The 51,424-nt window shown below is 38.7% G+C and overlaps 1 protein-coding gene across 2 annotated transcripts; it reads right to left on the reverse strand.

Annotated features, from left to right (window-relative positions):
• Positions 1 to 10,461: 10,461 nt before the first annotated feature.
• Positions 10,462 to 48,981, reverse strand: ism2a (isthmin 2a). Of its 2 annotated transcripts, XR_013817733.1 has the most exons (7): positions 48,283 to 48,981; positions 29,888 to 30,130; positions 23,919 to 24,204; positions 18,075 to 18,212; positions 14,712 to 14,780; positions 12,086 to 13,544; positions 10,462 to 10,586 (listed from the first exon to the last, which is right to left on the reverse strand). XR_013817733.1 is itself a non-coding variant. In XM_079832820.1 (6 exons), the coding sequence occupies exons 1-6, from the start codon at positions 48,409 to 48,411 to the stop codon at positions 13,027 to 13,029; spliced, it is 1,383 nt and encodes a 460-aa protein (XP_079688946.1). In that variant the 5' UTR covers positions 48,412 to 48,981; the 3' UTR covers positions 10,464 to 13,026. The 2 variants fall into 2 exon arrangements, 1 of the variants encoding a protein (XP_079688946.1); XM_079832820.1 differs by having other exon boundaries at positions 10,464 to 13,544.
• Positions 48,982 to 51,424: the final 2,443 nt, after the last annotated feature.

Below are 51,424 nucleotides of genomic sequence, written 5' to 3' on the forward strand. Positions count from 1 at the left end.
GCCAGTGGCAGCGGACCAGCGGACCTGCCCGTGTTGTCTGTACACATACAGTAGCTCCTCTTTCATGAACTAGCTAAAGTAACACAAACTCTGACTTAAAGCTAACGGCTATGGGGGGAATAAAGAAAGGATATGTCTCCTAGGCAAGTGGGAGGCCAAATTAAGGAAGGCCCAATTGTGAAAGGTCACTCAGGAGTTTAAAATGTTTCATTATCATTATGTAATATAATTATAAAGTGCATTATAACACACCGTGCCAATCTAAGCATTATCTAAACATTAGGAAAAAAATATTGATGAGTTTCCAGCTCGCATTGGATGTTCATCATATACTATGACATACAACAATCTTGATGCAATTAACTGCGACGCTTTCCCTTTACTCACTTTCCCTCGATGATTTACACATCTGCTGGTGATTCCTCATCTTTTCCAAGGACTTCAATGTGGTCTACATATGTTTGGCCGGGTTTCCTTGTCCATTTAGCCCCAGTTCCCCCTCTGAATTAGTAATGTGCTTTATGCCACCATGCAGATGTCCACCAGCAGGCAGTTCTCTCAAATCATATTTGGATCTACCCTTTTCAAAGCTAATTGGTGATGAATTAGCAATGACGCACCATTGCTCAGGCTCTCTTCACATCAGATGTTAAATGTGGCTTGTGTTCCTGTCTTTCTAATGCTCTGTCACAAATTTGGTGGTCTGATGCTTCACTACAAAAGCAGACTTTTCATGCAGCGACATTCAGTGGAAGTACCAGAGCAAAGCTTTCAGGCACATGTCATTCCTTTTATCTGTAGTTGCCGGCTCAGAGCGGCCCTGGAACCATCCCAACATGCTGGGGAATAAATTATATCAGTTCTTGGAAGAGGCTGTAATGCAAACAAACAGCAATATGCTAATGGTTGGAATTTCACACCCAGAAAACCAGTGTAGTGTATAAATCTATGTGCTGATTAATAGTGGCTGGTAATTTTTTGCCCAACCGATGTGTATTTTACATAATTTTCTGTGAGTTATGTGTTTAGAATATTAACGATTCAGTTAGATAGATAGATAGATAGATATTGCTTATAGAGGGTGTGATAACGAGCATGATTGCTGACATGTATGGGTGATGGTGGAGTGTGTACAGGTGGTGAGCAGGTAGGATCTTGGGAATTGCCTCAGACCAAATGCAATAATTTGGGGGGGGGGGGGGGGGGGGGGTTCGTGAGACTTCCAAAGAAGATATGTAGGCTACATATATATATATATAAATAAATATGTATAATGTTCTATTATTGAGTGCTGCCAGGATGTGAAGAGAGTTTCAACCAGTATAACAAAAAGTGTTTATAAAAAAAATTGTCTACCCTACTTTTAAGTCTTAGGCCCAATCCCAATTCTATTTTATACCCCTTCGCCTTCCCCTACCCCTACACCTACCTGTTCCCCTTGCCCCTTGAAACAGAGTGCCAAGGCGTAGGGGTGAAAATATTCCCCTAAGAAATGGGACACCACTACTATACCATTACACGTCATCATACCCCGTTTCTTTTATTATAAAATCCTGACATTTAACCAGTATGAACAGCAATGAAGTGCGTAGGCTATATCTAACAGAAATCAGGCGCGAGCACGTTTAACAAATTACTCACTCCCAACAGAGTTTTGCGTCGTATTTGGACTTAATAAAATGGCGCTCGTTTTCAGTTCAAAACATATGAGCCAGAGTTTCCTAAGATGATACAGAATGATACAGAACATACAAGACTACTGAAGCCGCTTTTCCATGGGACCAAACTGTTCTCTTTGTTTATTAACCGTTCCATTCCGTGCTGATCCGAGCCGGCCGGTACGGATATGGTTTCATTATCCACTGTGGTGCTGCGATAATGTTATACGTCAAGTCAGTCGTTGCCTTGGTAACGCGAGAGTTTACGGACGATATGTATTGTAAATATCGACTGCGTTATGAAGGATGACCAGAAATATATATTTTTAACTATTATTAATATGTGTTCAAATCACCCAAATAGTGCGTTTAGCAAGCTACAGAGAAACGGCAGCCAGGCGACACGCAAGTGATCGATCCCGAGTGGCAACACACACATTCTATGCAGCACGGTAGTCGGTGGAGGGAAACTCCTCATACCCCTTCGTTCGAAGTGTGGTCCTGGAAAATCTTCATTTGAAGGGCTATCTGGCCCTTCCCCTTACCCCTACCACTCCAGCCAAAAAATAATCGAGACACTCCTACCCCTTCACGTGAACGCGCAAAACAAAGGGGTAGGGGAAAGAGAAGGGCTAAGGGGTAGAAATGGGATTGGGCCTTAGAGTGTGTTCACACTTGGCATGTTTAGTTTGATTAAAATGAACCCTGGTGCGATTGCTGTTAGTGCGGTTCATTTGAATATGTGTGAACACTGCCATCCGAACCCTGGTGCGCAACAAACAAGCGTACCGAGACCGCTGAAAAGATGGGTCTTAGGGTGTTTTCACATCTCTAGTTTGGTTCATTTGGTCCGAACCAAGGGCAAACAATTATACATTGTAGCATTTTTCAGCTTTTTTGGTTCCTTTTCACACCACACTGATTGCTTTGGTCCGAACCAAGCCTGTAGTGCTCCACTGAAGCCTCCGCGCCTCGATCGCCCCCCGGTGGCCAGTCCCAGTATAGCTCATAAACTCCACCTCTCCATGTATTAGAATGGACGCGAGACACACTAAACAATTAAATTACACTTCAAATAATTGTTTCCTAAAGATGGTTTCTGTCATTTTAGGCAGTTTTTATCACAATGATTTTATTTCAAGTGTTAGTTTTTTAAATAAGTTTAGTTTTAGTGAGTTATTTGATACTATAAAAACGGGTGTGTGACGTCATGATTGACAGCTGAGATTGACGGCTTCTCTGAGTGAAGTTGTCACTGAGGCACTAACGGACTTTTTTCTGGATTTTCGGGAAGAGATTGGAGCTTTAGCTTTCATTTCTACATTTCCATAACTGTCTATTTCACACCATCATAATGAATTGTTCTGCATCTGTGAGAGTGTGGGCGGGCTTTTGATAATTGCGCCTCTACTTCCTGCTCTCTACTGCGCAACTCCGGTCCCGAGATTGCTACTGCGCAGACTCGGTCTCAAGATGTCAGCTCCGTGTGCGGCCTCCGAAAGCTTCAACTCTGGTCGGCGGAAGTCAATGAAGTCGCGTCGTCCATATTTTTTATGGTCTATGGTCCGAACCAGTTGGAACGAACCAAAATGCAGTCACATGACCACTTCCACATCACTCATTGGCCATGGCGTATTTCCTAAACTGCGACAGCGCGGGCTGGTTTTGTCCCTGGCCATAATCTATTAAATTGTTTGTATACACCACAACATGCAAACAATACATTTCTATAATGAAGGCTTGAAAACAAGGCTTGAAAACAACGTTCTAATGCACTGCAAACGGCGAGCGCGCATCACTCGTCACTTCAAGCGAAGATAGTGCTGTTCTTGTGAGTTTTCGAAAGTTGGGAGCTAATATGGTCATCAGACCAAATTTCTATGAGGCTTCGCACCTCCTCACTACAACTTTGCCCGTGAGCTGCCATGCAAAAGTGCAAACTGTCAACAAACACTCCCTCATCACATAATGCACAGCTCAGCTGACTACTGCAGCTGGTTTAGTCCAAAAATGATTGGGTCTGTTTTTGCAGTTGGGTCTGTTCGAGGTCAGATCACGTTCTCACCACAAACGAACCGGGAGGTCAAGGAGGTCTCGGTACGATTCTTCGGTACGCTTTTGGTGCGCACCCAAGTGCGATTGCTGCTTTCACACCTGACCAAACGAACCGCACCAAAGGGGAAAATGAACTCTAGTACGATTCAACTGAACTAAATGAGGCAGGTGTGAAAGCACCCTTAGTTCGCTTCCAAATGAACTCTGGTGCGGTTCGAATGAAATATGAACACAACACGGACCAAAGATATGTAAACGAACCAAAAACAGGAAGTTGAGACCAATCAGGTTGTGAAAGTATCCCTATGCTTTTAGGTTGGGTATTTTTTGGTTCGGTGATAAAAATGCCACTCAGAATGCTAACCTGACCAGGACTAAATGTTTTTTTTTTTCTTTTTTGTCCGGACCAAACAAACGAAGCGAAACAAACTACAAATGTGAACGCACCATTAGAAGATAGAAATATGAAGTTGACATAATGAAGTGATACAGAAACAAGCATTAGCAACACAGACTTCTCTATTTGGTAGAATGCGTTGTTAGTAAAAGGAGACTGGTGCAGTAGGGTTTGTGCTGGGAGCTGTACTCATTCAGCGCAGGAGGCTTTGATCTTGGCTCATCACGGACCATTCCACCAGTACCCATATGGACTCACTTTTCGCAGGTCTGTTTTGGATCTCTCTCTCTCCCTTATTTATAGCCCCAAGAGTGGTTGTAAAACAAGCCCCTTTCAAATGTTGCTCTCATTCACCAATGCTTGCGTTGATACTTTTGCCCTGCCATTCAGCAGCATTTACTGCAGTTTTTAGGGACAGGAACGTCACCATAAACCCAAAACTTCACATTAATTTAGCTAATTTCATCACAAATAAAATATCCAAAAATGGTCTGTATGCCCTAGATTTGGTATGATGAGGTTCAGCGACTAAATAAATCAACTGAAAGATAATAGTAAAAAAATAAATCAAATTCTGTTTAAGTAAAAAAGAAACATAAAGCTTAAGCACACTTCAACGGATCTGTTTCATGAGCCCCTAAACCATTTCCCCATTGTGTGTTCAACGGTAATTACGCCTCCTAATGCATTAATGGTTTGCAGTACATTGAGAAGACATATGCTTGGAAATAGACCTCCTAATTATTCATAATGTACGAGCAAGAGCAAAGGCCATAGTGGTACATGAAATAACCCAATTTGGTTGTCTGTCTTTAGAGCCGGGTCTTTATGTTTGAGCAATGTCCTGTGACTATTCACTCCTCTATTTATTTTTGTTTCCTCTCGTTATGAGGGACAAAGAGCAGGCGTCCATCTGGCCTCCTGGGGTTCTCCGGGAGGGGGGTGTTTTCTGTGCAAACAGCCCCAAATACAGGTACAGTTATCTTTGCCTGACTCCCTGCTCCCAGCTCCAAGCCGCCAAGCTTTGAGCTCACTGTGGGAGCTATGAATGGCTGACCTCTAATAAATATTCTGTTTTAACTCTGTAGTGAGTGTAATTTCTGCTTGTTATTTCCACTGATAGAAAAGAAACATTACCACCAGAGCTGTGGGAGATCCAGAGGGTGCCATGTTCACTTCAAAGGACTTTTTGGTGTTTAATTGAAAATATTACACGTACAATAAAACATTGACTGTTTCCACTAACTCTATCTGATGGTTTATTGTTTTTTTTTTGTTTTAAAGCATTTCTGACCTAAAGCCACTGATCCCACCGCCCCCCAACCCCAACCCCAGTAACTCAAGAATAAAATGTGATCCGAACCGGATCTCAGATTACAAAAAAGAACTGTAGAACGTTCTGCATTCTTCCGCAAATGTGGACAGTTTTTTGTCATCTTACTATAAAAGGTGCCGCAAACACTGCAACTGAATCTGTGTACGATTTACTCACATGAGCCAGTTTTGTAAGTGAATCAAAAACTTTCAGTTCAACTAGTGTCGTCAGTTCTTTTCAGTGAATCAAATTCATGTAGCGTGACAAATGTAGTCCGAATGACACTTGAGTGGGTTCTTTTTTCTGAAGCCACCTGTAAAAAGACTGAAAATTATTGAAATAGATTGTATTCACTCCTTTTGCAAGAATGGTTCTGAATTCACTTACTATTGATATTATCTTATCATTTAACAATGGAATTGCATTTTCTTTTTTCAAAATATTTCCTTAACCCTTTGGCGCTTAGACAATTTTATTTCCAAATTAAACTGTTTTTAGAGCACAGACTTAAATTCGATCTATTTTCAAAGAAGACACTTGGCAGATTAATGCTGAAGTGAAAAAAGTGTTTAAGAAGTGAACTTTTTTAATAACATGTTTTACTCTAAACCTGCAAGAAAATCATAAATCTAAACAAGTTGTGTTCCAATTTTGAGCTTGATATCTCAAAAAATTAGCTTTCAGTAAGATTTTGTTTGGGGGCAGTATACTAAAAGTTTCCACAGATGAAATTCATCTCCCATTCATTTCTAATGTGTTTTTTGACCGTGAGGAGTACAAGTATGACTATTTTTTTCAGGACCATTTAACCTTTTCATATCATGTCCATGATTTATTTATTTTTTTGTTTACATAGCAAGTGCCAAAACCTTTACCAAGTTTCAGACCATTCCGATGAAGTAAAAAAAAAAAAAAAAAAACACTTGACAGAAAAAATGACAGAAGAGCACAAGAGGGTTGAAATTGTTAAAGGGTTAGTTCACCCAAAAATTAAAATTCTGTCATTTATTACTTACCCTCATGTCGTTCGACACCCGTAAGACCTCCGTTCATCTTCGGAACAGAAATGAAGATATTTTAGTTGAAATCTGATGGCTCTGAAAGGCCTCCATTGACACAATGGCACGGTTCACTCTCAAGACCCTTAAAAGGTACTAAACAAGTCGTTACAAAGTCCATCTCACTACAGTGGTTCTAAAATAACTTTATGAATCGGCGACAATAGTTTTTGTGCGCAAAAAAAACCTAAATAACGACTTGCATAGTGATGACGATTTCAAAACAAGGCATCATGAAGCTTCGAAGCGTTGTGAATCAGAGAGCCGAATGATGATTCGGATCGCGTGTCAAACCGCCAAACTGCTGAAATTTGGCGATTCAAACCGCTGAATCGACTCGCTGATTCATAACGCTTCGAAGCTTCATGATGCCTTGTTTTGAAACCGTCATCACTATGTAAGTCGTTATTTAGGGTTTTTTTGCGCACAAAAACTATTGTCGCCGATTCATAAAGTTATTGTAGAACCACTGTAGTGAGATGGACTTTGTAACGACGTCTTTAGTACCTTTTAAGGGTCTTGAGAGTGAACCGTGCCATTGTGTCAATGGAAACCTTTCAGAGCCATCAGATTTCAACTAAAATATCTTCATTTCTGTTCCGAAGATGAACGGAGGTCTGACGGGTGTCAAACGACATGAGGGTGAGTAATTAATGACAGAATTTTCATTTTTGGGTGAACTAACCCTTTAAAGAACGAGAATCATATAAGTATCATAACGGAACATAATCAAATCTTCTCATACCTGCATGTGGGTGGCTGTCAGGGTGTTGCTTTACAGTTGCTAGGTGGTTCTGGATGGTTAAGGTTTTGCTAAATATGATTAGATATGGTTTGTTTTATCATCCACCTGCGAAAATCCTCCAGTTACTTAGAAAAGTAATAGCAATTGTTGCACATTTTTTCATAGGCTTTTGACAGACAACCTGAACATCGTTATCGACACCAATTTAAAACGGAAGGGGAAAAGGGCAGGCAACAATGTCTGAGTAAAATGCGTCTGAGGCAGATCTGACAAAACCGCTGAGGAAATCCACTAAGTGGGCTCCCAAAGAACAGAAGGGGAGGGGAAAAGGTTACTGACCTACATTGCAGCACCTGACTTGGACTCGGTTCAGGTTGTGTCCTGGCTGAGACATTCAAGCGATACTTAATATGAAGGCAATTAGATTATTAGAGCAGCAGATGGTAGTTACATAGCAAGATTGCTATTCAATGATAAGCACTGCAAAAAACCCTTCAGGGCTTCACTCTTTTCTCAGCTTTGTTACCCAATACATAACATTAAGCACACTTCTAATAAAGATATATGTTACCAAGCCAGTTGTCCAATTCATTTTGCATTAGCTAGACTTAAAGTTAATACTTCTTTTCATCCAAAAACAAAATGTTCTTCTTCTTAATTGGTAATTGAAAAATGGAGGCAGCACATGTGTTCAAGGCAACCTAATCTCCAGCGGAAAATGAGAACACAAATCTACTGTTAACTCAATCATCCTCGACTGCTGGTGTCCGCTTGCTGTGACAGCTGTCCACACTTCATGTTTTTGAGCTATTTAAAAACTTTATGAGATGTGCAGCCATTTTACACATCGTTTTTGAGGGTATTAATAAAAATAAGACAACTTGTGGCTGTAAGAAGGGTGTGGGTAGACCAAAATTGAGATGATAGGTCTGGAGTTCCCATTAACATGAAAACGTTAAAACAGTAAAAAAAAAAAAAAAAATGAAAAAACCCCCAGTAATATTGTGAAGCATCTATTTGAATATATTCTAAAATGTTATTTATTTATGTGATGGAAAAAGCTGAATTTTCAGCATCATTACTCTAGTCTTCAGCGTCACATCATTCAGAAATCATTCTAATACGCTGCTTTAGTGCTCAAGAAACATTTATTATTATTATCAATGTTGAAAATACACTATATTGCCAAAAGTATTGGGACACCCCTCCAAATTATTATATTTGGGTGTTCCAATCACTTCCATGGTGCAGACACTTCTACAAACATTTGTGAAAGAATGGGTCGCTCTCAGGAGCTCAGTGAATTCAAACGTGGTACCGTGATAGGTTTCCACCTGTGCAATAAGTCCATTTGTGAAATTTCCTCACTACTAAATATTCCACAGTCAATTGTTAGTGGTATTATAACAAAGTGGAAGCAATTGGGAACAACAGCAACTCAGCCACGAAGTGGTAGGCCACATAAAATCACAGAGCGGGGTCAGCACATGCTGAGGTGCACAGTGCACAGAAGTCGCCAACTTTCTGCAGAGTCAATAGCTACAGACGTCTAAACTTTGTGTGGCCTTCAGATTAGCTCAAGAACAGTGCGTTGAGAGCTTCATGGAATGGGTTTCCATGGGCGAGCAGCTGCATCCAAGCCTTACATCACCAAGTGCAATGCAAAGTGTTGAATGCAATGGTGTAAAGCACGCCGGCACTGGACTCTAGAGCAGTGGAGACGTGTTCCCAAATATGATGAACCTTTATGAGGGACCCCCTTCCTAAAATACATCTATTTTTATGTAAGAATAAAACATTTAAGCCGTTAGATAAATGGTAAGTATGGCATTATAAATACAACATATTGTTTCCCAACTTTATAATTTATAAACCTGAAGAAGAACATTTTCAATGAAAAAAATATTTGCATAAGCAACTTTCACAATGAATGCATGTAAGCAGCTTATGGACTGCGTTAAGAATACTGCCTTACAACCCCAGTGAGCAAGATAAAGGGGACTATTGTGAGAAAAAACTCACAAGAAAGATACAAAGCAAATATACAATTCTAGAAAGTATGTATACGGCAAGAAAGGAGAGAAACATTTAGAGTAGACTTTATCCATTTTTGCTTTGTCTTTTATTTCTCTGAAATTTACTGGGGACCCCTTAGAACCTTCTGGAGGACCCCTGGGGGTCCCCGTACCCCAGTTTGAAAACCCCTGCTCTAGAGTGACGAATCACACTTCTCTGTCTGGCAATCCGATGGACAAGCCTGGGTTTGGCGGTTGCCAGGAGAACGGGACTTGCCTGACTGCATTGTGCCAAATGTAAAGTTTGGTGGAGGGGGGATTATGGTGTGGGATTGCTTTTCAGGGGTTGTCCCTTAGTGAAAGGAACACTTAATGCTTCAGCATACCAAGACATTTTGGACAATTGCATGCTTCCTACTTTATGGGAACAGTTTGGGGATGACCCCTTCCTGTTCCAACATGACTGCGCACCAGTGCACAAAACAAGGTCCATAAAGACATGGATGAGCGAGTTTGGTATGGAGGAACTTGACTGGCCTGCACAGAGTCCTGACCTCAACCCGATAGAACACCTTTGGGATGAATTAGAGCGGAGACTGCGAGCCAGGCCTTCTTGTCCAACATCAGTGCCTGACCTCAAAAATGCGCTTCTAGAAGAATGGTCAAAATTCCCATAAACACACTCCTAAACCTTGTGGAAAGCCTTCCCAGAAGAGTTGAAGCTGTTATAGCTGCAAAGGGTGGGCCAACTCCATATTAAACCCTAAGGATTAAGAATGGGATGTCATTAAAGTTCCTGTGCATGTAAAGGCAGACGTTTTTCAGGATTCTTTGATTAATAGAAATTTCAAACGAACAGCATTTATCTGAAATAGAAAGTTTTTGTAACATTATACACTATACTGTTCAAAAGTTTGGGGTTAGTAATATGCTTTTGGGAAAGAAATTAAATAAATTTATACTTTTATTCAGCAAGGATGCATTAAATTGATCAAAAGTGAGAGTGAAGACATTTATAATGTTACTAAAGATTTTTTTTTTAACTTTCTATTCATCAAATAATCCTATATACATATATAATTGAAATATTTTACTTTAAAGACAAAAAAACAAAAACATTTTACTCAAATAAAAAAAATAAATAAGAGTTGCTCCATTTCAATAAATTAAATCTCCAGGAATTATTTCCAGGACACTGAAATAAAAACACAAGCCATTATCAAAGTTACATTTATTATATCTGGTCACAGAGTGTTTAATACAAAGAAAGATGACTTTAGAAGTATTACTGAAGTAGAACGGTGTGTGGTATGGCACTTTCCTTTTCACAGACCAGAAATCCCCTAAAAGACAAATAACTCAGATTCATATAGTGCATAGAATTATTTGATTATCCACTTCATAGCAATGTGTTACAGAATCAAAAGCAATAAATACTGTACAATTATAAATTTGAAGTTAAAAATGACATGCCACGAATCACGATTTTACATTAAATACAATATCCTTAAACAATGCAGCATTTATGTTATTCCCTCCTTTTACAATAACATTTTTTTAAAATCAGTAAATTGTACAAGTATGATTCAATATACGATTATATACACATATAGTACATATATTCCATTATCAATATTTAAATAAAGTGCCTTTCTTTTAAAAGCTCTGAAAGGTGAACTCTTACTATCAAATGTACCTAAAAAAAGAGTGTGTTGTACGTAAACTTCAATAGACAGTATTGCAAATTAGAAAAAGGTACAACGTTTCCCCTTCTAATCAACCAAGTACCATCATTCATCAGTTTATTTACTGAAAATATTGAGACAAAAAGCCAAAGTTATTCCTCGGGCAGGTAGACGTTACTTGTGACAGAACCAACCCCGGCTCAGTGGAAATACTGTACGTGCCTGTGGCAAAAGTGAAATTCTTTCAAAGTGAAATGTCCAGTGAGTGGCACTGAACAGATGAACAAGACTCTGGCAATGTTTTTATTACGATGTTTGCTTTACGCTCTCACAGCTGGACTGAATGATGTTTTCATGGCTGCCATTTATTGCTATCTCAATGAAAATATCTTTACGGTTTTGCTCCGGTCTGACAGGGATCATAAGCGATGCTAACGTGTGCTTGGCTTAGTCCTACACTTGGAGAGCTTTTCCTGTAAAGTTTAGTGTTAGTTGCAATCTGTATTTTTCAAGCAAATGCAAATACCATGATTATCTTTTTCAGAAGATAATCTTTTTCAGTTTAGAGTTATAACTAAACTTCACAGGAATGTAGATTTCGAGATGAACCTAGTATGAACCACGAGCAAGCTTCTGGATGAGTGCACAGATAATTGTGAGTTTTAAAATGTTTAGCCTGATCCAATCTACAACGAAAATGGTTTTGTTTTAAAGTCCCTTGCTTAGAATGAATGACCTATAGAAGTCTATCCTGGGATTTGAACTATGCACCTTTTAGTAACAGGTTCAACATCACTCAAATCATGCAAATGCTGTATTCTTATTCATTTTTCTAGTAAAAAATAAAGCCGATTTGATAGCACTATACTGGGATTCAAATCACACAGTAAGACATCAAAGGTGGATGCGTTTATTGCTACATGCTACATGTCATCTGTCAGCGGGAATTTAGGAATCAAATCACCAGCATTCCATGCCAACATCTCACAAAGAGATCATGATACCACTTGTGCTCAAAAGGGCGGCTTAGGTCCTTCAAACTACATCCCATGTAAGCCTCCAGGCTTTGACTGGGACTCAAGGATGAAGAGAGACACTGAAAGAGCCATTGTATTTAAAGAGATGTTCGTTTACGACAAGTGTCACCTCCACCTCACCTTTAGAGGAAGACTTCAATCCATCAACTGAGCTCCGACAGCCCCCCGCACTGGTGTCAGGCGGCTGTCTCAAATTGCATTCAGTACAAAGCTGGGTTGTGTTGAAAGGCAAAAAAGAAAACAGAATGGGATCCAATTATACTTCAGATTTTAAAAAACAAGCCTCCCATTGCTGAGGGACGTCTTCTCAAAGGCACGTCTTTCTCAGATTCCCTCATTTCAGTTCTGTGCGAAAAACATAGGTCAAAGGTCAAACGGTCCTGCATAAATATCTGTCCGATGACACAAGGTCTGTGCATATTTGGAGTAACAATATACAAGCTCTAAAGAGAAGAGCTATTCGCGGAAATCTGTTGAATTGGTCTGCGAACGGTGTGGCTTGTGTTTGATTTGTTTGGACTGATCTCGCACGGATTGAAGCGAGGCCAGGAGTGAGCTTCAGGCCTAAAGACAACAAAATCGGCATTCTGTCGCGTTTTTGAATATCTCACAATTCTAGCAGCTTTACTGGAATTCCTTAAATGGTGGATCAGAGTCTTTGAGGACACTGAAGAAAAGCAAACATGCATCCAATGCAAATGCAGTGAACTTATTCCAGAGAATGCCATTGAAGAACTGTCGCTGAACTTTGTTTGGAGCACGCATGTAACGCCAGAAGAAGAAAGAACACAGAAAATTGCATCACGGTCTTCCAATCTGGGCTTTGGTCCAACATGTTCAACCAGTGTTGTTGCAGTGGAGCTGTACGCAACAGTTTGTGACAGTATCTAAGCTTAAGTCTCCAGGCGAATCTCTCTACAGTTCCATTTAGTATCAGTTAAATCGTTTGGCCAATGAGAGTCGAGATCTGTAAAACTGTCGCCCAATCAAAAAAGGAGGCCTTCAAGACCAATACTGTACCATAGAATCAAGCGAACGCTGGCTGATTTGACATCCCTGGATCAGTACTCTCTGGCCTCTTCTAGTTCATTCATGTAGACGTCTTCCTGCGGGTTCTCGACACACTGTAGTCCGTTATTGGGAGGCCGAACCGAATGAAAGCGGCTCCAGTCTCCTTTACACAGGATCCACGGGAGCACGTCCACTTTGTAATGAAGTTCCGGGGAGAACTCTGTGCTGATGAGGTTGGGGGCTCCGGCCCCTTTGCCTCGAGTGATGAGCTTCAAGTGATCGTCGTAGCAGCAGTGCTGAGCAGCCAATGTGGTGCTGTCGAAAGAGAGCATCGAGCGAACGCAGAACCTCGCAGAGGGCTTGTAGATGTCCAGTCTCTCTTTGGGGCCGCTGGCATCTCGCCAGCGATAGGTCTTTTGCAACTTCCTGTCGAAAATGTTGATAGCGTTGTAGACCACCTCCGATGGGTAGACGCAAGGGCAGTTAGGTAATTCGGTCAGGACCTGGTGTAGGTATTTCTGGAGGAAGTCGTTCTTGCAATTCAGCCACTTCTCACAGCTGTCAACATCTGCGGGGAAATTAGACTAATTTAATAAGGGGGGCAGAAATCATTTTCTTTTCAGTTTTTTTTTTACCCTCCATAAGGCATGATACATTTCCAGATATTTTTTTCAAGATAAATCTTCACTAAAATTCACTAAAAAACAAGACTTTCACCGTTTTCAAGAAATCTGTTGTTTTAAATATTTTGAGATATTTTTACTATATAATATATTTGTAACATATTTTATTAAATTAGATATATTTTTATATATTAGTAAAAAATAAATGTAATACTAATATATAAAAGGCAAAAATATCTCAACTTCCTTAAAACTACAAACGTTTACTCAAGATATTAAGTCTTATATACTCAGTTCTCATATGCTATGCCAAAAATGATGGCCATATTGGCCTAACACCTAAAGGGGGTTGTCTCTGTTTGCTGCCAAAACCTAAAGATACATAAAAATATGTGCTGTAAGCAGCGGTCATGCTGAAACAAAGTTGTTATTAACATTTATGTTCCATTGTGAAGAGATAAAAAAAACACTTTATTCTGTTATGTTTTTAAACTACTTTTATTATTATTACGGTTAAATGAAAAGAGCTATTACATTCAGTGTTAAATGCCAAAAAATGAGAGACCAACAAAAAACTCCAAAGCAAATAGTGGGGGTTTTTGGAAGAGGACTCTTTACTTTGTGGTCTCAGTAACACTCTCTGTGGAGCATTTGTGAAAAATGTGAACGTCAGATCTTTTACAGTCTAACAGGACTCCCACAGAGTTCCTCCCGCTGCAGTCTCAGAGGAGCAGTTTCTACTATGATTCTGATTAAACGGGTTTTGAACTAGACATTAAGTAAAATGAAAGCTAAGACAGATCAATAATCGTTGATTAAACTAATAAAAGAGCACGTTCGGAGCTTGAAAGACAATTAGCTGAACCTTACATTAAGAGATTCAGTAGAATGTGGCCTATGTCTTATAAATACCAGTTGTATAAACGGCAATGGCTAAACACTAACAAAAAAGTATTAAAAAAAATGACACTGTAATGAATATGTTAATATTATTTACCACAGTAAATAAATATGGTAATCATTCTGTACCATGGTGCATTTAAAAAGTACTACGCTACCACCAGAATACTGAATTGTTGAATGCCCACTGTACACATACAAAAAGTACCAACCTGTGTCAAAAAGCTCTGTGCTGTTGGCCACTTCATGAGGAGTTGGTTCTGTCACAGGAATTATGTCATCTATAGATGTTAGAGAGATAGAAGATATTTAAAATCAACATGAAATTTCAAACAAAGCACACCATATGAGCTCAACAATCTTGTAGAAACCCAACCGATTTACACTTAGACTGGTGGTAACTTGAAAATTCAGAATTGAAGAACTGGTTTAGTTTCCATTTTTGGCTTCAAAAGTTGGAATTTGAATCACATTAAAATGACACAAAACCATAAACCATACATAGTTTTTGTCCGAACCAGCCGCATTTTTCTTCGGCATCGTGGCTGGAATAACAACAAATAGTATGACAGTGATAATAAGTCGAGTTCAGTGTGCTTGCAGAGAGAGCCAGTCCATTCTGATTGGCTGTAATTTATGATTGATTTTGTCACGTCTCGTAGTTGTAATGCCCAAAGCCCTTGATCACTTGGAATCTGCTATGGAGCTGATTTATTATTTACAGTTTTTTTTCCTTATGAATTTGATCGATGATCAGTTAAACTTCACTGACCATATTACTACAACGGCCTGGTCCTGCAGATTCGCGTTATACAACATTAGGAAGATTAGACCCTTCACTCTAAAAAATGCTGGGTTAAAAACAACCCAAGTTGGGTTGAAAATGTACTAACAATTTTTAGCGATTGGGTTGTTTTAAGCAAACATTTAACCCAACTGCTGGGTTAAAACGACCCATTCACTGGGTTAAAACAACCCAATTGCTGCTGGGTTAAAACAACCCATTCACTGGGTTAAAACAACCCAATTGCTGGGTTAGTCCATTTTCAACCCAACTTGGGTTGTTTTTAACCCAGCATTTTTTAGAGTGTTCCTATCAGAGCAGGCCACACAGCACCTTCTCCCCAAGACTGGACTATTGTAATGCTCTCTTAGCGGGCCTTCCGGCATGCACTATCAAACCTTTGCAACTGATCCGGAATGCAGCAGCAAGGGTGGTCTTCAACGAGCCGAAGAAAGCCCACGTCACACCTCTCTTCATCAGTTTGCACTGGCTGCCAATAGCCGCCCGCATCAAATGCAAGGCTCTGGTGTTTGCCTACAAGACAACCACTGGCTCTGCACCAATATACCTGCACTCGCTTGCAGAAGCTTGCGCTCTGCAAGTGAACAATGCCTTGTGGTGCCATCCTAAAGAGGCACGAAACCACTCTCACAGACCTTTTCCTGGACCGTTCCCACCTGGTGGAACGACCTGCTGATCTCAATTCGAGCAGCCAAGTATGTAGCCATTTTCAAAAAACGTCTAAAGACACATTTTCCAGCAGCACTTGACCAATTAAGACTAGCACTTACCTATTCTACTAGTTTTTCTTATAAAAAAACAAAACAAACAAAGAAACAGTGTACTGTGCCAGACTAACTGAGACTGGTTACAGCACTTGCTTACTGTTGCATACTGTTGATAACAATACAATAAATTATAACAGTCAGTCTAAGGTAGCTACAACAAGTATTAAATGCGGTTAAATATCAATATAACTCTAATATCATACACTACAGTTGTGTGGGGTGGGGGTAAATGAAGCGCTATCTGCTGTGATGTGGTAGACTGGGTAAACCCAGCCTGATCTGCCGGCGATTTGATTTCGCCCTGCAACTCAGTCTGGAAACCTGTACATACATTACATACTGTACATACTGCTTCTGTTACACTTTTGCGGGAACCAATCACAGACTGGCTTATCCACCTGGTACACTATTGGCGGGTTTAACACGATGACGGATCGAGAAGTGATGGGTCGTTGCCCGTTGATCACGCCTCTTGTTGTCCGATTGGTTGAAGGACTATCCAATTGCGTACAGAGTCATTTGAATTTATGCTCGTTTATCACACCTCTTGTGCAGTAGAAAAAACATAGCAGACTCCCCAGACCAATGTTCAATCTTAAATTGAGCTTGGTCTGGTGATAGCCAGACAAGTGATGTGGTGCATTTGGGTATATGGATCTGTCTGAAGTGTACATGTTGAGTAGACTCGCTCCCTCTGTCAAAATTGAGGGGTTGAGGGTCTGTCCAAATAAACGTCCCTCGTCCACTTGATGAAGTTGAACGCACTTCAAAATGGTAGTGGGGATTCCCACGAGGGAAAGTGGTTAAGTTTGCGAGTGTATGTCTAAAAGTGGAGTTAACGCAGCTCTAGTGCGCTGAAAAGTGGACTTTGATCGCCCCCCCCCTGGTGGCTGGCTGCAGTATAAACCCCGCCCTCTTTATGTAATCGAATGGGACGCAAGCCAAACAAAATAATCCAATTACACATCCAATTGTTTCTGTCATTTTAGATTAGGGTTAGTTCTTATCACGCAGACAGTATGTTCAAGTGTTCGTTTTTCCAGTAAGTTTGGTTTTAATTAATTATTTGATGCTATAAAAACGGGGTGTGACGCCATGACTGAAAGCTGTGCTTGCTATTAAGTATGGGCGGGACCTTGATACCGCAGCTCCACTACAGTGCAGACTCGGGCTCCGAACGGCATAATGGGCATTGATGGTTGCTGGCATATTTAGGCTTCATTGATATAAGTCTTGAAAACTTAGATTTTCTAGTCAAAATTACAGTTATTACAGGATTTTCATAATATTTCATCCTTAAAATTGCATTCAAATTCCATTTGTAATTCAATTTCAGAAACTGAATGGGAATTTCAAGGAATTCCCAGTTCAATTCTGATTAGCATGTTGCCAAACAGCCAAGACCAGCTAAGCTAACAACCAGCTAAAATAAGTACACTCAAAATGTTCTGAGTTTAAGGACTTTCATGCTGGTTATCTACTATGGCCACACTAGTTAAGCTGGTCTGCCTGCAACAACATTTATGTAGATTCAGCACTGTAGAGCCTCACTAAGCGTATTTGAGTTTGTATGCAAACTCATTTTGTGTATGCGCGTTTGCGCACGGCAGGTTGTGGACCGCCCTGTATCAGGGGCTTTTAAACTGAAAGCCCTCATTGAGCTGTCATACTGAAGCCAAGTAAACGCCTGCTGCTCTCAAAGAGCAGTTTCATAGTGTATACAGTACACACACAGAAGGCCAGACTGCTCCTTTTCTAACACGAGTCTGGTGCCCCTGGTGTTTGTTCGACTTCAGCATGCCTGACAGAGATGAATGAGAGGCATTAGTGGAGTTTTCCATCACTATCAGCATAATTAGGAGCCGGATGGAATTAAGATCAAGAGTGAGTAGTAAGTACGTTTTAGGGAAGAGCATCGATAAACAGTGTGCTAACTGCTGAAATTTATGCAGTGAAGTGCATTGCGGGGTTGAAAAGGCCTGAGTAGAAGTGACAGGTCTCACCAGGACAACGCTCCAAGTCACATGTCCGTGACTCTGTGGCAGTGCAGGCGTAGCCGCATGAACGAATCCTCTTCTGATTCCCATGTCCACAGGTGACACTGCATGGTGACCAGTCGCTCCATTCTTCCTCCTCATATTCTGTAGATGAAATAAAATAAATGATCACCTTTTCTATAAATTGAGGCTAAGGAATTCCTCACACAGCATGTGGGGATGTTATGCAATGCAGGTCAGACCGCAAATTAGTTGGAGTAACAGTAAAGGAATTTTTTTTTACCCTGCTTGTGGAAGTGAAATCTTAAAAATACTTTAGCTCAGTCGTCGTACTGAGGTTATACCTTTAACTTCACTATTTAAGTACCCGCTTGCATTTGAACTCTGTGTAATGTCCAACATACTGGGATTGACAAAGAAAAAAAATCCAAAAACAGCCAAGATGGTAAGTGCATCTCTCTGTTGTTTGCATAAGAAAGCTAATGATGCGCAGCTAAATTAATATTGCGTATTTCTCTGTAAAATATAATCTCTCTAATGAACAAAATGTGGGCTTTCCTGGCAGGCCAGGCTTGCTTTTTTTTTGGTAATAAATATGTCAGAGGCAAAGTCAGCCGCTTACAGCTGTGAGATCTGAGCCAATACAAACACTTCAGCAGGAAGGCAAGGCCTAATAGCTTAGACGCTTTCCAACAATGCTCTCTTTCCACCACCATGCTAAAGAGATTAAAGTTTCAGAGCACTCCATGGCAGTAGTGATGGAGAGAGAGAGAAGATTGAAAGAGAAATAAGTGCACTGTTTCCTCGCTAATGCATTTTGGCAGCGTTGTTGCTGGTTACCAGGTGTTGTTGCTAATTGAGAGTCCACATTCTGATGATGATGTTCACAAAAAAAAAACACTGATGGTATACCCACTTGTGGAGTTTAATGTAAATTGTTCAAATAACTTTCTAAGAGATTTAATATTTCAAAATAAACGAAAGCTTCACTGTTAAAATAATTTTGTTTAGAATAATTCAGCTTAACTGGTATTGATTGGGTGATTTCCCAAAAAGAAATTGAAGACAAACTGAGTAAGATAAGACTTGTTTTTAGCTGTTTTCTATTTTAATATATTTTAAAATGTAATTCATTCCTGTGATGCAAAGCTGACTTTTCAGCATCATTACTCCTGTCACATGAGCTTTCAGAAATCATTTTAATATTCTGATTTGGTTTCTGATTTCGTATTACTATAATTTGCTGCTTAATATTTTTGTTGAAACTGTGAAGAAAAAACACATGTATATTGCTCTTACATCTGAGTCAGGGTGCAATTAAAATTTTAAGCCGTTGTCAAGTTCAAAAATATGTTTTTTTAATATATATATATTATTTAACTTATTTATCTTTAGTATTCCGAGTTTTGTTTGAGACTGTTATAGCTAGATACATTAGATACTCTTTGAGCACATCAATCAAATATTCCTTTCGGGTTTACCTGCCTCAAAACTTCACATAAAAACAAAAACATAAGCAAAAGCCTTTCAAAAACATTTTTTTTTTTTTTTAATCTTACCATCTCAAACTTTTGAACAGTAGTGTATATTTAGAAATTATATGACTACAACTAAAAAAGCAGATTGCCTCACTCGCCTAACTCTGTGTCCAGGCCAGGCATAATAAAATGACAAACGATAAAAGCAAACTTTTCCATGTAAATCTGAGTTTCTGTTTTAATAAGCCATGACTGCAACAAGAGTATCAGGACATTTTTGTTGGTCACTTAGTTTTTATTAAGCAGCTGAGAAGCAGTCTAAATTGAGATTCATAGCCCCATCCGGTGTAAAAATCTGCACAAAACTGCATATTAAACATCATATATGTTTTGTTATTGTGTTGTGTCACACAATGACACTGGTTTGCAGAGACAAAGTGACCAGACATCATTCATTTCCAATGAGAGATGGCCAATTCTAGCAACACAAGAGTTTGAGACCGCACAGTTGAATAGACATACATTAGCTATCAGAGAACTTTGCTTCAACTAAAATACCATAGGCACTGTAATAGGTTACCATAGTAAAACCGTGGTAAATAATTTTCGTAAGGGCAGCGGAGGGGGAAAAACGACCTAAAGCTATAACATTGCTGAACGTGGCCTTCCTGTAATTCTGTGGCTCACCATAATTGCAGAAAAGCGCTTCATTACTGTACGCCTCTAGCATAGACCACATCATTAATAATGTGGCTCATTTGCCCTTCACGGTTACCCATTTAAGCTTGTTTGTACACAACACACTCCTACTCCAAGTACACTCATTAGGTCTATTTTAGATCCACAGAGGCAACAGAGAGAAGCCGGTTCGGTTTCGTACCCACATCCTCAGAGGCTCTACTGCTGACATGACCGCAGCAAGCATGCTGCAATTGCTTCTTTTTTGGCTGGGTGTTGGATTTGACCACACACCACCAATGCACTTTCCCTCTAATGATGCTGACAGAACATGGTGCAACACAACCTCAGTTGAGGATCACCCTGAAAGTCAATGACAGATGGAGTTGAAAAATGCCCTTGTAAAATAATGCTTATAAAATAATATACTGTATGTAGATTATAGAATATGCTGTATGGAGATTATGCTCCAGCATAAATTGTAGTTTAACAATCCATATAAGAGTTTATATGTGTGAAGATTTTCTGTTAAAACATTTTTGTTATCCCTGATAATATATTTATATACTTATATACTGTATATACACTACATATATATATATATATATATATATATATATATATAGAGAGAGAGAGAGAGAGAGAGAGAGAGAGAGAGAGAGAGAGAGAGAGAGAGACTTAAGAACAACAGTTTTTGGTGTCAAAGTTTAAAGAGACACTATTAAAGGGTTAGTTCACCTAAAAATGAAAATTATGTCATTAATTACTCACCCTCATGTCGTTCGACACCCGTAAGACCTCTGTTCATATTCGGAACACAAATGAAGATATTTTTGTTGAAAGCTGATGGCTGAGAAAGGCCTCCATTGGCATTCAGTACATTTACACTCACAAGACCCATAAAAGGCACTTAAAACGTCGTTACAAAGTCCATCTCACCACAGTGACTGAGTGAAATTTTACGATGCGACGACAATAGTTTTTGTGCGCAAAGAAAAATCAAAATAACACCTTTATCCAACTTGTTCTTGTCTTCCGTGTGTGCCTCCACAACGCATGCGCGAGAATATGACGCAGATCCGGCGTTCGGACACATGACCCAGAAGCAATTTGTTTACAAGCAGAGGAAGACGCGCGTATCTAAGCTGTTGAATTCTACATTGATCGTGCTTTAGGTCTCGGCGTAGTTCTCAAAATGGGGTTAAAGTGCGCATTTAATGGATTCCCGAACCTCGGCGCTACGTCATATTCTCGCGCATGCGTCGTGGAGGCACACACGGAAGACAAGAACAAGTTGGATAAAGGTGTTATTTTGATTTTTTTTGCGCACAAAAACTATTGTCGTCACATCGTCAAATTATTGTAGAGCCACTGTGGTGATATGGACTTTGTAACAACGTTTTAAGTGCCTTTTATGGGTCTTGGGAGTGTAAATGTACTGAATGCCAATGGTGGCCTATCTGAAGCCTTTCTCAGCCATCAGCTTTCCACTAAAATATCTTCATTTGTGTTCTGAATATGAACGGAGGTCTTACGGGTGTCGAACGACATGAGGGTGAGTAATTAATGACATAATTTTTATTTTTGGGTGAACTAACCCTTTAAAACACCTTGTTGCTTAACTTCATCACTTAAAAAAAAAAGATATTGTAATACACACAACCATACAAAAGTTTGGGTTGAATAAAATATTTTTGAAAGTTTTTGAAAGTATTTTAAGCTTACCAAGGCTGCATTTATTTGATAAGAAATATAGTAATTTTATTAAAATTTCTTTATTAAAATAACTGTTTTCTATTTGGTAACACTTTAGTTAAGGGTTCAATTCTCACTATTAACTAGTTGCTTATTAGCATGCATATTTCTAGGATATTGGCTGTTTATTAGTAGCCTGGCTCTGCCCTCCTTACTTCTGCTCAATTTTCATTTTCCTTCAGTACTTGGTCTGGGATTGCGGTATATTCTCTGAAAATATTCTGAAAATATTCTATTTTCTCCAGTCAAATTTGAACCGGTCCAATCAGCGAACAGAGGGAGTGGCTGAGAACTATGACGTTGATGTTGTGCGCTAGTTTGAGATGACATACGTCACAACTAAACGTTAGCGATTGGTTATGGCAGATCCAGAGTGGCTCTGGGCAGATCCAATAGTTTTAAACTTCAACAGAGTACCCGCCTTCAAGAAAGTTAATGCTTGTCAATGGAGAGTGGCCAGACTCTCTGAACAAATGAAATGTACGAGAGTCTGGTAGGACCAGGCTAGTTTATTACTACCTATAAAGCACATATTAATGCCTTTTTCTGCATGACCATATTCTACATCCCTTAATCCTACCCAATACCAAAACTTAACAACTACCTTATTAACTATTAACAAGCAGTAGTTTATTGTAGGCAAACAATTTTCTTTAAAAAAACTGACCCCAAACTTGTGAATATTAGTATCTTATGAGTTTGCAGCTAAGCACCACCTGTTTGGAAAAAGTTTTTTCAATCATTAATTGCTGCCACCTAAAAGTAGAGGAAAAAACTCAAAAAAAGCTTTGAGTACAATGTTATACTTCCCAGCAGTTAATATTGTTTGCCGATTTTTAAAATGTCTTGCACATAAAAGCACATTGACTGAATGCTTTAACAATATACTCAGGCAATGAATATAACTTTGGTGTGAAACTCCCCCCGGAAACTTTCATTCCAAGGCCTGAGAACTGCCACAAATTCTTGGGAGAACTCAAAGGGCTGGGCCGTGTGAATCACAGCGATGCGCCAGTCGTGGGATGAAAACACAGCAGACGCTTTCTTTGTCAGCCCAAGCATGCTGGCCTTCATTCAATCTGCTGTCTAATTGAATGCAAATATTAGTTGTTTAGCCAGTGAAGAGGCCCCATGCTCTATAGCAAGCGTTGGGACCCAGTTTTCAAACAGCTACGTTTTCCAAGCACTAGTGTCAACTTCAAAGACAACACACAAAGCTGATGCTCAAGCCCGCTGTCACTAACGTGAACCAGACGTAGCATTGAGTTTCCTCCAGCAATCCCTTATTCAATACTTTCACTGTGTGATCTTTTCTTCACCGTATACTTTGAAAAGGTTCAGAGCACTTGATGATAGGTTGTGTTCTGCTTTTTAAGGATAAAAATCGCATTAAAATGATATTTCAGCACTACGGTTTGCCCTGTATGTAAACATTGTGAGGTAATGATCTGCCTAACCGACAAAGAAGCAGTTTAGTGGCCAGATAACATGCGTACCACAACTAATATTGTGATAATGTATTAGGACGCACAGCACTGGGTCGCCTTTCACTGTTTACCGCTGATAGGCATCAAGAGAAAGTCTCTGGAAGTGGCAACAGGAATGACATGTTTATGTAGCAGTTCTTGAATACAACCCTCAAAGCATAAATCATAATGTCAAGACTTAAAGAGGAGGCTGGGGCCCGCATTACTGAGGAAATCAGCTCGGTATACGTGCCCCGCCGTTCCAAGAAGCCCCAACATAGGAAGCGCTGATACTTCCGATAACAAGGCTGAAGAAAAACAAAAACGAAAAAAACTCATGGTTTCCGATTACAGTTGGAAATTCATGAAAAGACTTTAATTCAGCTCAATTATTGTGATTTTTACGATACATTTTTGCACAGCAACAGGGCTGTATGTCCAAACTCTCTCTGAAAAAAACCTCCTGTGCTTACCGTAATTGTCCATGGAGTCCCAGCCCTTCCATCGCCTGTTCCAGTCTGCACCCACACCACTCAAAAGGGAATCTTCTCCCTCGTAGTTGAGTTCCTCCTCGTTTTCCTCCAGACTGCCTTGCCCAGGACCTTCTTGACTGGAGTCGTGGTATTCCCAGAACAGTGGCCAAAAGAGCTTTTTATGGCCTAGCCACTCTTCCGAGCTCAAAGACCAGTCATTCCTGCTCTCCTTGGCCAGATCCATCTCAATCTCCATCTGTGGGCTGTCCACAACCTCAATGGTAACCTAGTGGAGAGATAAATGTTATAAGTTGATCAGCAAAAAAAGGGATGTGAGAAAGTCGTAGTTCTACAAAACCCAGCTAATGTGGTCAAGCTCATTTTTGGAATTGCAAAGAAATGAATAATGGACCCTTGAACTAGGACATGGTTTGGGACACCCTGTCCCAAATGGCACACTTCACATGCACTTTCGGTTTTGTGGACTTACAATGGCTGCCGCATGCTTGTTAAGTCCATGAGACCATAAGGTGTCCCATTTGTCATTTTAGGTTTCAGAAAGGTGCTCACGAGCTGGTCGCACTTTTGCCGAGCCTGCACTGATGGGAGCTCTACAGCACACTTCTTCCCGACAGCCAAAACGGTGCTACATCATGAAAGTGCGGACTTGTAGGTAGACCGCAAGTTTTTAGGGTTCAATTTGGGACAGGGTCAGTGTGTGACATGGTTTGCAGTGTGTGTGTGTGTGTGTGTGTGTGTGTGTGTGTTCACTACTCACTACTCCTAATGTGTGTCCACTAACTTGGATGGGTACAAATTCTGAGTATGGGTTACCATACTTGGCCTTCACATGTCACTATCACTTTCTAAAACACAATCTAACAGAACCCAAACATTTGAACGCACAGTGTTAACCTGAATAACAACATATTTGGTTTAATGCCGCAGACATCTGAAGGTAACTCTATCGCCCCCCTTGAGTACTGTTAAGCATGTTCAGAATGTTCAAAGTTTTTCTTTTCCTCCTGTTTGTTTATTTCGAAGGATCTTTTGAGGTGACAGATTTGTTCTCTGCATGCTTGGGCTCGTAGTGCCCGAGCCAGGCAGACCAGGAAAACGATAGCAAGTGTTCCAGCAGGCCGAGACAAAGGACTGGTTGTTTATTTCCCCTACAGCGTAACAATCTGATGGCTGGAGCAGCTGTTTATAAAGGCACGGAGCAGTTTAGAGCGGGTGATTACGCTACTGTAACTGCCCTGTTTACAACAGTCGGCCTCCACCTCCTCCTTAAACTAATCATGACTGTATTCTACTCTCATACTTCGAAAAAACACAACACATGACTTTTATAGACAAAAAGATCCAAGGTTTAGATAATTGGAGGTCCATGAAATGGCAAATTTAAAGGTGCAGTAAGCGATTTTTCAAAAACGCTGTTGAAAAGTTGGTCAGGCCGAGCACCACAACATGGTGGAGGAGAAAGAGTGAGCAAGAGGGAGATTTGAAGAAAGGCTGTTGAAAGATAGATGAACGACAATCTCAGAGGAATATCACTGGAAAAAGAAGGACTATGATCAAGCAAGAGCTTTAGGACCCGCTTTATATTAGAAAAGCTTTCCAGCGCTGGAGAGATCTACACGGGAAGGCCTGAAAACGTACGCCGAGGTTGCATTGTTTCTGCTCCATGCGCGAGTAACATTGGTTTTGTAATGCTAGCCATAGTATCAGGACAGTTTTGAATGTCATTGTTTGTCTGGAGCTGCTGTACAGCTGGCGACTAACAACCAACTTGTATTTACTCTTGTGTACTTTATGTTCATTTTTGTGTGCTTCCTTGTCGTTCGTTAATCATCTTTGCTTTATTTTTCATGAAGCATTATTTTGTTTTGCTTCGACTATGATAAATAGACATCCACTCTTGCATTGCGTTTGTAACGGAGGCCAGCTAGTGACACTAGACCACAGAATGCGGTGTTTAGCATCCTTGTTAGCACGCATGACCAGCTCGGATGCGGACTAGCTATGTGCGGACTTAAGTGAATTTTGGAGGCGGAACAATGATGAGAGGGGGTGGGTTTGTTTGGGATGAATTCAAATATCTATAAATAAGTGTTCAACAGCAAATCTGGAAGATCGCATACTGCACCTTTAAGTTCAATAGCAAAAAGATATTTAAGGAATCTTCACTGCATTACTTTGTCATGTTCTTATCAAATGTGTTACCACTATGAATGGGGAGTCATTGAGAATTTTGATAACATGGCAGATAACATGAGAGATAATTACTCAAAATGTAAGTTTGTGTGACCATATAATCTTAGTGAAAGTGTTAAAGGGTTAGTTCACCCAAAAATGAAAATGATGTCATTAATTACTCACCCTCATGTCGTTCGACACCCGTAAGACCTCCATTCATCTTCGGAACACAAATGAAGATATTTTTGTTGAAAGCTGATGGCTGAGAAAGGCCTCAGATAGGCCTCAATTGGCATTCAGTACATTTACACTCACAAGACCCATAAAAGGCACTTAAAACGTTGTTACAAAGTCCATCTCACAACAGTGGCTCTACAATAATTTTACGAAGCGACGACAATAGTTTTTGTGCGCAAAAAAAATCTAAATTTTCAAAAAAGACTTAATTCAACCTCTTCTTGTCTTCCGTGTATGCCTCCACGACGCATGCGCGAGAATATGACGTAGCGCCGAGGTTCGGGAATCCATGAAATGCACACTTTAGCCCCATTTTGAGCACTACGCCGAGACCTAAAGCACGATCAATGTAGAATTCAACAGCTTAGACACGCGCGTCTTCCTCTGCTTGAAAACAAATCGCTTCTGGGTCATGTGTCCGAACGCCGGATCTGCGTAATATTCTCGCACATGCGTCGTGGAGGCATACACGGAAGACAAGAACAAGTTGGATAAAGGCGTTATTTAGATATTTTTTGCGCACAAAAACTATTGTTGTCGCATCGTAAAATTATTGTAGCGTCACTGTGGTGAGATGGACTTTGTAACAACGTTTTAAGTGCCTTTTATGGGTCTTGTGAGTGTAAATGTACTGAATGCCAATGGAGGCCTATCTGAAGCCTTTCTCAGCCATCAGCTTTCAACTAAAATATCTTCATTTGTGTTCCGAATATGAACGGAGGTCTTACGGGTGTCGAACGACATGAGGGTGAGTAATTAATGACATCATTTTCATTTTTTGGTGAACTAACCCTTTTAACAGATTTGGTTTGCTGTCTGCTATAGATGGGCTCGGAGAGGATATTCTACCGAGCTCCGATTGCCCCCCTATAACAGGCAAAATTGTACAAAAGGAGGAACATGGGAGGAGGAGGGATGCTGCAGGAACTAAAAATGGGAAGAGGTAAGCTGCTGTTTTTATACCTTGGTATTAATTGGAAGATTAGATGGGTGTACGAAATTACGTTTAATAACTTAGTAATAACTTACCACAAAGTGTTCAGTACTTTGGCGACTATTGCATACTGACGTATTAAAAACCAAATATTCACAGCATTACCTGCTAAACGCAGTAAAACATACACTTACATGGGCTGCCGCCATATTAGAGACACATAAAAACAAAATAGCTTTTCTAAAAAGTAGAGAAGATGGACCCGTCCCACTTGGAAGACTCTGGAATTTTCCCTATTATAAAAGTCAATTTGCTTACCAGGGATCTCCTGTGTATTTTTTCCCTAAAGTCTAACTTAGTTTCCTCTCAAGTCCACTTACGCACATAAACTTCATAACGGTACTAAAAATATAAAAATCCCTTCTTTACCGGTGTTGTAAAAACATTTAAAGATTGGGATCTGCTCTTGGAGGGAGCATTAAAAGTGGCTGTTAAAATAATACTGTGGCCTTTCACCTTTTGGATTTTCTTGGGATTTCTTTTTGGTACACTGTGCAGAAGTTTGAGCAGAATAGCTGAAATGAGCTACACCAGTATAAAGGTCTCGCTTGGGGTAATTTAAGAGGCCTCTCCGGTTTAGGAGCAGCTGTGACATGACCGGCAACAGCACAGAAACCTGAAGTCCCTACTGCAATCACAGCAGCAATAACAGTGAAACAATGAGTGCATAGGTTAATTACATACACCACAAACTGTTGCCAAGTAAAATCAATCCATTACCCAGCTCATTATACAATGCTTTAGTTCACCCTAAGGAAAGAAATGACAAGGTTTTGGGAACGGTGAGATGTTAAACATATCAGGAATAACAAACTACCCCCATAATATTAACAACTGTCTTTAAAAGAACTAATGCCAAGATTATAGACATACAACAAAAGAAACCCAAGAGCCCCACAACACGAAATGACGGATTCAGTTCATTTACCTCATTTTCTTGTGGTCCAAAAGCCTGTAAACACTGTGTTTTTTCTCTAACCCTCTGGGGTCAAGCTCTTCGTTTAGGGGTTGCATTGGTTGTCTTCCCGGTCATAAGTGTAAAAATTAACCTAAAAATTAAACTTTCTCCACCCCAATAAAACCAATGCAATTTATTTTTCTTCAATAATATTTTTTATTTTGTATTTAGAGATGATTTGATGGTATTTTTTAATATTTATGCAATAATTATGGTCTATTTTTGCCATTGAAAATGATACAAAAAATATGTTTGTCATTTGCAGTATTTCAGGTTAAAATAGAGACTAGGCCTTCAAAATATATATTTTTTGAAGGCAGATTAGCTCCCTCTTTTGGAATTATTTAAGAAATCATGCAACCATGGGTGTAATCACTAGAGCTCTCCATGGAGAGGCTTGAGAATTCCCTAGTTCTGTTTTGAACACATTTAATTTTTTTTTTTTTTATGGATTTGAATATATATTTAAAAAATCTCAAAGACTATTTATTATAAAGTTTTTGATATTTTTTTTGTTAGAAATATAGATTTTTTTCTGTGAATTTGTGTTTTTGCAGATTTCCCATTCATTTCCTATGGGGGTCATTTTTGACCAAGAGCACAATTTGTTTGTGTGTTTAAATGCGAATGCTAGAAAAGTCACCAAGTTTCATATCATTCTGATGAAGCTGTGATTTTTAATAATTCCAAATGTGGTTCATAGGTTCAGTTTTTCATAGGTGTGTGTGTGTGTGTGTATGAGTGTGCGTGTGTGTGTGAGTGGATGTGTCAATATCACACTCTTGATGTTTTAGAGTGCCCCCCCTTTACTGCTGTGTCCTTTTTTCAGCATTGTGGCCGATTTGTAGATTGTACACACACAAATTCTGTGAATTTTTGTGTTTTTGCAGATTTCCCATTCATTTCCTATGGGGGTCGTTTTTGACCAAAGAGCACAAGTGGGAGTATTTTTTTTACGACCACTTAGCATGCTCGAATCATGCCCTCAATTTTTTTGGGTGTTAACATACCTAATGCTAGAAAAGTCACCAAGTTTCATATTTTTCCGATGAAGCTGTGATTTAAAAAAATTCAAAATGTGGTTCAGAGGCTCAGTTTTTCATAGGTGTGTGTGTATAAGTGTGCGTGTGTGTGAGAGTGGATGTGTCAATATCACACTCTTGATGTTTTAGAGTGTCACCCCTTTACTGCTGTGTACTTTTTTTCAGCATTTTAGCCGATTTGTAGATTGTACACACAAATATTCTGTGAATTTTTGTGTTTTTGCCGATTTCCCATTCATTTCCTATGGTCGGTCATTTATGACCAAAGACAATGAACGCTACTTTTTTTTCCCGACTAATTAGCATGCTCGAATCATAACCCCAATCTTTTGTGTGTTTAAATACCTAATGCAAGAAAAGTCACCAAGTTTCATATCATTCCGATGAAGCTGTGATTTTTAACATTTCAAAACAGAAAATTTTCCGGTCAGAAATGACCGAAGAGCACCAGAGGGTTAAAAGCATTTGTACACAGGAAGAAACTTGATTCTGAGGCAATTGAGGCAAAATGACAATAAGGTGAGATTGGGCCTGTTCTTACTTGAATGTTGGGGTTTTGGGAGCCCAGGTCTGCGTTGGCAAGGTCGGGAAAGTTCTTCAGGTCTAAAATGAAGGGTTCGTCTTCTTCCTGCGGAGCATGTTTGGGAAGGACTCCCTCTGAGCGAATCTGCGACCATCTCCTCTTATGACGGCGAGGTGAAGACGGCGCGCTCCTTAGTTGGTTCTGCCGCTGAATGTCGTGCAGCGACTGTCTGACATCTTTGGAGCCACTGTGACCTCTGACCTGGGAAGAGCACACATAGTATCTTATAAAAGGAACATCTGGTGATCAAGCCAGTTTTATTCAGATGAAAGCACAACATTTCCTTATGTATAAACCCCCAAAAAGGCCCAAAGACAAATACTTCTGAGAAATTTCGTCATGCATGTAAATATGGTTAGAGGATCTGTCTTAGTTCAACGCCATATCAAATCGATACAGCTGTGACCTTATAGCCCATATGAAAAAGATGTCTGAGTTTCAAATAAACCCATCTGGAGTGAAATGTCTAACGCATGACAGCATATCAGGTGGATTTTGGAACAAAAATAGTAGGAATCATGGAAATAATTTAAGACCCTTCTTCTGCTTTAATGATCCAGGAAAAGCCTGTTTCCCAGACCTTTGGAAGACTCCTTCAGTCTCTTTTAAGGGTTTCGTATACAAGAGTGCTCTTCAATTCTTTGATTTCCAGGCTGCATATCTGTCAATCGATGCTCCATTGGGTTACCATTGGCAACACAACAAAACAGACAGCAGAGAAACATCAACAAGGAAGAGGAATTGCACGCTTGCTCATTCTTTCTCACTAAGTCTGAGACAGTCATGGCTCACTCTCTTGACAGCTGTTTGACATTACGGGTAATGCTGCGTTCAGTGGATGGAGAGGGGCTGTGAATTCCTGGAGGAAGACTCAGGAGTCGGGACAGTGCATGCAGGTAAATGATTACACATTAAGGGATTTGTATCTCTTTCATCTGGTTTACTTTAATATGGAGACATAAAGTCTGTGGCGGTACAAAAAAAAGGCTTCCCGTTGTCCTCAAACCATGACAGTACTCCAAAGCACTTTGCTGTTTGTTACTAATCACATCAACCTAAAGTCTCAAGCCTCAAGAATGACACGTGTTTTTCAAATACTAAGCCATTTTAATGTGCTTAAACATTTATTCATTAAAAATGATAATGCATTTAAATATTACAATAATATATAATTATTTGTATGTTGGGGTATTATCTATGGAAGCTTGCTTCCGCCACAGAATAAAACATTTTAAAAGATAGTTGCGAATTTTTATCTTTATATCACACAATTCTGACTTTATATCTCACAATTCTGACTTTACATCTCACAATTCTGACTTTATATCTCACAATTCTGACTTTATATCACACAATTCTGACTTTATATCACACAATTCTGACTACAATTCTGACTTTATATCTCACAATTCTGACTACAATTCTGACTTTATATCTCACAATTCTGACTTTATATCTCGCAATTCTGACTTGATATCTCACAATTCTGACTTTATAACTCACAATTCTGACTTGATATCTCACAATTCTGACTTTATAACTCGCACAATTCTGACTTTATAACTCGCACAATTCTGACTTGATATCTCACAATTCTGACTTTATATCTCACAATTCTGACTTTATATCTCACAATTCTGACTTTATATCTCGCAATTCTGACTTGATATCTCACAATTCTGACTTTATAACTCGCACAATTCTGACTTGATATCTCACAATTCTGACTTTATATCTCACAATTCTGACTTTATATTACACAATTCTGACTTTATATCTCGCAATTCTGATTTTATATATCACAATTCTGACTTTATATCTCACAATTCTGACTTTATATCACAATTCTGACTTTATAACTCGCAATTCTGACTTGATATCACAATTCTGACTTGATATCTCACAATTCTGACTTGATATCACAATTCTGACTTGATATCACACAATTCTGACTTTATAACTCGCAATTCTGACTTTATATCTCACAATTCTGACTTTATAACTCGCAATTCTGACTTGATATCACACAATTCTGACTTGATATCTCACAATTCTGAATTTATATCACACAATTCTGACTTTATATCTCACAATTCTGACTTTATAACTCACAATTCTGACTTTATAACTCGCAATTCTGACTTGATATCTCACAATTCTGACTTTATAACTCGCAATTCTGACTTTATATCTCACAATTCTGACTTTATAACTCGCAATTCTGACTTGATATCTCACAATTCTGACTTTATATCACACAATTCTGACTTTATATCTCACAATTCTGACTTGATATCACACAATTCTGACTTTATATCTCACAATTCTGACTTTATATCTCACAATTCTGACTTGATATCTCACAATTTTGACTTTATATCACACAATTCTGACTTTATATCTCACAATTCTGACTTGATATCACACAATTCTGACTTTATAACTCGCAATTCTGACTTTATATCTCACAATTCTGACTTTACATCTCACAATTCTGACTTTATATCTCACAATTCTGACTTTATATCACACAATTCTGACTTTATATCACACAATTCTGACTACAATTCTGACTTTATATCTCACAATTCTGACTACAATTCTGACTTTATATCTCACAATTCTGACTTTATATCTCGCAATTCTGACTTGATATCTCACAATTCTGACTTTATAACTCACAATTCTGACTTGATATCTCACAATTCTGACTTTATAACTCGCACAATTCTGACTTTATAACTCGCACAATTCTGACTTGATATCTCACAATTCTGACTTTATATCTCACAATTCTGACTTTATATCTCACAATTCTGACTTTATATCTCGCAATTCTGACTTGATATCTCACAATTCTGACTTTATAACTCGCACAATTCTGACTTGATATCTCACAATTCTGACTTTATATCTCACAATTCTGATTTTATATATCACAATTCTGACTTTATATCTCACAATTCTGACTTTATATCACAATTCTGACTTTATAACTCGCAATTCTGACTTGATATCACAATTCTGACTTGATATCTCACAATTCTGACTTGATATCACAATTCTGACTTGATATCACACAATTCTGACTTTATAACTCGCAATTCTGACTTTATATCTCACAATTCTGACTTTATAACTCGCAATTCTGACTTGATATCACACAATTCTGACTTGATATCTCACAATTCTGAATTTATATCACACAATTCTGACTTTATATCTCACAATTCTGACTTTATAACTCACAATTCTGACTTTATAACTCGCAATTCTGACTTGATATCTCACAATTCTGACTTTATAACTCGCAATTCTGACTTTATATCTCACAATTCTGACTTTATAACTCGCAATTCTGACTTGATATCTCACAATTCTGACTTTATATCACACAATTCTGACTTTATATCTCACAATTCTGACTTGATATCACACAATTCTGACTTTATATCTCACAATTCTGACTTTATATCTCACAATTCTGACTTGATATCTCACAATTTTGACTTTATATCACACAATTCTGACTTTATATCTCACAATTCTGACTTGATATCACACAATTCTGACTTTATAACTCGCAATTCTGACTTTATATCTCACAATTCTGACTTGATATCACACAATTCTGACTTTATAACTCGCAATTCTGACTTTATATCTCACAATTCTGACTTTATAACTCGCAATTCTGACTTTATATCTCACAATTCTGACTTTATAACTCGCAATTCTGACTTGATATCACACAATTCTGACTTGATATCTCACAATTCTGAATTTATATCACACAATTCTGACTTTATATCTCACAATTCTGACTTTATAACTCACAATTCTGACTTTATAACTCGCAATTCTGACTTGATATCTCACAATTCTGACTTTATAACTCGCAATTCTGACTTTATATCTCACAATTCTGACTTTATAACTCGCAATTCTGACTTGATATCTCACAATTCTGACTTTATATCACACAATTCTGACTTTATATCTCACAATTCTGACTTGATATCACACAATTCTGACTTTATATCTCACAATTCTGACTTTATATCTCACAATTCTGACTTGATATCTCACAATTTTGACTTTATATCACACAATTCTGACTTTATATCTCACAATTCTGACTTGATATCACACAATTCTGACTTTATAACTCGCAATTCTGACTTTATATCTCACAATTCTGACTTGATATCTCACAATTCTGACATTATATCACACAATTCTGACTTTATATCACACAATTCTGACTTTATATCTCAAAATTCTGACTTTATAATCACACAATTCTGACTTTATATCTCAAAATTCTGACTTTATATCACACAATTCTGACTTTATATCACACAATTCTGACTTTATATCTCAAAATTCTGACTTTATATCACACAATTCTGACGTTATAACTCGCAATTCTGACTTTATATCACACAATTCTGACTTTATATCACACAATTCTGACTTTATATCACACAATCCTGACTTTATATCACACAATTCTGACTTTATATCACACAATTCTGACTTTATATCTCACAATTCTGACTTCATATATCACACAATTCTGACTTTATAACTCGCAATTCTGACTTTATATCTCACAATTCTGACTTTATATCACACAATTCTGACTTTATATCTCACAATTATGACTTTATATCACACAATTCTGACTTTATATCACACAATTCTGACTTTATATCACACAATTCTGACTTTATATCTCGCAATTCTGACTTTATGACTCACAATTCTGACTTTATAACTCGCAATTCTGACTTTATATCTCACAATTCTGACTTTATATCACACAATTCTGACTTGATATCTCACAATTCTGACTTTATAACTGACAATTCTTGCTTTATATCTCATAATTCTGACTTTATATCTCACAATTCTGACTTTATATCACACAATTCTGACTTTATATCTCACAATTATGACTTTATATCACACAATTCTGACTTTATATCACACAATTCTGACTTTATATCACACAATTCTGACTTTATATCTCGCAATTCTGACTTTATAACTCACAATTCTGACTTTATAACTCGCAATTCTGACTTTATATCTCACAATTCTGACTTTATATCACACAATTCTGACTTGATATCTCACAATTCTTACTTTATAACTGACAATTCTTGCTTTATATCTCATAATTCTGACTTTATATCTCAAAATTATATCACACAATTCTGACTTTATATCTCGTAATTCTGACTTTATAACTCACAATTCTGACTTGATATTTCGCAATTCTGACTTTTTATCTCACAATTATGACTTTATATCACACAATTCTGACTTTATATCACACAATTCTGACTTTTTATCTCACAATTATGACTTTATATCACACAATTCTGACTTTATATCACACAATTCTGACTTTATATCTCGCAATTCTGACTTTATATCACACAATTCTGACTTTATATCTCACAATTCTGACTTTATATCTCACAATTCTGACTTTATATCACACAATTCTGACTTTATATCACACAATTCTGACTTTATATCTCACAATTATGACTTTATATCACACAATTCTGACTTTATATCACACAATTCTGACTTTATATCACACAATTCTGACTTTATGACTCACAATTCTGACTTTATAACTCGCAATTCTGACTTTATATCTCACAATTCTGACTTTATATCACACAATTCTGACTTGATATCTCACAATTCTGACTTTATAACTGACAATTCTTGCTTTATATCTCATAATTCTGACTTTATATCTCACAATTCTGACTTTATATCACACAATTCTGACTTTATATCTCACAATTATGACTTTATATCACACAATTCTGACTTTATATCACACAATTCTGACTTTATATCACACAATTCTGACTTTATATCTCGCAATTCTGACTTTATAACTCGCAATTCTGACTTTATATCTCGCAATTCTGACTTTATATCACACAATTCTGACTTTATAACTGACAATTCTTGCTTTATATCTCAAAATTATATCACACAATTCTGACTTTATATCTCGTAATTCTGACTTTATAACTCGCAATTCTGATTTTATATCTGTCAAATCTGACTTTATATCTCGCAATTCTGACTTTATAACTCACAATTCTGACTTTATATCACACAATTCTGACTTTATATCACACAATTCTGACTTTTTATCTCACAATTATGACTTTATATCACACAATTCTGACTTTATAACTCACAATTCTGACTTTATATCACACAATTCTGACTTTATATCTCGCAATTCTGACTTTATATCTCATAATTCTGACTTTATATCTCACAATTATATCACACAATTCTGACTTTATAACTCACAATTCTGACTTTATATCACACAATTCTGACTTTATATCTCGCAATTCTGACTTTATATCTCATAATTCTGACTTTATATCTCACAATTATATCACACAATTCTGACTTTATAACTCACAATTCCGACTTTATATCACACAATTCTGACTTGATATCTCACAATTCTGACTCTATAACTGACAATTCTGACTTGATATCTCACAATTCTGACTTTATAACTGACAATTCTGACTTTATATCTCACAATTCTTACTTTATATCTCATAATTCTGACTTTATATCTCACAATTATATCACACAATTCTGACTTTTTATCACACAATTCTGACTTTATATCACACAATTCTGACTTTATATCTCGCAATTCTGACTTTATATCTCGCAATTCTGACTTTATAACTCACAATTCTGACTTTATAACTCGCAATTCTGACTTTATATCTGACAATTCTGACTTTATATCTAGTAATTCTGACTTTATATTACACAATTCTGACTTGATATCTCACAATTATATCACACAATTCTGACTTTATAACTCACAATTCTGACTTTATATCACACAATTCCGACTTTATATCACACAATTCTGACTTGATATCTCACAATTCTGACTCTATAACTGACAATTCTGACTTGATATCTCACAATTCTGACTTTATAACTGACAATTCTGACTTTATATCTCACAATTCTTACTTTATATCTCATAATTCTGACTTTATATCTCACAATTATATCACACAATTCTGACTTTTTATCACACAATTCTGACTTTATATCTCGCAATTCTGACTTTATATCTCGCAATTCTGACTTTATAACTCACAATTCTGACTTTATAACTCGCAATTCTGACTTTATATCTGACAATTCTGACTTTATATCTAGTAATTCTGACTTTATATTACACAATTCTGACTTTATAGCTCCCAATTATGACTTTATATCACACAATTCTGACTTTATATCACACAATTCTGACTTTATTTCTCGCAAATCTGACTTTATATCTCGCAATTTTGACTTTATATCTCACAATTCTGACTTTATATCTCGTAATTCTGACTTTTTATTACACAATTCTGACTTTATATCTAGCACTTCTTATTTCACATCTCGCAATTCAGACTTTATAACTCACAATTCTGACTTTATAAATCGCAATTCTGACTTTTTATCTGATAATTCTGACTTTATATCACACAACTCTGACTTTATATCTCACAATTCTGACTTTATATCTTGCAATTCTGACTTTATATCTCACAATTCTGACTTTATATCTCGCAATTCTGACTTTATATCACAATTCTGACTTTATAACTCGCAATTCTGACTTTATATCTCTAAATGCTGACTTATATCACACAATTCTGACTTTATATCTCGCAATTCTGACTTGATATCTCACAATTCTGACTTTATAACTCGCAATTCTGATTTTATATCACACAATTCTGACTTAGACGTCAGAATTGTGAGATAAAACAGTCACAATTACCTTTATTTTTTTATTCTGTGGCAGAAACAAGCTTCCATAATTATCACTGTCCTAATTATTATTAATAAAGTATGCATTGAATCAAAAAGGACTCAATTGAATTGATTTATTAATAAATGCAAAATGATCAAATAATAACTACACACACACACACACACACACACACACACACACACACACACACACACACACACACACACACACACACACACACACACACACACACACACACACACACACACACACACACACACACACACACACACACACACACACACACACACACACACACACACACACACACACACACACACACACACACACACACACACACACACACACACACACACACACACCATTTAGTACATTTAGGTGTTGAAGAAAAGGGTTTGGACCAATGAACAGAATACAGAACTCTTTAAAAAATCATTAAAAATAGGCTACAATATTATTGGCTAATATCATTTCCCCCGCCCATACATCCTGCAAATATTTTTTTTTATTTTCTTTAGAATACTGTGTACACTGATTAATTGTGCAGAATAGGATCATGGACATTTAAGTGTTATAAGTCAATGGGGTCAATGTTCATGCTGTCTTTAACTGCATGCATTCTCCAGGATACAATAAGCGCCAGATGAAACCCAGTTTAGACTTTACATTTTGGGTCATGCTGCGCTTCAAAGACTTTTTGTGGAGGCCCTGTCTATAAGCCACCACAGGCTTCAAAAGAACAGCAACATACACAAACATAACTCAGAAAGCAAGAGACACATGTCCTCATCATGATCATTCATACTGCAAGCCTTCTCTGCACCCTTACTCTGCAATCTCCATCTTAAATCCTCACAGATTCAGAAGATCACCTTGGTGGTTCAACGTGTTATCCCTGCTCTTCCTCATCTACAGACCAAGTTTGATGGCCCCAATGTTCCCTTCTGACGCAGCAGAGGAGAGAGGTGGGGTGTTGGGGTCTGTCTGATCAAAGGCTCTCTCTGCTGATCATGCGTGGCCTGCCTTGTCTCACTTCACTGCCTGTGTCTCTCTCTCTCCCACACGCAAAACAGATGTCCTCTGCTCCAGACGATAAACTCTACCCTGGCGCTCTACTCAAGTTCATCATCATCACAAGAGGTGGGGAGGACAGGAAGCTCTTTTAATGATTTTTACACAATTATTGACATCCAAGTGACAAATGTTTCTATCCTAATTTAATATTTAGTTTTTTATTGGGATTTGCCCTCCGCAGATTAAGATAGATAAATTGGATTAGCGACCGCCAAAGCTTGAATAAGTAGTCAAAATGCTTCAAAAATAAAATGTGCGACAATACTTTAAAATCTTGTTGAGAAAGCTTTGTATTAGTGCTGTCAATCAATAATAATAATAAAAACTAGATTAATAATTTTTTTTCAGTGATTAATCGCGATTAAACGCAATTAAAAACACTTGTTTTTTATATGCTTTTAATATAATGTAATAATTTCACAGTTAATCTCCAAATATTTTTAATATTTGTTTAATGGCATCTTTTTATGAATAAAGGCCAGTATAACTGATACTAATCTCACTAGGATTTGGAGAAGAGTAAATGTGTCAGCTAAATGAACCTTTAGGAAGTGCACAGCCGGAGTGCAGTTGGGAACTACTGTCCATTTTTTACAGTTGTGTGAAAACCAATGGGATGTTACCATCCACAAAGTTTTCTCTGCCTGCCTGCAGTGAGCCCAATGAAGGATTTCAAGTGTTTCCTCACTTTGTGTGCCTTCCAGAGATCTTTCAGACCTTTCCCTTCAATCATTCTATAATCAAACCTCTGAGAAAAAGTCACGCCAAGATAAGCTCCTCACTCAGCGTTGCCGTTTGTATTAGTCTCTTTCTTCATGGGTGAAACTGAGACGAAAAGGATGGCTATGATTTCACATGATTGCTACAGGTTAATACGAGCAAAGGAACTTTAAAGAATACTTTCCTCAGCTCGCAACAACTGACTTGAACAGAAGTCCCTGAAGCCAGAATTCCTGACTCTTTCCAAAGGGGGCCAACAGAAACAGAAGAGGCAAGACAGCAAAGCCACTCGCGAGCAGAGTGACATGGTAGGGATGGAATCCTGCCTAGATCCTGGCAGAGACCATCATTGTCCTCATGCCTTTATGTTGTTCTTTCTCTATATTTTTTCTTCCAGCATACCACCATGTTACAATCTGATTCTCTTGGCATGCCTTGACAGCATCAGTGTACCATGTGTTATCTCCTCTCACAAACAGTTATTGTGTTTTATAGGACGTGCCATCTGGACGGGCGCTAAGACCTAAAAGAATAAACAAATACGCCCCTGCCAATATAAATACCACACACACATGGTCTCGGGCTGCTTTGAGCTGAATATGCTGGAGCCGAGGTGCCACTACAACAAGGGCAGGGCATCAAGGCACTGAAGCTGGAGAGGCAAAAGAGTCCCAAAGCACATGAAACATTTAGAGTCTGATTTCCCCGACACCCTCACAAAGCATTGCCACTGACCGCCTAGAAAGAAAGCAAATGGGACACATTAGCAACGGAAAACTGAGCGGCTTGTTCATAATTCATTATTCTCTTCCAAAAAAGAGGTAAAAGCAAGTTTTTCTTTGAGTCAACGATTAATCACTCTGTCAGAAGTCCTTATTCCTTGCCGACATGTCATGCAGTTAAAACTATGGAAGCTCATTTCTGCCTACAGTGGAACCGTGACTGTAATTTATTTCTCATATTTTACTTTATTTCTTAGGGTGTGTGTTTACGTGACAACGGTGTACTAAAAACAGATTACAATGTTGTCAAAGCGATCACCATTCACATGAATCTGCAAATACAACTAAAAACGCAGTATTCTGCAGTAGTTCAGATCATTTACGGGAGTGACAACCGCATTAACCGAACTCACAGCCATACATTTTCAGGACTCACAAAACCCGCTGTGTGAACGGAACCGCACTGGACAACTATTTGTCTGTCCTACAGTGCAAGAGAGCCGCTCTGCTAAGGGCTTTTGTGTGTGGTTTCGCTTTCGGTAACTTACCAGCTGTATGCCATCTGAAGGTTCTAGATCACCAGTCACAAGGCATTTCTCAATGTCAAGGATTGATCCTTGGAAGCCAGAATTCCGAGGATGCTACGTCATCGACGTCCGTCGAAGGGCTGTTCCAATGTCGAGGATCCTCGGAATTTCAACCGAGGTCTGAGTCCTTCGTTCGAAAAATATGCCATATACAGGAAAGGATGCATACGAGTAGCCTTCGCAACCTTAGTGCACCACTCAAATCACCCACAATCCTATGCGCGCAGCTTTGCTATCTTGTTCAAAAAAATACAAAATATCGGACGTTGGCGGAGTCGGAGCGTTAACGGGGCTATATGCTTTCAAGTGTAAGTATTTACGTTACCAAACATTTGTTATAACCGTAGTAAATATAAGTAAAGTTTAACTTTTAAATGCCAGTACAAATTACAACCGTGTTGATATTATACAAATTACGTTATTGATGGCTAACGGACCTTTTCACTGACGTAATGAGGCTGACGTGCACTTGCTAGCCTGTTCCATTTACGTGTTCTCCGAATGCTAAAGAGGAGCCTCGTCTAGCCTCTGAAGGAAGTGACTTGGAAGGACCAGTCCTGCAGAGGAAGGATCCTTGACATTGAGAAACACCTACTGTTCTCCACCAGAGCAGCTTCCATCAGTTTTGTGTTCTATGTACGACTCAAATGCCGTGTCATGAGCGAGTCGCCGCAAAGGATGTGACGCGAGTGCAACGGTTAAAGGGGTCATGAACTGAGAAATCAAATTTTCATATTTTGACATACAAGAGGTCATCATACTATAAAGCCGCGTTTCCACCGCAGGAACTTTCCCCAGGAACTAGGAACTTTGGGGTGGTACTCTGTGTGTTTCGACCGCAGGAACCAGGGTCTAAATGAAGTTTCCGGGTAAATATTTCCCCCTCCAAACGGCCCTGCTCCCGGGGTAGTACTTTTTCAAAGTTCGGGAACTTTCGGGGGTGGGACTTGGGCGCTGAACACTTTTGCGAGGTTCGTTCGTTCTGCGTTCAGTAAATATCAGTCTTGCTCTTTCTGTCTGATGGTGCGCGTTCGTCTCAGCCATCTCACGGTCAATGTCGTAATAGCTGATAGTAACATACGTTGTCTTATTTTAAATCCAGCTTTACGAGCTTTCAGAATACGCTTTAGTATCAGTGCTCGTCTCTTTTCCGCCGTTTTGTTAATGACCTCTTTATTAAAACAATACAAAACTACCAAAAGCAGCGCTGCTTGCATCTCCTCGTTATTGTTGCAGACAGTATCGCGCAAAAATTATTCCTGTCCGTCTCTGACTGGGAGGAGCAGCCGCGTGCAGTCCTACATCACCGGACTAATTTGCCTAATCTTCCCGGTGCTTTAGACCGCAGTGGAAATGCAGACAGTAGCAGGTCTGGGGGGAAAAAGTTCCTGGAAAAAAAGTTCCTGGAACAAATTGTTCCGGGTAATTTCGGTGGAAACGCGGCTTAAGACTATCCTGTAGTTTTCAGAGCTGAAAACCTCCTTTTTAGTCCAATAAAAGCTTTTATTGACACCAGGCCCAGCAAACGACAGGTTTTTCAAAGTGGGGATCTATGACGTCAATGGGAGGAAAGCACCGCCTCTGTAGAAGAAGATCAACGCCTACTTCATCACTGCCTGTTTAGTCCCGCCCACCGATTCACACGACATGCAATAGAATAGTTAGCCTAAATAACATAGGCCTACGTGGTGTTAAACCAGATCAAGCTACCAAGCAATAAACATGCCGTTGAGGATACTGCCTGTACTCGACAGTAATGCAACATGTAAGTTAACTGTGTTACTTCTGATGCCTGATCTGAAATGTGATGATTCATGTACAGTCAGATGTTCTTTGTCTGTGTCAGTAAATCAAACCAGTGACTAAACGTCAACTTGCGTTGTTTCTCTTAGTATGATGAAAATAATCTGTTATTTAACAGTGATTGAATTCTATAAAGAAAGCGATCAAAGAAAGCTCCCTTTTACAAATGTTGGAGCAGCGTGCGCTGGAGCTGTCAATCAAACAGAGAGAGTTTATCAGTGACGCGTTTATCAGTGACTCCCGTTTTATTCAACGAATCTCTTAACTATATCACGTTTGCACTGTTAGTGAAGATGAAAGCATGCGTTAATGTACAAAAACTGAATTTCAATGATGAGATCGCTGCTTTCATGCGCTCAGCATGTGTGTGATCGGCTACAATGTTCATCTCTGCAACCTTTCATGCCACGATCTTAATATAATGCCATAGATCTTTAGATCTAAATGTAATGCAACACTTTTCACGATAAGTTAACCATGAGAGCTGTAATAGTAAAAACGCACTAAAAGAGGGAGTACTATTTCAAATGAAAAGACGTTAGCCAATCACAGCAGTGGGTGTTTACACTGAAGTCTCTCAGCGGACAAGCCCCTTAAAACAGAGCATTCAGAGCAGAGGGCTAAAATCAGGGTAGGAAAAAATGCCTTTCATTTATAAATTATGACAATTTTTGATGTAAAAAGCATTCTAACATTATAAGTGCACCCCAGAAAACATCATAAAACAATAAAACAATGCAGTTCATGACCCCTTTAAAGGGTCCTGCTAGCACGTGTTTACAATGAAGATTCTGTCAGTTAATGAAGTTTTGATGGATAAACTAGTGGCTTAATTGACCTATCGGTAAGCCCCGTCATCCTTAGTTACTGTTGCTACCTCGCACAAACAAACGGAGTTGCAAACTGTCTTACAATGACAGCTGTCAGTGTGAAAACCTTGTCCCATGATGTTTTTGATACATTTTGGACACAGAAGGACCACCTCTCGTCGAGGAGCATTCAAGTGGGACGTATATGCCATGGCGGGATATATAAAAGATTTTAAAATAAATATGGTGGGTAACGAGATTCATTTGGAAGTGAGGGTTTACAGATCACAATTCAAGCAGGAGAAGCCTCATGTTACGATTGACAACATCCAGGATCAATTCTGTTCATGTACCACAGGGTAAGATTAAATTAATTTACATTTAACCAGTTTAATATGGAGAGGCAATGAAATTAATAATAATAATAATAGGCACTGAATAATCTTTGTTTATGTGTTTTTGACCTAACGTTACATTGTACATGACGTGAGAACAGTTAGTTAGCCTAGTTAAAAATTTTCGCCTTAGGGAAACAGGTTACTGCGCCCACATCATTGGATTAATACACCATGTGAATAAAATACATTTCATTGCCTTTTCACATCGCTTTACCATTTTTGTAGCATAAACACCATCAAACCAATGAGCGATTCGGATCTTCCAATGTTTCTCTATTGAGCTGAAACCTAAAGATGTCCCTATACAACTGATACTTAACTGCCATTGGCTCATCTGCGTCGAAGGGAGGGGCTTACCAATACGCCAATTGGACTCTGTTGTCAAAAGTAATAAGAATTTTCAGTTTTATGGATGTCGCCATCTTTGATATTACTTTGGTCACTGTTGCTATGGTTACTGGAAAGAGAATACAGGCTTGACTCCCGTTGCACGTTCATACAGAAAGTATTCGAGACGCTACTGTAAGTTGCTGTGTGAACGGGACATTTCGAGATTCACACCTAGACAGTGTGAATGCAGCCTTTGTAAAGAGAAACCCGTTTCCAGAAGCTTGTGTTTTCAGGTCCCCAAAACACTGTTGTCGTGTAAATAAACAGCTAAAAAGCGTAAAACGTTTTAAATTTTTAGTTGAAACCAGTGTTGTGTATACGGCGCCTTAAACTGCCAATTTATATCTTAAAATTGCAACGTTACGTCTCATATCGCATCTTTATTAATCATAACTGCAACTATATAGTTCTCAATTGCAACTTTATTTCTTAGGATTGCAACGTTCTCATATTTGGGACTTAAAGGGTTACTTCAGTGATTTAGCATTAAGCTTTGTATTTAAACTGGGTCATTTATGCAGTAGAAAGAAATGTGAAATTATTTTTGAATTTGGTGCCTTCTAGACTGAGAAAAGACAGAAAATGTATTTTTGTCTCATGTGGATGAAAGACAACAACTCCCAGAATGCACTTGCTTCGCTGCCCTACGAGGCCACTCCGTTCACCGTCGTTTTGATCTTCATAGTAATACAATCATTTCGTAAGAGAATAAACACTACAATTAAAAACTGAACGTGTCTTCTCAAAAAAGTGTGAGTGAGCCGAACGAAAGTCACGGCACAGACGCAGCAGTGTCAGATTTCATTCATCACGAAGAGCTGAGCAGAACTGAGGTAACGTTAAGCGCCAGTCTGGCACGTTTTCAGATCGCATATGGAAGCTAAACTATCACAGGAATTCATTGAAAAGTAGAAACACTCACTTTACTCTGCATCGCCCTGTTATGAATGTCCGTGCAGCCGTTTGTGTCACATTCTGTGCGTGAGATTTCTTCCCTATCGGCGAGTATAACATGCGGAACAGCTCCATCTAGTGGCTGTAGTCTTTAGCCTCTGGCCAAAAAATCCTCCAATGACGCAAAATGACGATATTTGCCTCATCGGAGGATTTTTTCCAGAAATAAATAGCATAATTATCTCATCTCAGGGGGATATGAGGGGGGAAAGTAGCATCATTTGAATATATTACCGGGTTTCTACTGATACAAAGCCTTATGCTAAATCACTGAAGTTACCCTTTAATATGTCAAATTTGAGTTAATTTCTTGTAATCACAACTTAATTTCTCACAATTTAGACTTTATGAAGAAATGGGATTCCATAGAAACCACCTTTGTGTGCAGCAAGTGAAACTCAAGGATATAATGCCTAGATGGATAAATCCCACACAGATCCATGTCTGGCTTCTCTCAGATGCCTTGTGTCAAAAACTGTTCATTAATGTCATGTATCCCTCAGAAATCACATTCCATGGAGAATTGCTGTTGACACTCGATTACCAGCGGGTGCCAAATGTACCAACGGCACTGTACACATTGATATCAACTCTGTTAATGTTCTAAATTCAAAAAAAGAAAGAAAAGTGTATTGGATACATATCTGCTCTTTTACGAGCTTCAGATGTTTATAATCAGATCTCGATGCTGCATAACATGTTTTGTAGGGCCAAGAACTAAAAAATAGTTGTTCTCAGCAACATGCAGGCACGTTATTAAATCTATTTCTACATTCAAGCTGGTGTGTGTGTGTGTGTGTGTGTGTTCTGGTGGTTTTTGTGAAATATTATCTGGTGTTTCTTCATTAAATTCTGAATATAGCTTTCACAGCGTCTACCAGGGCATTCGCTATATACTTTCAAACAGATTATGGTTTACAGTTTCAGCTTAACCTCAATTAGAGCACTGGACATTTGAGAGCACAATGCTAAGAAACAGCAACATGAACTTCAGAGCAGGGCTCAAGAATTTGGCGCCATTTGTGGAATTGGTGTCTGCTTGGGTCGAGGAGAGGAACAGCCCTGCGATTATTGGGCTTATCAATTATAGCACCAAGGCCGCTGAACTCCTACCCGACTCAATGCAATTTCTAAGAGCGTGGCGTATTGGATTCCAGCTGGCTGTTTTGATTAGTAAGTGTCCGTTTTTGTGTAAAGCAAAGACTTCCTGTTGCGCAGGGGAAACAATGGCCCTCCCATGTCTGCCTGAACCCCCGGTGGCTACTTTAATAAAAACATCTTTCCCAGTTGGCTTAAAATGTGGGGGAGACGTGATGTTTTCAGACAGTGCACAAAGACAGTCTTGTATCACCCGAGTATCGGCGCATACTGTTCTGCTTTCTGTCAGATCTTCGCACCCTTGAGAAAGATGTGTTCTTAACCCCCCACTCGGGTTGTGCGTAGTGAGTTGAGTATCAGCTAAATTGATCGATTCACATGCACGTGTAAGAGGGGCCTAAGTTTAACATCTAGGATAGTGGACTTGTGTTCAAAATTCTTTTGAGAGAGGAAATGGCTATTAAAAGGCAGCCTGGGGTGGGTTTGCATTTCCTCTCTGCGTTAACACTCCATAAAGCTGATCCATGAAAAAAAAAGTCACAGCATAACCCAGGATTCAGTGTGACCTCACTTTTTTTTGCTGAAGGTGAAATTAATGAATTAAAAACTCAAAACAGCCCATTAACTGTGGTTTATCATTTAACCACATTTAAAATTAACCACCCTGCCATTACAAGCGTTAAGCACACTTTAACTATGGAAACTGCATTTTCAGTGTGGTTTGACCTCTAATAAGCTTTTTTCTGGTGATATGATATGATGATATATGAATTGTGAAATGATGATATGTAATAAAAAGATTCAAACACCTGATGCTCTATAAAAACTCGTTTTGAAGCATAGCAATTTGAAGCAATTGCGTTTCAAGCCCAGCAAATATTATGGCCCACTAATGTGCAATTCATAAATATATCCTTCATAAATTCATACATTTTCCATGTCCAGACATTTATAACAAACACCCTTGTCTTGAGAACACTTAACTATGACGTCGGACACAGCGTAAGCATTATGAACTGCGAGAGGCGTTACACTTTTCTTCATAAGTTGAATATGAAAGGCGGTCCGCCGGAAGTTAGATATTTTACTTTATAATGTTTTAAATATGGATATTTTTCTTACACAAACCCATCAACCCCGGAGCCGTGTGGATTACTTTTATAATGGATGGATGCACTTAGCAAATTTTGGGCTGCCATTCACTGCCATTAAAAAGTTTGGAAGAGCCAGGACATGTTTTAATATAACTATAATTGTATTCGTCTGAAAGAAGAAGGTCATAGGAGGGTAATTTTCATTTTTGGGTGAACTATCCCTTTAAGGCCTGGTTTCACAGACAGGGTTTAGATTAAGCCAGGATTAGGCCATTTAAGTAGTATTTATTACTGGTGTGCATCTTGCAACAAAACATTGGCACTGAAATATTTTAAAATATGTCAGTGCAAGTTGCTTTCAGTTAAGACAGCTCAAACATGCATTTTAGTCTGGGACTATCTTAAGCCTTGTCTGTGAAACCTGGGGTAAATGTGACTGCAGATCTAGTTCTAGGTCTAAAATCTTTACATGTTGAAATAGATTCTAATGTCATTCATTTGATCTTCTGTAACGTCAGTATAGCTTCTTTTATATTTTACAATAAGAGGTAATGGGATCAAACAAGAACCTTCCAAGAAGCAAATTTGACCTTACTGGATCTGAACTGAAATTAATAGACAATACATTATATATATATATATATATATATATATATATATATATATATATATATATATATATATATATATATATATATATATGATTTTCTGACAAATTAACTTGTAAGTTACAATATCAGATAAAGCAATTAATTTAAACATGGATCAACTCTGCAGTTAAGTCTTAAAACCTTGACTGACTGATAACAACAAAAAAATTTTTTAAGTGTCAATCATTTAAAACCATACCTCAGTAGATGTACCACTCTTGCTCTTGATGTGATTTGCTCTGCGTCTTTTCGCAGGGAACCCCTTCACCAACAGTAGACAAAGTGTCAAGAAAACTGCCCACCGAAAAACTTGGCTTCGAATCAGCATGACTTCGTAAAAATAATAATAAAGAGTTTTTACAATGTTTTGCAATTATGCACCACTTTTGATAAGTTACTATGAACTGCACTCAACACTCTTCAGTTCAACTGTGTCTCTTTGTCTATACGACCATCCCTCATATAAAACCAATCCATTTAAAACGTCAGAAAGGCATCAAACATGCTCATCAAATTCTCAATGAGCAACAGAACAGCCTTCAACAGTCATGTCCGCGTGTCCCTCAGATCCTCTGACTCTGAGAGGTTCTTGGTTTCCAAAGGCATTTTAGCAGTTCCTCAACTTTAATATCCCTCTCGGAGCTCTTCAGATGATTTTCCATGTGTCTTGAGTTCGCCTCTATCCAGTGGATATATATATATATATATGAACAACAGTCTTCTTTGAGTGTGATTCTGCAGTGGATAGCTCCTCAATCACGCGTCTCGCGGAGCGCAATTCGCATTGAGCAACTGAAGTTTCAAGGCGCAAAGAACATCAATCCTCGCTAAATGCAGGTCTTTGATGCGCTCCTGACTCATGCACACAGAGGTCTACACCTCATGCAGGTACTGTGGTGAAGGACCTTCAGTAATTCACTGGCTGGATGAGACATTCATCTACCTCCGCTCGTGTGACGTCTTTGGAGGAGGGGTTCACCCCACTGTGACTGACTGACTGACTGACTGACTGACTGACTGAAGCTGCGTGGGGTATAAAATCCTCATCACACACACACACACACACACACACACACACACACACACACACACACACACACACACACACACACACACACACACACACACACACACACACACACACACACACACACACACACACACACACACACACACACACACACACACACACACACACACACACACACACACACACACACACACACACACACACACACACACACACACACACACACACACACACACACACACACACACACACACACACACACACACACACACACACACACACACACACACACACACACACACACACACACACACACACACACACACACACACACACACACACACACACACACACACACACACACACACACACACACACACACACACACACACACACACACACACACACACACACACACACACACACACACACACACACACACACACACACACACACACACACACACACACACACACACACACACACACACACACACACACACACACACACACACACACACACACACACACACACACACACACACACACACACACACACACACACACACACACACACACACACACACACACACACACACACACACACACACACACACACACACACACACACACACACACACACACACACACACACACACACACACACACACACACACACACACACACACACACACACACACACACACACACACACACACACACACACACACACACACACACACACACACACACACACACACACACACACACACACACACACACACACACACACACACACACACACACACACACACACACACACACACACACACACACACACACACACACACACACACACACACACACACACACACACACACACACACACACACACACACACACACACACACACACACACACACACACACACACACACACACACACACACACACACACACACACACACACACACACACACACACACACACACACACACACACACACACACACACACACACACACACACACACACACACACACACACACACACACACACACACACACACACACACACACACACACACACACACACACACACATAAAGAAATTCATACTTTTATTCAGCCAGGTTGCACCAAATTGACCAAACACGACAGTGTTACAAATAAATGCTGCTGTTTTAAAATTCATCATGATAAATGTATCATGAACACCAAATTATCATATTAGAATGATTTATGAAGGATCATGTGAGACTGAAGTAATGATGCTGAAAATTCAGCTTTGCAATCAGAAAATTAAATTACATTTTGAAATACATTCAAAATAGAAAGCAGCTAAACTTGTATTAATATTTCATAATAATATTGTTTTTGTAATCAAATGGTAAGAATAAGAGACTTTCAAAAATGTTTGAACCAACCACAAACTTTTGAACGGTAGCATGTGTACATTTTATATTATATAATATACATCAATTAAATGAAATGTAATTATAGTACATACATTTATTAAAAGTTCTATTATTTCATATTTATTTATTTTTTAGAATATAATATAAAAGTCATACGTCTCACCATTGCGTAGACTTTTTTTCTGAGCGGTGTATTTCAAAGCTTTGCCAAACCATCATTTCCAAGAATAGTACAGTACGCTTTCTCTAATGTGGTCTTGTGGTCATTTATATGAAGACCTCAGAGGTATAATAATTCAAAACTATCACACTTGTAATCTAGCAGCCACTGGATTACCGATATAATTTCACGAGTTCACACTTACATATAATTTATGGAGAGTAGTTTAAATGCGTATTTGGCGTGCTGTCCAGGGGGAGGGCTTCGAGCTCGGAATTTGGCCCGAACCCAAAGTACCCCCCGTATATGTAAGTGGCTGATAAAATAAAAGTGTGGAGAAGGGGTGGTGGAGGGATGCTAGAAAACTTTCAATGAATGGAGGTAAGACTGCTGCGTGTATATATACCTCTTACTGTTGATTAGCTGAGTGCTCTCCACCTGTGTCAATTATCTGAACGTCCTCCTCCCGAACTTTGTTTATAAAACATCATTTCACGAGTTCACACTTACATATAATTTATGGAGAGTAGTTTAAATGCGTATTTGGCGTGCTGTCCAGGGGGAGGGCTTCGAGCTCGGAATTTGGCCCGAACCCAAAGTACCCCCCAAAAATGCTAAGCATAGGACAGCCGCCTGCTAAATACCCCCCAAGAAGAGCCAAGCTTGGCGGGCTGGCATTCGTGAAGGGGCTTGATTGCTTGACCGGTAGGCCCTTGAGGGCTGCTGCGGCACATCATG

The sequence above is a fragment of the Gobio gobio genome, assembly GCF_949357685.1.
Source record: "Gobio gobio genome assembly, chromosome: 13".
Lineage (NCBI taxonomy): Eukaryota > Metazoa > Chordata > Actinopteri > Cypriniformes > Gobionidae > Gobio > Gobio gobio.

Bases quoted from the DNA above. Each gene is read 5' to 3' on its own strand.
- ism2a (XM_079832820.1), bottom strand. From the start codon at position 48,411: ATGCTGATTCGAAGCCAAGTTTTTCGGTGGGCAGTTTTCTTGACACTT. The intron at 24,205-29,887 runs GTAAGAACAGGC...TCTCTCCACTAG, and splicing joins CCCAAAACCCCAACATTCAA to GTTACCATTGAGGTTGTGGA. The intron at 14,781-18,074 runs GTGAGACCTGTC...TAACATCTATAG, and splicing joins TGACTTGGAGCGTTGTCCTG to ATGACATAATTCCTGTGACA.